Source organism: Catharus ustulatus, chromosome 1 (assembly GCF_009819885.2).
Source record: "Catharus ustulatus isolate bCatUst1 chromosome 1, bCatUst1.pri.v2, whole genome shotgun sequence".
Taxonomy (NCBI): domain Eukaryota; kingdom Metazoa; phylum Chordata; class Aves; order Passeriformes; family Turdidae; genus Catharus; species Catharus ustulatus.
This window is the reverse complement of record NC_046221.1, coordinates 4,892,854-4,954,808: the sequence shown is the minus strand read 5'-3', so window position 1 is coordinate 4,954,808 and position 61,955 is coordinate 4,892,854. Positions and strand designations below refer to the sequence as shown.

Here is a 61,955-nt window from a genome sequence, read left to right as displayed (position 1 = left end):
TGGCTTTGGACCATCCCCACATGTCCTGTCACAGGATCCCAGGGAGAAGAGCTCAGCACCTTATTCTCCACTTCCCCTCCTCAGGAAGCCGTAAAGAGCAACGAGCTCACCCCTCAGCCTCCTTCTCCTCAAAGCAGACAAATTCAAAGCCCTCAGCAGCTCCTCTCAGGGCATTCCTTCCACCCTGTCACCAGTTTTGGTGCCTCTGGACACACTCAAGGACCTTCTCATCCTTCATTGCAGGGCCCAGAACTGCCCACAGTGACCCAGATGAGGCCACACCAACTCTGGACACAGCAGGACAATCAGCTCTTCTGACCAGCTGGTCCTGCTGTGTTTGAGGCACCCAGGACAGAAGGCAAAACCAACCAGAATATATTGATTTACAAGAATGAGTAATGAAAAACAGACTCAATAAAGATCTACTACTTAATCTGGATCTGCCCTGTGCAATTCAGGCTATAGAAGAGATAATTTTTAACTTTGCCTTTCCAGATTGGAAGCATCAAAATGACATCTCTATCACAACTCTGACAATCACCTCATTGTTTCTCACTGTAGATTAAAGCATCAGCAGCCTTGCACCTCAGTTACTGCTCCTCTGTACTTCCTGGAATCAGAATTTAGCTCCACAGCTCCCACCTCTAACACTCAGCAGATCCATCCCCTCCACAGAGCAAGGTCAACCCTAAATTCAGCTCAAGGCTTTGTCCAGTTGCATTTTCAATTATTCTGCTTGAGGCTGGAATCCCTGACAAAGGGGAAGGGTGGCAATGAGAAGCACTGAGGTGACAAGGCAAAACACTGTAAATATTCAGTTACTAATGCCCAAATTTACCACACTGCTGCAGATGACAGCGACTTGCATGACACCAGCTCTCATTCACTGAAGATGAAGAAAATTTTGACCCATTACAGGATGATTTGTCCTTTGTGACTCACGTCAAAACTGATTACTTCCATTTAATAAACACTTTTGGTCACTGCCAAGTCTTTAAAACACTCTGAATTTTTGGTCCAGCTCTGCTGCTACTTCTTGTGAGCTCACATGTGTTAGAGAATCAAAACTCTCTTGCAATTACAGCTCTCTTCTTTAGATGCAGATATATTTATTTTAAAAGAATAAGCAAGGAAGAATGATTGTGCAATGATTTTGTTGGGGTTTATGGGACTTGGAAGGGTTTATTTTCTCCTCTGAGACTTTCCAAGCATGTTCAGATCTGATCAGGAACCGCAACTCAGAGATCAGAATTTACCATGGTAACAAAATGGAAATATATAACCAAAGGACAGTTACTTTGCCAAACCACACAGACCCATTTCCAATCAAAAGCTCAAAAGATAAATTGAAAATCAAGATGTTCTTTTTTTAATTTTCAATTTTTAATAATACTTAGAAGATCAATTTTATCTTCAAAACAGTTTTAAGGACAACAGAGAAGCTCAGCTTTTAGAGAACTACGTCAACTGAAATAAATGAAGCAATAGGAAAATAGTTTTAGCAAATAAAAACATAATTTTAGTATTAAGGATTTCAGAACTGAATTAAAAAAAAAAAAAAAAAAGAGAGACTAAGATAAAAGCATTAATCAAGGGCAAAAAGATGCAACACATTTCCTTCAGCAACTGCGGACCAGAAATCATAATTGGACAAATATTAATGGACATTCATGAGAGGATTTCATTCCTGTACCAGAAATGTACTTGTGTTCACATGGAACAGCAGACTTCTTGGCCTTTGATCAACTGACAAGTCTTTATAGATTGTGACTTGGGTTAGGAAAAACGAAGCTAAGAAGATGTGACTGAAAAATCCTACCAATACAAAGCACTAAAATTATATTTTAAAAAAAAGACAAAGTGACTACTTGGAATTCCTGCTAAACTCAGCCACCTCACCATATACTGCTGAATTAGCTGAATGTTTAAGGCAAGACACCGAGGTAAAGTGTTACTCTGAGAAATAATTTCAATTTCTGCACGGCACACACAAGTTTCCCCAGTAGGGGAAGATACAGAACAAGTTTTCTCAGAAGTAGTCTAAGCAGGAAATTTATTCTAGAAACTGAGAGAAGAAACTTGGAGGTGTGACTACAAGTTAGTGCAAAGGAATTGTAGGTCAGTGTGTACTATGTCAATATGCTGCTGAGGCAGATGCAAGACTACATTCAGATCTGTTAATTTGCAGTAGAGTACATTAAAGAAATTTGCATTTAAATTAAATTAAGAGTCGAAAATCCTACAATAGGTTTTGATATCTCTGGTCCTGTAGTACAGACCAGTCCATCAGGAACAGATACAAATGCACTGGTACCTTCAGTTACCAAAGTACCCCTTTCTACAGGATCAGGGATGCATAAACACACTTTCAAATTCCACTTTTCCTTTTAAATTAAAGTAGAAATGACTTAGTTTTCACATCTTGAGAGGAAGTGCATTCAGTGTACAAAGCTAGGAATTGAAGTTAGTCTTGCTGGCTTAAGGGTACTGCAAAAATGAAACAGAGTATTTTTATGTCAAAACTCAAGGAATTCCAGATATTCTCATGAAATTTACTGAACAAATTACCTGCAATGTAGAAAGAGATGAACAAAGAGTGAAACAGACACGGGGCACTGCTAAAGTACAATTTGCTACTAAAATTTCTTAAGATAAAGAGTTTTAAGACAATTTTCTAGAATAGTAAAGCAATGCCAAAATGAGTCTATTAATCCAATGTTTCAGAGACATGAATTGCAAAATGGTTAATGGGGTACTGTCTAATCACTAGTGATGATAACTAACAAATTTAGACTTTTAGATTGAAAAGCAAAATACAAATTCAAGCCATATATACAACTTCTTTATTTGGCTCCATTTGTATGAATTTCAGAACTCTTTTCAGCTCCCTAAAAGAACAGAGTTCCTTTTAAATGCAGAAAGGTAATAACCATCAAACTATTGACCATAAGATATTCAACAATCCACAAAAATAGAATTGAAACTGATAAACTGCTCAGTAAAATATTATCAAAGACAGTCAGGGGCATTTATGAGCTTTTTCTCAAAATAGGAAAGCTAGTAGGAACATAAATATAAAAATGTCCTTATTTATGTTTCAATCTGGTTTTAGCATGGATTATAATAAATTCTGAGTGCCAAATTACTTCTATCAACTCCCTTAACAAGGGCCACCCACTGAATATTTCTGTGAGAATCTGGATCTGGAAAAAATACAGGGTAAACTAACTGCTAGTTTGGTTTTAGTGTGCATTTAGTATAGTGTCTCATACAGGAATAAAGAATAAAGATGTGTTCACCCCTTCACCTGAAATAAGAAAAAAATGAGAAAGTAGCCACAGCAACACCTTATGAAACAGGACAGGAATTCCCTGTTTCTGTTGTGTGCTTTGCAAAAAGCTTCTGCTACCACCTACTCAGTTTCAAAAGCAGAAAAAAATTTCTGTTTCAGATCACCATTTTCTTCTATTTAACTGCCACTGATGGTGAACAGATTTCACAGATTTTAGTCCTGAGTAAAATCCAGCTTGGGCATTTTACAGGACTACTGCTGATTCTAAAATCCAAGGCCATTTCTTCCACCCAGCACTTTGTTCCCCACTCTTCACTTCTCACTTGTTACTCCATCTCAAGTAAAAGTTTGTGTTTGGGTGGGTTGGATAAATATCCACCAGTGTGATTTTTCAGTGTTTTGGCTTTTTTTGGTGTTGTTTGGTTTGATTTTAACCAAAAAAATCAATTGATTTAATAGACAAAGTTATTCACAATATCCATATCATATCAGATCAGATCAGATCAGATCAGATCATATCAAACATATCCTCACTCATTACTTCCAAAATCAGAAATCTATGCAACAGGGTAGACTGTGCATTACTTAAACATCCTGGAAAAAAAACCTCACTCACTAGTATTTGATTGAGAAATACTAGTATTTGATTGAGAAAAACATTCCAAACTTGTGTAGGTAAAGAAATTTTAGTATGACAAGTTCAGTGTAACTAAGATTAGATAATACTAAAATGAATTTGAGGAATATTCTGCATGAGGTGAAATAACAAAACAGAGCAGTCAGTAATTAATATGATAATAATTAATATGACAATTACCAATAGTAATTAATAAGATAAATATATCAATGTTCAATAAAATGCTTCACTGACACATGTAAATTATAGGAAGAGCTACATGTTTACAGCAATGTAGTGGTTTTACATTAATGACAGATCTTTTTACATAGATGATCCCTGTACCTCAAATAAAACCACATCTAATATTTGGAAACATGTTTGCACATATTTTATTTATATACAGACACACACACTTGTATACATATATCCCCAAATATTTTAACCAAAGAGACATAAAATTAAATTAAGATAATCAGCAACTGAGTTTTCTCATAGTACACAAATATTTGCAAAAACAAAATACTTACAATATCTCCTTCAAAATAAAAAATCTTTCACATTGATTTCTGAAGGTAATGGCTGGCTGTTATCTCCAAGGAGACAAAGTCTTGCTTTTCTCACCTTCACCTTTCCATTCCCAACAGCATCATTTCTCCTGAGCCAGCTCCCATGCAGAAAGTTTTCTTTGTAGTGGGACGCCTGTGGGAGGGATGGAGGGAGGAGCTTGGTTGCTTTTCTGAAAACAGTAAATGAAATTTTGTGCTCTCACAGACAACTCTGTAAGAAAGGGAAAAGTTCTTGGGTGACACTTTTGAAGAATGATCACCTAAATATTAATCAATTATTTCCCTTCTGCTGAAATCATAGCTATATTTATTAAAAGCAAAGATGGATTTTTGTTCAATTGGAAATGTATGTGTAAAATGGTAAGAAAGGAAGAGGTTTCTTACTTCACATTTCATACCAAGCTTTTAACCATGCAGACATGCATTAAATATTGGCACAAAATTTGCCTTTCATTAGAAGCTTCTGGTTAGAAATTAGAGTATATATGACTATTTTTCATTTGTTATTTTCCGCTTTTTATTATTCCCAAGCTCTGACGTGTGTTCAATACATCTTATAGAGACAAAATCTGAAATTCAAATATACTGCCTGTTACACACAAGACCAGAGCCCAAAATAAATTCAAGAGCATATCCATAACATTATAATGTATTAAAACATACAAACTTCATTGAGCAGAATGAAAATCACAGCATTTATCCTCATATCTGAAATTACTTATATTTGTTTGTTTTTTTTTTAATTGATGTATAAAGCCAGCTAGCAACAGGTATTAGACATTAACACACACCCACATTCATGGTAAGCCCTAATGCTAAGTACAATTATTTCTCTTAATTACATCCCAGAACCCATTACAGTCTGAAATTCCTTCTTTATTAAGTAGAATATAAATCTTTCCTATCATCTTTCCTGATGATAAGAGAGTTCCTCTGGGTTTGGCTGGAAGAATTCTACCGAGGCACTACTGTCCTTAAAAGCCAGGCAGCACTAATGCACACAAAGAAACAAACAGTAATTAAACATTTTTTTCTGGATAGATACAACTGCAGATGGTTTTAAAAGAAATAAAACTCTTAAGTGTTCTGTAGTGCAAGCAGCAACAAGGCATTTTAAGTTCCAGTGTAAGTTATTTTTCTAGAAAGCAAGATTATGTTCTCAAGTTCAATTAAGAGAGCAGAATTTCAAAGATCACTCAAGCATCACTCTATAAAGGCACTACAGCTGCTACATTTACAGTGCTGTACCAGCTAATACCATGAAATGCAATAAAGATCCCTACCTGCATGTATTTATTCTGCTGTATCTTCTCCATCCATCTGTCCCAGTGAAAAATGGGGCACAGGGGATAAACACAGACTTCAATACAGCAAAAAGAATTGCACTCCTCCCAAACACTCTAATGTTTAAAATCCAAAAAGCGAGAGCCCAGAGAACAGGATTTTTAATCTCCAGTGGTTTAGGACTGGCAGCTAACCACAAAACACTTAGACAAGTTACTTTTCTTGTGCTACAGTGGAAAATTTCCTTTCTCCCATTAGGAAGGCAATTTCTTACAGTGGGGAGAGGGTAGAAAACCAGCTTCAGAGTAACAACACTCTCTTATTCCCTTTTTCGTTATTATTCCTGAGGAAATAGGAGGAGGAAAAATGAAGAAATAAAAAAAGCTGACGTTTAACAACAAAAAGATAATGTTTGTTATAGAAAACTACTAAAATTAAATTCATTACAGAAATTGCTGTTAATTTATTCACCATGCTCTCGACATGGATCCGTTTCCTCCATTAACTGCAAAGTACAGCACTTTTCTTTTTCCTTTTTATTGTCAGAGCACAAGACAAATATTTCTTGTTGGTAGCATTAGCACACCACCATTAGTTTAATGACTAAGAGTGCACAGATGTCAAGAGCTGAAAAAACCAGATTTTTGCATAATTAAATGTATCTTGTAGTTGTGCCATAACTCTAAATATTACTTGCCACTTTAAACTACAGATCAGAAATGCAATGAAAGGTATCAAGGCATCTGACAACTGCAAGACCCTCTTATCCCAGACCCCATCTCCTCCAACATCTCTCCACCTACTGAGAAATGCTCCATGTACAATCCCAGAAATGTGTGTCTGCTCTTCAGTGGGATAACAGGCACACCAGAGAAGGGTTCATGCAAGGTCTCTCTTCCTACTTTTCCCATTTATAGGAATGGGACAGCTATCTAAATTCCTAACAATTCAGCTTTATTTACCTCCTTTTCCTGTCTGACTGAGGCTTTCCCTGGATAACTTGCCAACCAGTGAATCTCTGCTGTGGGACAGCTGAAATTAAGATCATCAAAAATCTCTTTCTCACTACATTATCCTCCAAGATGCATCTGTATTATTAAGATACTGTGTCTCAAACTGGCTGAAATTACAAGCTGGACACAAGATCCCAGGTGGATACAAGAGGGAATGGAATAAGAATTTCAAACAAACAAGTCATTGCCACCAGTTGATGTATCTGTAAATCTAATCCTGAAATTTGTGTATTGACTTCTCCAATAGTCTCTTTGTATGATTCATACAAGTACAGAAATTTTGAATAAAGAAGTGTTTTACAGAGGCAAAATAAATACATTTACCAAAAAATTTAATGGAAAAATCAACATCACTTTACTTTCATAACAGTAGGAAGGAAAATTACTTGAGCCTGAGAATAAATATTCCATATTTTCAAGAAATGGCTCGGGCAAAACAAAATCATACAATCCATAACTAGATTGTGTCATCCACTGACAAAAAAAAAAAAGCTGTTGAATTTGATATAAAGTATCTTTTTGAGAGTTTGAATTTAGGTCAGGATTCTCACAGAGACAAATCACAACTGTTAATTACAGAGTTTAAGGCTATGGTTCAGTGTCCATTAGCCAGCACCAACCACAAGTGAGTCTGAGACAAACACAGCAATGTCAGTGATCCTCCATTAGAACCAGCAAATGCAATTCTCTCTCCACACCACAAAGCACAGAAAACTCAGCTGTGCACATAACAGCAAAGAGATATGAACACACACACACCAAGACACGCTCCTGAAAGCAAAATCTCAGACTGGAGAGAAGGGAATGGAAATCATGTCACAGGGAGCACAGGGAGATTTTGAGTTTTGTTAAAGCTCATTGCACCACAGGAATAGAGGTTGTCTCTTTTGGGCATTATGGAAATAAATACAAATCATAATCATAGCAAAAAAGTTTTTGTTAACAAAATCAGATGTTATTTTTTGCCTCCTTACAATATGCAAGGAAAAAAGTTTTCCAAGTAACTTTAGAAAAAAAATAAATCGGAAAGTTCCATTAATGAGAAGGAACTGTTTAAATGTAAACCTGAACAACTGATTGCATGATCAACAGAATTTCTCAACAGAAAGTCATCAAGACTTGCAGATGAATGACAGCTTTAATACTGGGTGGCTCTTCAGGTTGAAGTTAAAACTAATCCAATAAAAGGGCACCAGTGTTTAACAGGACGGACCATTTTCTACAGAAACAACTTGTGAGCACTTGTGGCTGTCTCAAATATTCAAAACCATTAGTGTCTGATAGTGCCAGTACACCTTTGTTTTTGCATCCCTGCCTTGCTTTAGGAACACAAGGAATTCACAGCAGATTTTCATAGGGCAATAATTCCACATAACACAGATCTTGAGCAGTGTAACGGTTGCTAACCCTGATCCTAACAGCTCACAAATGATATTTCTTACAAATTTATGTTAAAAAGGTACTTCACTGCTCAGCAATAAAACTTGATACTCCTTGGCAATTCTAGGGTTTGCATTGGAGACAATTGCAATGAAAATTACTTGCAGGAATTTCTGTTTACTTCAGAGAATTTGCAATCTTCCTTCCTGTCTGTAACCTAAACTGGCATACAGGGAGTTCAGAGCCCACAGTTTGGGAAGCACTATAACCTCTGGAATATCCCATTAAGAGTGATCTCTAAGTAATGCACACAAATTTATTACAAAGCAAACAAATGCATCCTTTGTGGGCTGAACTAATTCAGCTGCTGGCCAGAAGCTTCAGGATTCCCCTTAATTTTGAAGGTGACTCATTTCAAGATGTAGATGAGATTCCAGGAATGTGTTATAAAATATCAAAACCCTGGAACAAGAACAAAAGTAATAGGAAACATCAGGAAAAAAAAAAGAAAAGGGTGAGGAAATACAGAAATATATCTGCTTTGTTACACTTGGAACACAGAATAACTAAATATTACATGCACAATAAAATCAAAACAATACCCAGAGAAAGTAATATACAAAATCTGCTAAGGCATGAGTCCAGAAAAAATTTGGGGCTTTGGTAAATTATCTATGAGATAAAGAAAATGTTCAATTCAATCTCTCTAAGAAAAGAATCTAAGAATGATGTATTTATCAAGACAATAATTTGCATGATTGCCATTTCCCTTTTTTCATGCTGCACAATGAAATAAGAAATCGACAGACATGACATTTGGTATTTGGTAAATAGCTAATTGACTCTACAGAAGAACAGGAAATAGCTTTTATGGGAAGTACACATTAAATGCATTGTTACACAGAGTAGCTTTCTGCCTAATGACCTAATGTACACTGAAGAAGTCTGAAAATGATCTCAGTGTCTGAAGTTCAAGTTATCCCATTTGTTTCTTCTTTAGTGTTTTGAAAAACAGTTATTAGTATTTTTGAAGCATTTTACATTTCTCCAGAGTCAGATGCTAAGAGCAAAATACTGCTGTTACAACCTCTGAAAGATTTCCAGCATTTCTGATGCAGTCTCGTTAACACAGTTTATGAAGTCTCATCTTTTATTGCATGGGCCTCCAAACACAACCATGAAATGAGAAACTCCAAGAGCCCTAGCAAAGGTTGAGATATTTGGTTTCACACCTATGTCTTACTGTACCTCCCTGTATGATTAAAGTCTAAATTTCAATGTGTCAAGAATGTAACTCATAAAAAAAATAATATGGAGAAGTTTTTGTTATTGTTGTGCAAGGCTTACACAGAGACTGCTTTTCCTACTCCACACTGGCAAAGGAGGCTGGGGGTGCACAGGAGGTTGGGAGCAGACACAGCCAGGACAGGTGACCAAACTGACCAAAGGGACACTCCATGTGACAACATGCTTGGGAAAAAGTGGAGGGAAGAAGGAGGAAGGAGGGAATATTTGGAGTGTTGGCATTTGTCTTCCCAAGTCACTGCTCCACATGATGGAGCCACTCTCCCTTGGAGAGTCCAACCATGGGAAGCAGGGAATTAATGCTTTGGTTTTCCTCACTTGTGTGCATGGTTTTTGCTTTCCCTATTAGACTATCTCAACCCACAAGTTTTCCAGCTTTTACCCTTCTGATTCTTCCCCTGATCCTGTTGGTGGGACTTTTTTTATAGACAGAGAACTTTGTTTTTTGTATTTCTATGCAATTTTAAAATGTGGTTTCCTCCTGTTTTTTTTTTTTTTTTTTTTTTTTTTGAGGAATTTTGGCTGTTGGGACTTTGTTTATAGACAGAGAACTTTGATTTTTGTATTTCTATGCAATTTTAAAATGTGGTTTCCTCCTTTTTTTTTTTTTGAGGGACTTTGGCTGTTGGCTGGGGTGAAAACCACTACAATTCCTTATTCACCAAACGCTCCACCCACTGAATCCATCTCTCTCCAGTTCAGAGAGAAGGATGTTGTGCAGGACATGTCAAGGGCTTTACAGAAATGACATCCTTCACTTGTCCACTAACGTGGTCACTCCATCACACAAAGCCACTGGGGTGGATGGGCAGGATTTACCCTTGGTGAAGCCATGCTGGCTGTCCTGAGTCACCTCCCTGCTGTGTGCCTCATCACAGCTTCCAGGAGGATCTGTGATCTCCCAGGCACAGAGGGAAGGCTGACAGGGTGGCAGTTCCAGTAGCCTCCTTTTTACCCTCTTTAAAGTCAGGCACAAAATGTTTCCCTTTTCCCAGTTACCTGAGACTTCACCTGACTGCCACAACTTTTCAAATACCTTAGAGAGAGGCTTGGCAATTACACCAGACAAATCCCTCAGGGCTTTGGGATGTGTCTCATCAGGTCCCACAGACTTACGCACATCCAGGTGTAGTGAACCTGATTGTTTCTTGCTACAGCAGTGGGAAGATTATGATTTAAAGTATCTCCTAAGACAAATTTGAAATGTGTTCATTGTTTTGTTGGTTTCTTGTTTGTTTTTTTTTTTTTTTAAATAGAAAATGAAGCCTTGTTTTGTTCAGTTTAGTCATGTACTGGCTTCAGGCTAATGGTAATTGTTGAAGTGTTTCAGATGCTGTCATGCACTAAGTATAGAGGTTTATTGGATTCTCTGTAAGTAAATACTGAGCAAAGTGCATGACTACATTTCACTATACATTAGTCCATTAAGAAGCTGATGACTTCTCATAACACAATAATTCTCATGCATACACTTCAGTGATTTCTTGTCTTGCTTTAGAGGTAATGAAATTCTGATTAGTTTGGTGTTATTCTTTGATAAAATGAAATACTAATTTCATTGATAAATCCAAACCATCACTTCATTATCCATAATCACCAATGGATTATTCATTTAATAAAGATAACAATGTATCTTTAAGAGCAGTCAGCATCTTTTGTACATTTGATTTGACATTGACTTTGTTTATAGACAGAGAACTTTGCTTTTTATATTTCTATGCAATTTTAAAATGTGTTTTCCCTTTTTTTTTTTGTGCATCAATGAATTTTAAGTATATTGTGGCTGCTATTAGTGTATACAATGCAGTGTTTGTTAGATTAGGTCATTAAATTTAAGGTGGAAAAAATGTACAGTGATGCTTTTGTATAACAGAACCATTGTGGTCAGAAGAGATCTCTGGAGATTGCCTGGTTCAACAAAGATCATATTTACAGAGGGCTGCTAAAAATATGAGTATCATAATAGTGATAATTTTCTGGTTTCTGTGTGTATGTTTACCAAACCTAAATAAAAAACCATGGTAAGTAATGTTTTCTTTGTTATGCAGGAAACCTTCCAGCCTTTCATCACATTTGTGTCATTTCCTAGTAGGAAAGTGGTAAGATGAGCTGGTCTTCAACATTAGCTATTTGCTTTAGGCTTTGGAAGAGAAAAAATATGATGTTTATATGAGTCTAGGGATTATTTTTCAATTTCCATAAAAATGTGATTTTCTTAGGCTGGATTGTGAATTTCTGAGAATGCTGCAGTGAGCAAACTGCTGCTGAGCCAAAAAGGAAGTGTGGAGAACCAAACAGGTCTCAGGAGCAAAACCAGGACGTTGAGATAGGGAGAGAAGGAAGAATGGAAATGTCCAGAATGTAAGCATTGAGTGAATAAACATTGTAACAAAAATTATTGTAAGTAAGAGTATAAAGATTATATTTCCTTAATAACAGTGACTCCTAGAACGCTGTGGACTTTCCCATCTTCCTCTGTGTGCTGCTGCATTCTCTCTCATAAGGCTTGACAGTCACAGAATTAAAATGTTAAAAGGATTTTAGAAATACACTGTAAGAATTATTTGGAAACTGAGAAGTATGACTTTGTCCAGTGGAGAGAAGATGGAAGGAAACAGGACAGCATGACAAATAGTTGAGAAGAAATGTGGAACAAACTCATCTTCATGTCCACGAGGAGTGAACCAAGAAGTAACAGGCTGAGACTGCAGCTCAGGAAGTTCAGGTGAAGCACAAGAAAACCCTTTTTTGGCAGTGAGAACAGTGAAGCAGTAGAAGATGTTGCTGATGAAGACATTGGAATCACCATCTGTTGTAACTAAGGACTAAACACATATCTCCAGGAGTTACATCAGTGGAGTTGATGCTGTTTTGGGATAAATGAACTAATTTGCTTTAGGACATCACTCCCAACCCCATTTTTAAAAGATATAATTATACAACTACAAGTAGAAAATGCTTTGCATAAAAAAAGCCTCGTTAATCCTCCAGGAAAAGCAGCAATAGTTCTCTACTTGGGATAAGAGCTATATAAATTCAAGATATAAAGACGTGCATTTTAACATAGATAATCATGGAAAAAATTCCCAGAGGAGATGGTCGATTCTGCACAGCTTGAAACCAAAAACGTTGTAAGCTATATATAATTTATGGGCATGACTCAGATGCAACTGTTTGAAAATACTGTATTTAGGCTGTGCTTTATGGGATGTGAAACTTGGTGATCTAAAATACGATTTAAATGTTTTGTGTGACTCAAATCTCCTGAGATATCATATTCCATGTCTCCATAAGCAAGGCATTCAAGTACAGAACCCCCAGTTTTAGACTCCATCATGTCCAAAATCTGCAGCAAAAGCCACAAAAATACACTCACAAAACAAAGTACAACGAGCCCAATCTTTGCAGTGGTTCTCTGGAAGCGGTGTGTCTGTAACTGCAAGTCTTGCTCCTGGATCAAGGAGAAGAAATCACAGCACTAAATTTGTCTTAAATTTGCTTAATCTAACCAGTAAATACTGGATTCTAGTTCAGTTATCAGGAATAAATTCTTCACTGAGGATGGTGAGGCCCTGGCACAGGGTGCCCAGAGAAGCTGTGGCTGTTCTGGATCCCTGGAAGCATCCAAGGTCAGGTTGGAGCACCCTGGGGTAGTGGAGCAACCAGGCGATGGCACTGAATGAGCTTTAAGGTCTTTTCCAACCCAAACCATTCCATGATACTGTGAAAAACTGCAGTTAAGGAAGGACTTTGGTCAAGGCAGATCTCATTTCACAACCACACACTCCACCTGCATTGAGGACACTGCGTTCTGCACTGCTAGAAAAAGTGATCTGCTTCAAAACAAGCAGAACCTAAACTTCAACACGTCAATAATGCAACACTTATAAAACATTAATATGGAGATGTTTTGTTATTGCTGTGCAAGGCTTACACAGAGCCTGCTGATACTTGTGCCAGCAGAAGCAATAAATATTCTTATCTTCTACTTAGCCTTGCAGCCAGCATTGAATAGGAATACCTGAAAGCATCATTTCATCTCTAACCCCTTACATTTTATCTCTCACAGTATTATTTTTTTATTGATTAACTATTAGCACCTTTATTGATCAACGATTAGCACCTTTACTGATCTACCTCAAAGTAAGTAGTCTAACAAATGGTGTACAAGGACAGTGTTTTGCACAGAACTTCATACAGTTCCTGTATGAATTTATGAAGGCAATACAGGAGATACAAAATATTTTAAGAGAATGCTCCAAACGGGAGCAAACCCTCAACCCTGGAGTTATCAGCACCATGCTTCTAACAAGAATATTGCACACAGAGAAATCTCTGGCTACTATTAATGAAGTACAAAACTACTGATAAAGACTGTCTGATTATACATAACGTTGATTCTGTTTATTCGAGTGGGCTCTTTCTTATTTCAACATAGGCCTTTCCCAGCCACTCGAGACGAAGCGAAGCGGGACAAATACACTGCAGGAACAGCAGGAAGTGGATGGGCACAAACCGAGAGGGGCAGGACGGGAACAAAACAAGAGCAGTAGGACGGGGTCAAAGCGAGAGGGGCAGGACGGGACAAAGCGAGAGGGGCAGGACGGGGAAGGGGACAGACCTGGCCCGCCCTGGGGCCGGGCTGAGGCGGCGCCTCATGAGGCGGCAACATGGCGGGCACCGCGTCAGGGCGGGAACGCGGGACACGCCCCTATTGGCCGCTCTCCCCTTGGCCACGCCCACCCAGCGCTCGCCTATAAAAGGCTGGCTCGGACCGGGTGAGGGGCCGGCACTTCCGGTCGGACATGACGCCACAGTGTCAACATGCAAGATGGCGGCGCATCACCGGCAGAACACGGCGGGGCGGCGGAAAGTGCAGGTGAGGGCGCGGCGGGGCCGGCGCGGCTCAAGAGGAGCCCGGAGCCTCGCGGGCCACGCCAGCGGCTGCAGGATGTCAGACCTTGGGGGTTTCTATAGCAGCGCAGTGGCTGCGCTGTCCCACAGCAGCGCTGCGGTGAGGGGAGGCAGCGCCGCACGCCCCCGGGGTCTCTCCCCCGCCTCCGCTGGCCGCCGTGACGGGGCCGAGCGGCCGCCTGAGGCAGGGCTGAGGAGGGGCTGCTGCTCGCTGCCCTGGTCGGGTTGTGCAGCCCGCAGGAGGCAGGGCTGAAGCAGCTCGGATCAAAAGCGGCAGAGCGCGGGGGGAGGTCAGTGGAGACCGAGAGATCCGTGCCCCCTGACCTGCTTTGGTGTAACGTGAATTCTCGGCAGCGACACAGCTGCAGATTCCTGCCGCGGCTGTCTCGCCTGTAGCGGCTGCCAGAGTAGCTTTAGATTAGGTATTAGGAAGAAATTCTTTACTGCGAGCGTGATGAGACACTGAAATAGTTTTCCAAGTGGAGCTGTGGATGCCCCCGTGCCTGGAATTCAATTCTGTGTCACCTGGTGTAGAGAAAGCTGTCCCTGCCCAGGGCAGGGGGTGGGAGCTGGGTGATCTTCGGGTCCCATCCCACCCAAACCATTCCACAACTCTGATCTGCTTCACATCCTATCTCTGCTTAGTTTCTCTAAAACGCTCTGTCCTTTCACACACATGAGCAAGGAGCAGGATTTTTTTCTTCTCAAATTTCAGAAGTGTTCTTTGCCAGCTCCAGGCAGCATTTGTTGAAGGAAACCCGTGGTACAGGCAGTCAGGTGGGTGTAGACATTCTCAGCACACTTGAGGAAGAATTAAACCCTCAGGCTTGGGCTCACGTGTAGCTATGAGTAGATTGTTGTAGCTTTGCTGGAGACTGGAATTACCAAAGTGTGTGTAAAAAGTCAAGACTCTTTAACAGTAAAAGTCACTAAAATGGTTTTATTTTATGGTTCTTAATGATTTTCTTGTTTGTGATACTGCCAGCCCTTTAGATGTTTCTATGGCTTTCACTATGGAGAAGATTTAATGCTTTATCAATGTGCAAAGCTGCCTAGTGGCAAGTGCCAGTTTCAGCTGTACCTATCCAGTGTAATCAAATTAAATATTGATTAGGCTTGAAATAGCATTAAGAGCTTTCAAAGCAGAGGTGGGTTTGTTTCTTGGATCATTTATTGCGCAGAGGAAACGGGCAACTCTTCAGAGCATTTAGTGTTTTCTGTGGTTAAGTGAAGCACTTTGTCAATTCTATATAAAGAATTCCCCTAGAAAAAAACCATGGATGTGCTTTAAAATACAAAGAATGCCTATGCTGTAAACAAGTTTTTGCAGGTTACACCCCTAAGGAGGAGGATTTTATTATACCTTGGTATGTTTGATGCACTCCTATTTATGAAGTAGTATTTCCCTGACAGCAACATGCATCAAAGAGCTCATTGTTTCCTTTTTTTACTATTTTTGTTCTCCAAGTATTGCTTAGCTCAAAAGTTTTTTTTTGCAGGTGGTTTTGGGCTGGTTTATGATGTTTTGTCAGTTCTCATTGCACTGTGTGGTATTTTTTTCACCTCATGTACAAATGACACTCAATGTACATGACACTGATCTGTGTCTCAGCGGCACACTGAGTTTGGATCCAGATTGGTTGTGTTTCCCAGAGAAACCTCCCAGCCCTGGAAGTGTTCAACACCAGGTTGGACAGGGCTTGGAGCAACCTGGGATAGTGGAAGGTGTCTCTGCCCATTGCAGGGGTCAGAATGAGAGCATCTATAATGTCCCTTCTAACCCCAACCATTCCAGGATTAACATTTTTAAAGTTTGACTAGAAGCTGAATGTTTTTCTTGACTCCTATTATTTCACCAGCTTGGTTAGTGACAGGACTTTGTTCAAGTAAAGCAGTTTTAAGTGGCTCTTTTATCCATCAGCTGCTAATGGAAAAATAAAACCACTCATGATTTATTTTAATTCCCAATGGCTGAACATATATGGTGCTTCTACATAGAGTTTTGGAGAGTGACAGACTTGGAGAAATTTGTTCCAAACCTATGAGGCTGGAAGAAGAGGCTTTTACAAAACATGGAGGAATTTGATTCCTTACATGGCAGGAGAACTGATTGAAGTTTATGGAAATCAGAACTATTATTAGCTTGGATGCACCTGTTCTACTGGTAGGCAAAGCCATCCAAAATAGTCAGTTTAGGATGCTTTTGCATATAATTGTAGTTTCTAATGGTTTAATCAGAGTGGATATTTTAGGCCTCAAAATAAATTCCATGTTTAACTCTTTAAATGGGAGTCAGGCATTTGAGTTGTCCAGTGGCAGGTTTGTGAAGCTTAGCCCTGCCTTTCTGACAGCTGCAGGAGTGAGGGTGAGTGATTTGGGAAGGGAAGGGGGATGCAGAGGTGTGTCAGACACTGATTTGGGAAGGGAAGGGGGATGCAGAGGTGTGTCAGACACTGATTAGGAAGGGAAGGGGGATGCAGAGGTGTCAGACACTGATTAGGAAGGGAAGAGGGATGCAGAGGTGTGTCAGACACTGATTTGGGAAGGAGGATGCAGAGGTGTGTCAGACACTGATTTGGGAAGGGAAGGGGGATGCAGAGGTGTGTCAGACACTGATTTGGGAAGGGAAGAGGGATGCAGAGGTGTCAGACACTGCTGTTGGCTGTGTGCTGTAGCTTTCAGATGTCATCCTGGCACTCAAGTCAAGGTGAAGCTGCTTCTCAGCAGGTGCCTTGACAGAGCTGCCCTGGAGGGGTTGCACTGTAACTGCTCTCCCAAACTTGATCCCTGGCCAGAATAAATTTACCCCCACAATGAAAACTGTTGACAACACATGAGAATTTTGCCATATAAAGATCAGCATCCTTATAATATGATTGCATGAATTTTAAGCACTTTTTGTCGTTAAGTCCTGTACAGAATAAGAAAATCTCGTTTTCCATTCCTGGAAGTGTTCAAGGCCAGGCTGCATGAGGGTTTGAGCAACTTCATCTAGCAGATGTCTCTGCCCTTGGCAGTGGTTGGAATGAAATAATCTTTAAGGTCCCTTCCAACCCAAAGCATTGTGATCTTTTTGAACTGATTTTGTCATATTTTTGCACTAGTACTGCGGCTTACTAGATGTGATATCTGTTGTTTTTATATTTTATATATAATACATGTAAAAATTATAATTGCAAATGTATTTATTTCATATATAATGCTTAAGCAAGCAAATAGCTGGTATGTTGATTCCATTGTAAAAGAATAAAATGAGCTTCTTAATGCCTTCCATTACTTTTATTCTGGAGCATGGATAAAAATTAAAATATTCTTCTTAATTAAAAGCCATATTTTTAAGGCTACATATGCTCCACCAAGATAGTAAAGCAATATTGGTATTTTTCCTTACTACTTTACTGCTGCTTATCTCATTCTTGATGCAATTTAGATCTCATGGAACTCTCCCATGATTATGAGAAATACTTTTTTTTCTTTTAGTTTTTCACTTAGAAACAAGGCATGAGTGCCTTCAGAGCTCAGCTGGTTGCCATTTCCTCCATGTGGTTTGGTGGGATGTTTTATAAGCAGATTTTACCCATGTGTCAAGATAAAGTCTGTTATAATGCATGTAAAGTAACAAGGGTAACATGATCCTATATCAGCTGATGCACTTATCCATGCAGGAAACACTTGTAAGTCCTGCAAGAAATTCTTTTGGTTTTGTGTGACAAAATGTATCTGTTGGCAGTAGCTTTATCTCTGGAGCTCTTAGGTAATCATTGAAATGATTAGTCCTGATCCATTTAGGGTGGTGAATCCCATAAACTCTTTATGGTGAGTGGATGTTTGTGCACTGCTGCTGTGGAAGATTCTTACTCATTATGGGAGCTTATTAAAGCTGCAGCAGTGCTGATGTCAAAGCTTTGGTTTTTTAGTGAAATATTTCCCATCCCAGGCAATGGTGGCAGTAAAGCCATGGGGATCTATACCCCAGTTCTTGTCTGTGTTTATCCCTGGCTCTGTGCTCTGATGGAAAGGTCACAGCAGGAACTGCTCCAGCCTGTCCTGTGTGGAGCAAAGGTCACTGAGATTTTGGAGCCCTCATTCCTGGGGGTCTCCAGACCCCTTTCCAGGCAGAATCCAGTACTTTACCTTCAGTGAAAGGATCTGTGTGCTTCAGGAGCAGTGGTGAATTTTATCACAGCAGTTTCTCCTCAACCAAACTTTGCTGCTTCTATATTGTTTAGATATGTTTGTGTATACACAGGCTTTGAAAATACACTTTGATTTTGTATTTGTTTTGTGTACTTACTAAATCTACTAATATTTCTTAATTCTGTGCTTAGTGACACTCAAAACCCCAACCAAACAAAAAAGCACTTACTTTTTCCCCACCACCCAAATAAGAACATAATGGAAAACCACATACGGATTATCAGCAATCTTCCTCTGTTCTTATTAGTTTTGGTTTTGTGGACTTGGCTGTGTGTCCACCACTCTTACACAAGTTTCAACTCTTTTAGTCAACTTACTGTTGTTTTTATTATCAGTGTAAACAACTCAGTTACTTGGATGTCATTAGGTCTCCAAGATGAGTTGGAGAGTCCATTTTTTCTGTAGCTCTTTTCAGTTCATACTGATTTCAGGACAAATGGTTTGCCTTGTCCTTAGCCAGCTGCTTGAATTGCAGGATTCATTTGAAATGTTGGTGTGGTATCCCATCAACTTGCTGTCCACAGAATAATCTTCTCTCATTTTCATTTTCTTTCTTTGTCCTTGTAGTATTAGAAATTAAAAAATAAATAAATAAAGGAGTCCCTCTTTAATATGGATTAGAATTACTTTTATAATTGAAAGATATCTGTCATGGTTTCTCCCCATGATGTGGAGGAAGTTATCATTACCTAACAAAATTGGGATTTTTTTTTTTTTTTAACTTCTTACCATTTTTCCTTCAATTTTTAAGACAGTTTATTAGGACAAGTATATATCGTTCTGTGGACAGTAAATAACACTTTGTAAAATTCTAAGTCTGAGGAGAGACAAAAATAACTGAAATTCTGTGCATAGTAGCTGTCACTGATGGGGAATTTTGTATCAGACTCTTTTTGTTGTTTTGCCTTATTTTTTTTACACCAAAGATCTCTTGTATTTACACCCAAAGAAAACCAAAGGAACATGAGATTTTAATCTTGTTTAATTCAGTTGTTACAACAGAGTTATTCTCCAGTTTCTCACAGGGAGAAGGAAGGATGATGTTGGGTTTCCTGCTCAGCTTCTGCTGAGATCCAGCTCAGATCTACCAGGGAGCAATTAACACTGAAACAATATAACCCCTCTCTTTATCCCACTTCTTTTAAAATGTAAAACAATACTTGCCAAGAGATGTTTGACTAAATTAATATGTGGAAGTCATTAAAGGAATAGAGCAAATTAACTTTGAATATTTCTGTGCTGGTGGCAATGAGAAATAGTTGCCAGTGTCCTCTGATCGTGTCTTTGTGTGAGGAAAAAATAGCATTTGGTTGAATTTCATCAAGATTAATGCAGAAATATGACTCAGTTTCCAAAGTCCTGTGGAAGTTTTAATCATATATGAAAAGTACCTTATTTACTAAAGTAAACCATCATTTGGGGATTTTTTTGCATTTTTAAATATTTATGGCTGTTTTTCTTGTGCTCCTTTAGATTAAAAAGATTAGCATCATTATGTGCAAAAAGTATCAATGTTACCATGCTTAGGTGACTAACATAGTTTGACAGTCTAACTTATGAGTAGAATGAAGAGCTCTTAAATTATACCTGAAAATATAACAAATATGGGAGGTGACTGACAGAGGAGGAACAAATCTGAAATTTGAGGTTTCCTCAAAGAATATCGTTCTAGCATTTGTGAAAACAAGAGGTGAAGGGCCCTGCTGATCTTGAGCCTGATATTGAGTCTGGAAAATATTGTTCTCTGTAATGAAAAACATTAAAATTGATCTACTGACCTCTGGGTTTGTATCTTAGCTGCTCACATTTAGTATTTTTAACTGAGTGCTTTCATTGGCTTTAATCAAAGAGTTTGACAGCAGCATGAATTTGCTGGGCATCCTTTTGCCTTTTTTTTGTATCATGTTAAACCTTGACTTTGACTCAAACATTATTTTATACACATAATCTGATGTGGTTCAGCCCAGGTAAGGAGTGGCACATACATCTTGCTCCCTGCATCTCACAAAGAAATAATACCTCAAGTGCTTGAAGTGTTTTAACATAACACTTCTGCGTGGTTGATGGTGTCTGCTTTCAGCAGCATCTCTGGAGCTGTGTGTAGGTGGAAACTTGAGCATGGATAGCAAGAATGTTATGGATGAGTCTGGAATGGGTGAGAGAAGCTGAAAGTATTGGAAATCAGGACACAATCTAAAACTGGGAGGAAGAGCTGTGATACTAAAGGGGCTGAGAGTGGTTACCATAAGGTCTTTAAGAGCATTGGGATATAATAATATAATTATGTATATGTATTGTACATATGCAATTATATATTATGTACACTGCATTAATAAATGTAGTGAAGGACTTGTGGAGTGTGTTGAGGCAGAAGGATTCAGGAGGCTCTGAATTTTGGTCCTTCAGTGTTGGTCTGCAGAGCTGCTGCAGCTGTTTCTGAAACAGAGAATAGCACTGGCCATGTGTTTTCTGGAAGTGTCAGTGCTCTGGCTGTGCTGCCTGAGGATGGGATAATTGGATGGAGGCGTTGCCCACATTCACCAAATGGGCCTGTCAGCTCTCCTGCTACAGAATCTGAGCTGCTGTAAAATACTTCTGTGATAAGGACTACTGAACATCTTAATTTGTTGGATTTATTTTGTGTCACTGAGATCTGATCTGGAAAACATTTTCTTTATACTACTCCACACAGTTACTGGAGTGAAAAATTGTTTTCTGATCTCTAGCCCAAGACTACTCTTTATAAGCATTTTCAAAACACTGGTGATGTGTATATCCAGAGGATTCCTTCTTTGAGCAGTTTTGATTATACCAAGCATGAAATTTTACCTTGTTCTGACTATATTTTATAGAATCTGGGAAGATCCATAACTGGCATTTTCTCCTTTTCCCTCAGCCTGGGGGAGTAGTGTGTAAACCCAGGGATCAGGAAAGCTCTGAAAAAACTACACTGTCTTAAATTGTATTTACTGAACACTAATAATGGAGACTACTGTGGCCTTTCAGGGTCTTCAGAAATTTCCTTTTAGTTTTTCTGAATAAATTCATGACATAGCCTTTACACACAGAAACTGATGGAATAATTTGTCTGAAGGAGCACTAAGAGTTCAAGTTCCTTATTATATTGGCAGGTAAGTACTTAAATTGGTTTAAAAATAATAGTGACACCTACTGGATTTGTATCTGCAGTCTTTCAGTGCTTTTTGAGCCATGGTGACCATATCCTGGGAAATACTGGCATTGCAGCCGTGGAAACTGAAAGTGGAACCCACTTGGGAAGTCAGGTTCAGTGTGTCTGAGGTCACCCAGAATATGCACACACAGCAGGGAATTGTAATGAGGATTCTTTGGGTCTAACTAAGCTAGAATTGTAATGATTAAAAGAATCTTTTGGGCTCCAGTTCTATCACTGCTGAATCTTCTCTATGACTCTTCCCCATTTTTGGGGGCAAATGACTGATGCTGGTAACTCTCAAACTGACAGACAGTGCTTGTAAAACTCTTCATATTTCCCACTCAAGAACCTTACAAAGATGAAATTAGATATTCAGATTTTATGACCAGGTCAATATCTTAATACCATAATTGGATTTGTGCAAATGTGTTGTAGGTTTCCTATGTGATTAGAGATGAAGTGGAGAAGTACAACCGGAACGGGGTAAACGCACTCCAGCTGGATCCAGCATTAAACAGACTCTTCACGGCAGGGCGGGACTCCATCATAAGGATATGGAGTGTCAATCAGCACAAGGTCAGTCAGCAGAGCCTTCCTGCCTCTAAACCTACCTTTTTCCAAGTTATCCTGCTGGTAAGCTGCCTGCAGGGCTATACCTGATGCTGTTTTTAACAGCTGCCAATTACTGTGATCACAGAATCCTTTTGATATTGCTCGTATCTCACATAACTGTGTAGTTCTCACAAAAAGGTTCTGGGAAAGTGATTTCAAACAACTCTGCATCAGGAAACTTTGGATCCATGTACAGGCTGAAGAAGATGCCACATCAGGATGTGATAGTCACAATCTTCTCCATTGGTGATGAGCTTATTTTTTCTTGATTTGCAGCAAGACCCTTATATAGCATCTATGGAACATCACACAGATTGGGTAAATGACATTGTGCTCTGCTGCAATGGCAAAACGTGTAAGTACTTAAAAGTTTCAGAACTGCACTATTCAGAAACTGTATACAAGTAAATTATCTGGTGCTTTAATTATTTTCCATCTTTTCTTAGCATGTAAAATTAATTTGTGATGTATATTGTAATTTTGGTAAATAGTGTAAGCAGCTGTTTTAATGAAAATTGAAATGTGTATATAAATGATTGTTTTAATCTCTTTTGAAAAATTAGAGTAGTACAAATATGCTCTAAAGTAATATATAAGCCATTAAAATTTAGTCTTTATTCTTTCCAATTTAGTGATATCTGCTTCTTCAGATACTACTGTTAAAGTGTGGAATGCACATAAGGGATTTTGCATGTCAACACTAAGGACGCATAAGGTGAAAAACATTATCTGTAAATACTGTGTGTGATCACTGCCATTCTTACAATTATTAAGATGTGGACTTTGAAAGGATAACATTGATTCATATTGTTGCATTTATTTTGTTGTAGGACTATGTAAAAGCCTTAGCATATGCAAAAGATAAGGAGCTGGTAGCATCTGCTGGGCTGGACAGACAGATCTTCCTCTGGGATGTAAATACTCTCACAGCACTGACTGCCTCAAATAATACTGTCACAAGTAAGTACCTGGGGAGGGGAGGCAAATGCAATGCATTTTAGTGAGTAGCATAATCTGTGAGGTCAGTTTAAAACTATGGATGCCTTTTTCTATCTATACATAAAACAATGGGCAAGAAATTTGAAGGTGGGGCTGGTATGCATTCAGTCCATTTGTTATGTTATGCAATAGCTGGAAATCTAGAGCAGCCAGCAGCATTTGGAATAGAGGACAAGTCTCTTTGAAGTGTTTCCCCTGAACTGTGACATGCTGGTTTCTCTGAAACTTGATAGAGCTTTAACTTAAGAAGCTTTTAACCTCTCAACCAACCTTTTATAGAAATCTTCTCGTAGCTAATTTGTTCCTACTTTTTGTGTTTTATAATTTGGGGTTGGTTTTTTGTTTGTATAGACGCTGAAAAAACAGACAGTACAGCTCCTAAAGCAGCACTTAATACATTTGTCAAATCTGTCAGAAGAATAGTTACTACATAAACTAGACTGAAAAACACACAAAGTACTAATTACATATAAGGACATCATGCTGGTGAGATTTAAATCACTGGAGATTGGAAGGCAAGGAGAAACTGTAGATTTGACTCATCAGGGTTAATTCTCAATCTTTTAGGAAGTCACCTGTCCTGCTTCTCTCTCCCAGAAGGGTATTATATAAATTGTGAGATCTTTCCTTTTTACAGCAGTTCCAACACTGCCTTTTTTAGAATGGTCAGGGTAGAGATGGCTCTTCTGGGAAGTGTGGCACCAGTCTTTAGGTTCAGTTGGATTTAAGTGAATAACATCAATCTGGGTCGTGGTATCCTGGTTTATATTGGCTATTTTACACTTGATGTTTTGAGAAAGACAGTCTAGTGTGACCACAGTGTACTTTGCTGCTTGTTGGGTAGGTTGGAAAAATTGTGTTCCCAGTCATTGATCTCTTTCATCCTTTAGTTAGTTTGATGGATATTTAAACAACAGCAGTCTCAGGTGTTCACTGGGAAAGAGCAGAACAGTCTTGCACACTGCCACATGTTAATTTTCTAAGTAGGCCCAGTTGCTTCCTCAGTCATAGGTTAGAAATGACTCAAGGAAAATCCACAAAATTAAAGTTTGGAATTGACACAACATATTCCTAAGGCATTTCAGGAATATATAATTCTGTAGGTAAGAGGCAGGCATCTGGTTTTGTTGGTATGGGAGTTTTTATTTGTTCTATTGGGCTGATTTTGAAAGGTGTTTAATTTTATAGATTTGGTAGCCTCTCAAACCAGAGGTGCATCTGCTGGGCAGAACTGTCAGTTTTGCATTTGTTGTCTAAGGAATTTACTTCAAGTATAGCCTGTGCTGACACAAGTTAGTAGCCTCTGGAAGAGACATGGCTTTAGAGAGCTGTGTTGCACTGTAGAATGCTATTGGGATGGCACATGACTACAGATATTTACTTTATATTTCCCAGAAATATAAAATCATTCTATTTCTTCCTTTTCTTACTGAAAATAGAATTATTTTATAGCCAAACTTTGCTGATGACTGCAGGTTTTGCTGTCTTCTACTTGAACAAAAAATTTTTGAAGGAAGAATTTATTTGTGAGCTCACAGGAAAAACTCAGTTGTGGAATAACAAAGAAGCATAAAAACATTTCTTGTACACTGTAACAGTGATACAGAACCTAAATGATTTAAGTGAATCAGAAATTGGAGATGGGGAGTACTGAGGAACTGGTGCTTGTTTTGAACTCAAGATCAAATGGAAGTGGAGACATTACCTCTAAGGTGACATAGAGACATTTGCATTTCTGGAGTAGGAAACAAGTATTTCATAAGGGAGAGGAAGCAGAGGAGTTTTTTCTTTCATTTTAGTGCTCCCCAGTAACTGTTTCTGTTGGAAAGAACACAGTATGTGTCCTCACAGAATCTGTTTTCCTGAGTCCTCTCAGACAGTATGGATTTTTTCAGAATACAAATGAAAATTGTTCTTGTGCATTAGTTTTCTGTCTGATTACCTGAAAGCAGTGTACACAAACCAGCATTAAGAGGGAAGCATATTTTGAAAGAGTCTCTCAGTCAGCAGAGCTGTAATTCAAATTAAGAGGCAGTCCCTTCCAGAAGAGAGTGGAGTTGAGCTTTGCTTTTGTTCTGGAATAAATTCTGCTTCTGTGCATTTAGGATTCTCTTATTCCTGCTATCCAGCTTTTGATAACTCTGTGTGTTATCCTTTCCCAAATTATTTTGATGGTTGAACAGTGTGCTAACCTTCAAGAGTTTTCAGTTCTGTGTTTTGCTTTTAGCTGTTCTCTGGGAAAAGTAGAAAACTCTCACTTTATTTTAGCTCCAAATAATTATTTCATTTGACAGTTTGCATTAGAATGCTATAACCAGTGGCTAAAAGGACTCTGAAGTAAAGCTGCATGATTCTTCATAGCATCCTAGAATATCCTGAACTGTAAGGGACCCTCAAGAATCATTGAGTCCAGTTTCTGGCCCAGCATGGGACAACCTCAAAAATCTCACCCTGTGCCTGAGAGCATTGTCCAAGAGCTCCTGGGGGGACAACCTCTTCATGATTTCCAGCCTAAACCTCCCCTGATACAGGTTTCTCCACTGTGACAAAGTGTGATATTACATTATGATATTAGCTTACAAATCCTATGTTGGAAATTTAGCTCCATCATAAAAATAAATCATTGTTTGAAGTTTCATGTTTTTACTGGCCATGCAGTTTGTTGCTATTCTCAGCCTTCTTGACATACTGATGGTATGGATTTGAGGCTTGATGAAGTGCCTGTTTGTGCTCTCTAAATAGATGATTTTCATTTGCTGTGTCTGTGTTTTTCTGAGTTGAGGGGCTGGTACTTTAATCTCCAGAAGTGGATTAGCCTGGTTGATAGAGAATTCCTCTGCTCTGATGGTAGGTGTGATGCTAAGGAACTGCCATATGGTTTTCACAAATGCAGAGGTAGCTACCCTGCTCAAATAACACATTTCAGTGCTGCACTGTAACTTCTCTCCATTTCTGCTGAACTAGAAGAGCCTTTAATACAAAATGAGTTTTGCTGTTACTTAGCTTGGAAAAAAATCTCTGCACTTAAATCCAAATGCTGTGTGTTACAAGATCACAAAGTGTCATATTCCAATAACATAGATGAGCAAGAGTAGCTTGGTCGCCCTAGCACAGAACTGTAGTGCCAAAAGGTCATCCAGATTGTAATGACCATAAATCTGAGAGGTTATTTTGTTTTTATGCAGTAGTAGATTAAGAAATGGAATGGGGTTTTCCCAGCACCATGCTGACAAGTCTTTCTTAAAGCAACTCTGTATTTGGGGCAGTGGCATTATTTTCATGAGTCAAAATGTATTAAAATACCAGTTTTGAGTGAATAAGTATGTTTTTCAACTAACAACATTAAAATTGAAAATGTGAATTTTATTTTGAAATAGCTTCTTCCCTGAGTGGGAACAAAGACTCAATCTACAGCCTTGCAATGAATCAAATGGGAACAGTTATTGTATCAGGGTCCACTGAAAAGGTAAGCAAAATTTGGTGAGGTTCATTTTACTTCAGTTCCATTTCAGTATAAAGAGACAATTTTATTCATTTTCAATGTCATGTCTGTAGCAGCTTTTGTGTTTTCAATAGTGAGGGCAGACACTTCTCTTAAGTGGGAGTGCAAGTGTAGGATACAAATCCTCAGTCTGAAGAGGTGATGTATCCATGGAGGTTTAATACATCAGGCAGACAGTCAGATCAGCCTGTGTAACCCTCTTTGTCAGAGATCATTACATTTCTCATTCCATTTCCCACAAGAGCTCTGCTTTTGAGGGCACATGACTCAGATGAATATCAAGCAGTTGCTGCAGGTAGGAGAGAAGGTGCCAGCAATTTGCAAGATCCCTGCAGGAGGTGGGAAATGAAGTGAGTTAATGAAGCTCAAGTGTTCCCAAGAGACAACCCTTGCTCTTTGTTGTAAAGGAAGGTGAAACAGGCTTAAATCTCTGATTTGGTTTTTTACTTAATCTAACCTTGAAAGAATTTTATTTCCAAGACAATATAAAAATGAAAATAGAATACACCAGTGAAGCATCTGAGAGGATTCTCAGAAGCACATTTTTGCCCACATCATGCTGTCCTATTTCCAGTCACTTCCATTCTTTAATTTCTTTAAGACAGAAGAAGCCAGAACAAATTAAATTAAAATCAGGAGAAGATCACATATGATTATTAGAGCTGCATAAGATACAGTCATGTCTGTCCTGTTCTAACAGATATTTTCAGTGATGGATGCCCACATGTTTGAAATAAGTTATTCAATTGGAAAGACTTGATTTCTGCAGAGGTAACACATTGCTGGGAAGAATGGTGTTAATGTCATTTACCCAATGTCTGTTTCCATAGGTTCTAAGGGTGTGGGATCCAAGGACTTGTGCAAAACTAATGAAACTCAAAGGGCACACAGACAATGTCAAAGCTTTGTTGTTGAACAGAGATGGCACCCAGGTATGTGCTTTGAGACAAAGGCATTTTACAGAGAGCAGAAATGTCATTTTGTCTATTTGAATGCAATTATGTAACATCATAAATTACAGATATATAGTGGTTAAGGGGGAAGGCTGATGGGTGAAATAAAAACATGTTCATCTAGGTGTGGAGTGGGTAAAATACTGGAAATCACAACTAGAGTTATCTTTTTAGCACCATTTAAATGGGAAAAATATAACTATATGGATTAACAAATCTTTTTGTGGAGAAAAATATTTAGAAATCCTGACATGGCTGTTTGATGGAAGTGTGCTGGTGTTGCTCAGATATAACTATATGAATTACCAAATCTTTTTGTGGGGAAAAATATTTTGAAATCCTGAAATGGCTGTTTGATGGAAGTGTGCTGGTGTTGCTCAGTGTCTTTCAGGCAGCTCTGACGGAACAATCCGCCTGTGGTCCCTCGGGCAGCAGAGGTGCATAGCCACGTACAGAGTCCATGATGAAGGTGTTTGGGCTCTGCAGGTCAATGAAGCCTTCACTCATGTTTATTCAGGAGGAAGAGACAGGAAGATTTATTGTACAGATTTACGAAATCCTGATATCCGGGTGCTGATCTGTGAAGAAAAGGCGCCAGTTCTTAAGGTAATTGTGTTTAATTCAGGAAAATGTAGAGCACCTGAGGTTAGAAGTGATGTCTGAAGATCTGGTCCACTCCTCACCCCTGCCCAAGAGCACTGGAGCTTGGAACCACATCAAGATGTGCTTTGAGTATCTCCAAGAATGGAGAATTCACAACTTTGCCAGTGTTCTATCACCCTCTCAGTATAAAAGGGTAATTGCATGTTTTCTCATGAAACAGTGGCTTGAGATATAAATTGATTAAAGAATTCACATTGGCTAACAAGTGTCTACTACTTCAGCAGATTGGCTCTGTCTCCTAAATTCCATCTGAAGTTTAATTGCCTGAAGATGATGGGTGCCTGGCAGCTACTGAAAATATGCAAATTCAAATATTATTGAAACTGAATATGCTTCACACCCAAGAAGTTGGGTTTAGCAGGCTCTAGTAGTTTTAAGAAACTGAGCTGGCATTGCCAAGGTTTTGTACAGAAGTGGATTTTTCTTAGCAGCAACATATGTGCACAGGACTGTTTTAGAATATGTTACATACTCATGGGAACCAGGAGTAAAGTTGTATGTGGGTGTTTTGAACACCTAAAAATGCTGTTTGCATGCACAAGTCTGAATCTTTCAAAGAGACTGGTTTTTGAAATTTTTTTGCTGTCTCTAACTTTAGTGACGTGACCTTGGAAATTGCAGGTGCATAAGGCTTTCCTTGGGAGTGAACTCTTAGTGTGTTAAGATAAAACCTGGATAAATCAGATTTTTTTCTGGAAAAATCAGAATGTGAGAAATTTCAATTCAAAATGGAAGATGAATGTGCTGGTCAGCTGTACAGAGATCAGAAGGGGCCTCTAATCTTGGTTACAGTGATTCATTAATCTGGGAAATGTAGTGTCAGTGCCAAATGTATAAAATTCTGGTTTTTCATTAGTATAAAACTTCAAACTGAAAGTAGTGCTGTTTCTGAGATACTTTCAGTTATAGGAGTGGGTCTACACAAGACAATACTAATTATCAAAGGGAAACTTAAGCATGACTGAAAGTTTGTTTCATTATTTAGATGGAACTGGATAGATCAGCTGATCCTCCTCCAGCACTTTGGGTTGCAACAACTAAATCCTCTGTGAATAAATGGGTAAGTGATAGATTTTACAGTCTGAATACAATTGAGTAGTCATGGCAGTCTTGGTTTGGGAACTGTTGCTTTCAATTTGACTGGGGTATTTTGTGATCTGTAACCTTCCTTTAAAATACATCATAAAATGCTAATATTGAAATTGCTCAAAAGGTTTGAAGCTTTGAATTATTTGCTCTCTATTTATGATGCTTTTAGAAATAAATTATATTTCTTGAACTGGATAGTTAACATCTAAATTGTGATTGGCAACTGGCAGTTGTTACTCACAGATAAAAGCGGAGTTTAGACATGATTATGAATGTGTCATTAATTTCTTTCTTTCTTTAGACTTTGAAGGGAATCCATAATTTTAGAGCATCAGGAGATTATGATAATGATTGTACCAATCCCATACCACCCCTGTGTACACAACCTGACCAAGTTATAAAAGGTAAAGAGCTGTTTTGCAGAGCACCTTGTAAAATCTGTGATCTTTAGCACAAGTGATAGAGCTCTAAGATTGACTCAATTTTTTTAAAAACTTGGTACTATGATTTCAACCAGAAAAATGTGGTTATTGTCTATCCAGTGTTGGTTACAGTTAAAATCTTTATTTAAACCTTGGTGACATCTAAAGTTTACACAAAAAAGTGAAACCAAAGAACAGCATGTCATGTTATGCTATTTAATTTAATATGATATTAGAAAAAAATGACAGTAGTAACCTTAATTCTTGTTTGTTTGCCAGGGGGTGCTAGTATTATTCAGTGCCACATTCTTAATGACAAGAGGCACATATTAACCAAAGACACAAATAATAATGTGGCATACTGGGATGTCTTGAAGGTAAGGATCTAATTTCAGGTTTTCTACTGTTGAATGATTAATTATTTTGTGCCACTTTTTTTTATGTATATTGTTGGTGTTTCAGATTTCTATGGTAGAAAGTCAATCATCTGTCTCAAGATTTCATGCAAAATTTGCCTTTTGAAAAAGGGGCATTTCTGAACTTTTTTGTAGCTTTCCCTGAGGTGAGACTGATATCTGCATTCATCTGAATTCAATCCAGTATTGATATCTATATTCTCCTGAAATTCAGACCCTTGAATTTTTTCCAGGAAATAGTAATGTCTGTTTTGAGGGGGTTTGTTTCAAAGAGGGCTTGTGTTTGCTAGGAAGGCAGGGCAGTGAAGGAAGAAGAAGGAAGCCTGGCTCCTGCCTAGCGTTGCCTGAGGAGACTTTGTGTCATTTCTTTGTTGCTTTACCCAATGATTGGTCAGAGGAGAGGGGAAAGAGTGCAGAGAGAAGGGACTCAAATCCCACATCAGTGAGATGGGCAGCAATTTCCTCTCTGGAAAAAGTCTGTTTAAATTCTAAATATTTTCATCTTGAACTATGCAGTGCAGCAGCCAAGATCAGTAATGAGGTAAAGCCTGATCTCCAAATTACTGAGTTGTTGATTGAAGCAAAAAAGAAATTAAGTTAGAGGATATGGGTTTATACTAAAAATTTAGACTATTTTTGGACAAGTTTTCTTTATTTCAGTATGTATTTAAGTCTGTAGAGTTAGATCTTGGGACCAAAGTCAAATGCTGCTGTTAATTTTTAATTTCATTCAGGTTTTTTTTCTTAGTAAGGCTGTGAGAAGTGTCACTTGATAGATATTTAAATACATATTCACTGTAGAGATGAGATTATTTGTGAGGTCAGAGTGTTGCTCCCTGCACTTAAAAGCTGAGACTTTATTGAGCATGCTGGAAGAAGAGAGGGAGATTTTCCTACCTGTAGCTGCATCCTTCAGGCTTTATTTCTTGTAACTTTTCCTGGTTTTTGAGGACATAAATTCCAAAGTTGCAGTCCTTAGTGTTTGCCTAAAACAAGTATTTCAGGATGACTTTGCAAGTGGATTACAATAATTTGGATTTTAACAGAATTGCTTAAAGTATTAAAAAAAACAGAAATAATGCATCTACACAGAAGTTCACTCCCTGCTGTTCCCATTGCAGTAGCTGAGCTGAATTTGTTGCCTGATGTGCAGGAAAATACTGGTGTTTGATGGAGTACTAAAATATTGAAATATTGGTACTGATGGAGAGAAAAATGACAAAGGGTATTAGAAGAAAGCAGTCTGCTCAGTGTAAGGAAAATATTTTCCAGTAATCTGAAATAAATATTTCCAGACCTCTCTACTGGCTTGATGCCACTACCTTGAAGATAAATGAAGAATAAAAATTACTTACCATATAAATTATTGTTTGAGTTTTTATAAAGGATTTAACCTTTGACTTGTGTGTTTTTGGACTGCAGTGCTCAGGGAGAGACCATAAGTCACAATCTTTCCAAGTGTGTATGAAAATCAAGGAAAAGACTTGAGGTGTTGATATGACTCAGTACTTGTACACTTCTTTTGGTGAACAGGCATGTAAAGTTGAAGACCTTGGGAAAGTAGATTTTGAAGAAGAAATTAAGAAGAGATTTAAAATGGTTTACGTGCCAAACTGGTTCTCAGTGGACTTGAAAACTGGGGTGAGATACAGCTCCTAAATCTGTTGTTTTAATGTCATATTTCACATTTTTTCATGTTGTTTGTTCAAAAAGACTTTTGTTTGTTATTTTTAGAAGAACCTTCATTGCTTTTCTGATGGATTAAATTGATTTTCAAGTAAAACAGCAACTTCTACCTCTTATTAATAAAATTATTAGTAGACACTGTATTAATTTAATACTGTTTTGTAAACAAAGTGTGCTGTCATGCTTTAGAAATTCTTTGGTTTGTATTCCCAGCTAAGCAGGAGCAAAGTTTATAGATTTATTTAATCCCAGACAACTTCTACATTCCTTGTGGTCTTTTGCCAACAGATGTTGACAATTACTTTGGATGAAAGTGACTGCTTTGCAGCCTGGGTTTCAGCAAAGGATGCTGGATTTAGCAGTCCTGATGGTTCTGATCCAAAATGTAAGTTTTAACTAATACTAGTGTTTTATTTTAACAAATAAATCAGAATAAATTCCAGTCTATATGTTTTGAAGTATTCCAATGCCATGTATGTCAGTATCTGATTGGATTTTGGGACTTATTTTCTTAATATTAAATTCTGTAACATTCTTCAAATAAAGTAATACTTTTTTTTCTGAAATAGTCATGTTCAGGATTTACATTTAACTTTGTTTTAAACCTTCAACGTGCAAAAGGGAAAATGTAATTATAACCTAATGTAAAGAATGTTAAAGCACATGAGTGATCCAACAGCAGGGATTCTAAAATCAGCTTTTCCTGAGAGATTGTAGCATGCAGCTCCCAGATTGTGGCAAGCAGATTTCTGTGCCCATAAATAGTTTGCTTTGGGAATAGAACTGCTCAGACTCCTGGGGAGTTTTCAGTTGTGGATCAAATGGACATTATTGTGTTGCCCATGGGATTTTTTGTGTGATTTAAGTTCTGCCTCACTGTGTCTTGGCAGTGAATCTTGGAGGGCTTCTGCTGCAAGCACTTCTGGAGTATTGGCCTAGAACACATATCAATCCAATGGATGAAGAAGAAAATGAGATAAACCATGGTTAGTATTTAATATTTTCCTTTCTTATTACTTGGCCATGCATTGTTTTTTTATATAGCTATTTCTTAAACAGATACATTTGTCTTACACTTATCTTTCTGTGCATTATATCCTTAATTTTTTTTTATCACTTCTAAATTTGCTTTACACCAGAAACTGTTGTACTTGCAAAAGTATCAGCAAAAATCTTAGATCTGTCTGTAAAAAAAAAAAAAAAGTAGATGAAAAAGTAGATGAATAAATGCTTCTGAAGTTACAGAAACATGATGAAAAATATTGATGAACAACAATTACTGGCAAACTGAGGCTTGACTTGGAAAAGAAACACTAGATAATGACAGTAAATAACAATGATTCAGTTATCCAACATTAGCCAGTATTCTCTTGACATAACTCCAGTTTTCTTCTAGGTATTGTGAACAAAATGAAATAAGAGCTTTATTGGAAAAACACATTCAGTGTAATAACATGTGGAGTAGGTCTATGGAAAACTCCTTTAAGTGGTGTTTAAGTCTAATCAGGCCTTAGATGAAAGCCATGTGAAATGTAAGATAGAAATAGAAATGTAAAATACAATTTGGCAAAATAAGAGACTTTGGAGCTCCTGAGTTGGAAATCAATTCAACCAGGTCAGCCTTGACTGAAAAGCCTCATCTTTGGTGATGAAGACATTGCTTTCTATAGATGATGCAGTTAAGAAAATTGTACATTCAGCATATCTTGCTGCTTTGTGACAAGACTGTGCCAAGAATTGGTTGCTTTCTTCTTTCAAAACTGGCCTCCACGGAGGGTTAGAGCACTTGGCAGAGTCTCCTGGTGCCACTGCTGATTCTCAGACTGTTGTGTATTGGCAGTTTACAGCTCTAAGCTGAGAAGTGTCACTCACAGGTTTTTGTACAGGATTATTGGTGCTACACTGCTTATTCCTGTGCAGAGTTGTGGATTAGGGGAATGTTTGGAGTACTCATAACAGGATCAGTTTTCATTGCCCTTGCAAAAGAAAAAATTTAGGGAACTGGCACTGAGCAGTGATTTGGGAAGGTGAAGTGTACCTGTTGGACACTGGCATTTTTGTAGAGATATGAATTTGAGTAATCATAAAATACATTCAGTGCTATTCCTCTCAATTGTTCAAATTAGTGCTATGAAAAAATCTTTTAAACTATAGGATTTTTCACTTACTGTGACTTCAGTGTCATGTTTACCCCTTCTAACATAGATTTGCTTTTTTGGTTTCTTTGCTTGTTACAATTTCTGACCTTTCATTGTGGCTATGTGTGTTTCTGGTTAGAAATCATTCATCTCATGAGTCTGTGCCATTTAAATTTCTTAGTGTTGCTTGAATTCAACATCTCTTCAAATACAGTAATGAGGTGCTACAGTGTAATGGAGATGATTTTTCTCAAGTGCAGGTCAGGCATCCAAATTCTACATTGTTTTAGGATACTTACTGATTAGAACTGCACTGTTCAAGAGGTGTATAAATAATGCTGATTTTTCTTTAATCTTGTCCTATCCACTTGATATGGAATCAGGTTCTTCAGTCTTTGAAGACCATACTGCTGTAATTAGCTATAATAAATTGAATTTATAACACAGGAACTTCAAGGCACTGTGAGTCTGAGCTTTCCTAGTAAACTGTTTTGACAGGTGGCAAATCCAGGTAAAAGAGCAGTGCAAACAACCCTTCAGAGTTCTGCATTGTCACTTTAGAGGGAAGAACAGTCCTGTCTCAGCAGAGTATTTTAGTTGGTTCCTAATGTTAGTATTGTTCAGTTTGACAAAAGAAATGGGAGAAAACCTCATAATTGGGTTTTGGCTCCTGGGCTTTATTTTCCCTTTTTTCACAGGCTTTTGAATTTCCTATTTCTACAAATCTGTATTGATCTTGTTGCTCTCTAGTTTGTTTTTATATACTTGTTGTATCTTGGAAATGGGGATTTTCTTGGTTTTCATGAAGCACATGATCTTATTAATTTACAAAATGCTTCTGCTCTACATAGAATGTGTGCCCAGTTTTAAGACCTAGTGCAGTCTCACTGCTGTTTTATGTGTGGTTTTTTCCAACAGTGAATGGGGAGCAGGAGAACAGAGTCCAGAAAGGAAATGGATATTTCCAAGTGCCACCACATACACCAGTTATTTTTGGTGAGGCTGGAGGACGCACTTTGTTCAGGTATAAAAACTCGCAAATATATATTCAGAGACTGAACAATCCCTTTCTTAGTGCAAGCAGGAATGTTATCAAAAATGCTCTTGGAATCTGTTCTGTGCATTTAACACATGCCCTTGACAGGCAGAATAAGCAGCTGATGATGATGATTTGGCATTGTCCAGCTGAACATGTGAAATTGAACATCTGCAAGGTGTGGGGTTGTAAAGCAGTAAGAGTTCTGTGTACTCTGTGATTTTTTTTATTTTTTTTTTGGGTCTCCTCTTTCTGCAAACTGATAAATTAAACTGTATTTTAGAATGAAGTTCTGCTACTTTCAGTCTGTCAATTCTTGTGTGTTGTGCTGGTCTCTGAGCATTAATTACTCAGGACCTGCTACTCTACAGTGAGTTGGCTTCTGCTCCCAAAATTAGTTGATGGTCCAGTAGAAGCTCCTAAACTCTGGCAGGGAGGAACACAGGTTCTGTATTGCAGTGTGTGTACTAATTACCCTTCTATTTCTTCTCATTCTACACTGAACAACCTGAGATATGATACATTAGAGACAGTTTAATAGTGCTGCAAAACAAGTGCTGAGCTTGCAAACACTGAATTGTTTGATATTTACTGACATAATGGATTTTAAATGTAAGGAGTGGGGCATGTTTGGTTTGTTGGTTTTGTTTCCCAGGCTGAACAGGCCCCAAAATGACATAACTTTTGGTCACTAAAACAGGGAAACCATTTTCAACTTGGAAAACTGATTTCTTTTCCTGCAGTATCAATGTATTTATGTTTTACCTGTGGCTTAATATTTGCCTGCATTCTGTTCTGGTGGATCTTCCCTCATAGGCAGCTGCTCCTCAAGAGAGCACTGGGAAGATCCCCATGTTAATGAGAACTAAAAGGTGGCTTGCAGGACTCTGACAAAATATCTCATTGCAATTTATAAAATGAAATGTGGCTTTTTTGAATCATTGCATGGGCACATAGCCTGAAATTGGTTTTATTATTTCCTTTTAGTGAGGGCTTAGCAGATGTTTTACATGCACAGCTCATTTTTCCCAAGGAGGATAGAATTGCTTTATGCCAGGTGCCTTTCCCCTTCTCCTGGCAGTTCCTTACTTCAACACACAAACATAACATAGTCCAAAGTACTTTAATAATTTTCTGTGTCATAGCTGTAGTCTCCTGAGATCCTACTCTCTTTCTGCTCTGGGATCTGTCTTCCTACAGCTCCAGCTCTTTACAGAAAATAAGTGATCTCTTCCCCAGTAAGTTCACAATCCTAACAGAGTTCAGGCTCCCTGCCCATTAAAAGGGCAGAACCTCTCCTGAAAGCTTTTTAATGCTAATCACAATAATGGTTGTTACAACAAAGTTGTTTCTGTGTGCCTCAGGTTGTTGTGTCGGGATTCTGGAGGTGAAACTGAATCCATGCTTCTTAATGAAACTGTGCCACAATGGGTGATTGACATCACTGTGGATGTGAGTAGTGGGTGGAGAAGTTTGCTTTTTCTTAGTTTTTTTTAACATGTACTACAATTAATTTTGCAGTATCTGAAATGACATTTTACATTTTTGCTGTGTTTGTGTTTAAAATAAGTGGTCTCAAGGTCTGTAATCAAGACCCTTCAAGATGCATCATTTTTTCATGTGTCCAGTTGAAGTACTTCTGCTCAATTTATTTTAACAGACTGTCTTAGATAAAGAATTCAAAGTCCTGTGCATAATTGGTATCCTTTTCAAGTGAGGACCTCAGGAACAGAGAATACACTTCATATTGCTGCTGTCTTTTGATACTATCTAATTGCCTTTGAAATAAATGATAATTTGCATTCAAAAGCTGGATGATATGTGCATCAGCTAAATTGAAGTGTCTCAGGAGTATGAGTAATTTGGAAGTTGGCTGTGGTGGGGATGTTGATTAGGAATCTCTCATGAGTTTTGATAATTAGAAGCTGAATATACTTCACCTAGCAGCTGCTGCAAATAGGAGCTGATCATGGTTCATCCTAAATTAACACTTCTGAAACTTGTTTCCTTCTAGAAAAATATGCCCAAGTTCAATAAGATTCCCTTCTACCTCCAACCTCATTCATCATCAGGGGCAAAAACTCTAAAAAAGTAAGTAATGCAAATATGACTTATCAACATTGAATATCCAAATTGCAGAAAAAAACCTGCAAGCTTAAGAAAATAAAAAAGCATAAAATCAATTCAGAGATTTCCCAGAGAATTGTTTTGTGCTTGATGAATTTGTAGAAGTTCTTAGTCATTTAGCAGCAATGCTGTAAAGCACTAAGTTATTTCAAAATATTTAAAAGAATTGTGGATTTGGGTTTAAAGGCAGTTGTTCAAGTTTATGCTAAGAAATGTCTAAGAACTATCTACTGAAATGAGACTTTGTCTTTTGTGGTATTTAATCAGAAAACAGATGAATTTATAGATTGTTACTCTGTTCAGAACCACAGCTTTGTTTCCTGTTGCTAACAGAGATGAATAATTGCTTTTTGAAAGGAAAAAGGGAATGCAGACAAGTTTGCCAGTCACATGAGCTATTATTTGGAGCTGGGTTGGTTAGAAAGCAATGCAGATTTTTATCTGGTCTTTTGAATATCTCAACCACTTTTCTGAGTTTTTTGCTGTGTGACTCTTTGGATAAATTGCTGTTACAATCATGGCATTCTGGATGATCCTGATAATTTACTACTAGACAATATAAAGGTGATCTCTGTGTAGTTGCATAGTGTGCTATAGCTGAGGAGGGTGGTGTGAAGATAAGAAATACAGTTTTTTTTCTCCTGACAAACATCTGTAACTCCTCTAGAGACCGGCTGTCAGCCAGTGACATGCTTCAGGTGAGAAAAGTGATGGAACACGTGTATGAGAAAATCATCAACTTGGATAATGAGTCCCAGACAACGAGCTCTTCCAACAATGAGAAAGCAGGAGAACAAGAAAAGGAGGAGGACATTGCTGTGCTAGCAGAGGAGAAGATTGAACTTCTGTGCCAGGACCAGGTAAGTCCCCTGTGATCAAAACCAACCTCTGGCTGTGAATTGGTTGTGAATTTTTGAATTCTGAGCTGGAAATATGCTGAAGGTTAGTTGTAAAGGTAACAGATAACTAAATGTTTTAACATTACGTTAACTTGGTGCTGACACAAGTTCCTGACAGTTGCAGATGGAAGATTTTTCATAATGAACCCTTTAATTTTGGTCTGACATGGAGCTCTTAGAGTATTTGCTTATAGTCTACAAATGGGCTTAATGCAATTCCATAGAGTTGTATTTTTGACGTTTCTGGAATGTTTTGAATTCTGCTTTTTTGGCAGTTTTCAAAATTGTTCCAAAACCACTAATTGCCTAATAAGTTTAATGGAGGTTAGGTACTGAGGAGGTGGTTGTAATCTGAAGTTACATATTACTCTGCTAAAATCTTTCACTAATGCATCAGGCTCAGTTGCTAATTGAAAACTCCAAGCCTTTGCATGGCTCATCTTGGTATCGGTTTTCACAATCCTGTGGGTGAACTGGAGTGTTTGCTTTTTGGTTGTTTTTTTTTTTTTTTAATTTCTGCCAGCCTAGCAGACTAGTGCAATAAAAGCTGCCATTTTTCTGTGCAGGTTTTGGACCCCAACATGGACCTTCGAACTGTAAAGCACTTCATCTGGAAGAGCGGCGGGGACCTGACGCTTCACTACCGCCAGAAATCAACGTGAGGGCAGCGCTCCCAGAGCAGTCAGGAGTGACTTCACCTTGCTGTGCTGGTTCCAAGAGTAGTTCTAGAGCAGCCCACTGAACCCAGCCCACTGAAACCCTAAGGTAGATGAGACTTAATGCCTCAGTATGGATGGGAAGTAAGCATTTAATTGAAGTGACTAATAGACCTGTAATATAGAGGAAAAAAAAAATTTATATGACTTAAACTAAAGTCTGTCCTAGTCTCAGTCAATGAGATGGGAGGTCCCCGAGTGGTTTGTGTTGTGTGAGGTGTACAGAGAGTGGATGATAACCCAGTGCAGACTTTTGCTTCCTCCTTTTTGCTTTTGTTTTTTTTTTCCCAGAACATAATCCCCTCATCTGCTCATGCTCAGTATCAAACAAGTTTGGCCCTATTAGTCACAATGTAATTAAGAACTGCACACAAGGTATTTTTAGTACATTCCATTCATAAAGTTCCAGCAATGATTTCTCACAGGTTACTTAAGCATTTCTGCCACTAAAAGAAATTTGGAAAAGAAAATACCAGAAAATAGGTATTGCATACTTGAATGAATGGGCCCATTTAATTGCAAACCAAGGGTTAACATGAGAATTGTTTTAATTGCTTTAGAGAGCTGTTGACATGCAAGATAAGAACACTAGAAAAATATCAGAGCAGTGTGAGTCCAGTGATGCTGTGCATCATAATAGAGTGAACATGCTTTGCAGCAACTTAGATTTCTTTTTTTTTTTTTAAATATATATAACTACTTCCTGCACTGTGTCCTAGGTGTTCTAAAGACACACCAGTCTAATTTTTGGTAACTGTGCTCCAAAAAGTGTGTGACATTTTGTTAAAACTTCAAACCATTCTGATTATAACTTCATATGTTTAATGTTAAACTCTAGAAACTTCTCAGCAGATTTCATATTCATGAGATAAAAATACTGATTCTTCTTTTCCGAGGTTTTATATGCAATTGTCCTTTTGTTAGAGATTTATGCAGATCTTGTTTTCACTGCTATTTCTAAAAATCTGTGACTGTCATAGGCTCATGGTAATCTTTTGTAGAGGTTTAACTTATTGGGGGGAGGGAGGGTAAGGGCCTTTCAGCTTTTTGTGAGAAAACGTGGGGATATCCCAGAAAACCCTTTGTAGCCAGAGAAAAATTACAAATCCTCAAAGAGAAATGGTTTAGAAATTACTCTTGTCTGAAGCAGAAGCACAAGTGCCTTCAAGGGGCAGTATATTATTGGAGTTTCTTCAGGAGACACATGCTCTAGCTCTTCCTGTATCTTGTGATCAAGATTTAGGTTGAGGCCTAAGGAAAGTCCCAATAAATTATATTACTGGGATTGTATTGGTCAGACAAAAAGTAAAGTATTTTTCATCATGTTTTATTTGAAAGAATAGTCAAAATATAGTCAAATAGTCAAAATAGTCATTCCCTTCTGCACTTTTAATCCAGCAAAACAAATTCATTGCTTAGACAAAACCATGGTTCAGAATTAAGCCTGCATGTCTTTTCCCATCTTTTGAGAATCAGGTTCAGTTTTTTATCCCCGTTTCTGTGTATGCTTAGTTTGACACAATTGTGCTTTAACTGCACATTTTTAGTGCTATTTGTGAATTAAATGGTTAAACAGAACTGTAACTTTTATTGGTAAATTGTCCTGACCTGTATTTATTAATAGCAAGGGTCTTTGTTCCAATAGGCACTGTTTGGGTTATGTTTTGTTTCCTGGTTGTCTTCCTGTCCTGTTGTATACATTGGAGTTGCTCACAGTAATTTTTTGTTTGAAATCAGCCCAAGGTTGTAATTTTCCTTCTGTTTTTCCTTTCTAACCATCCCAAAACACAGTAACAGGAAAGATAATGGAAGAGTCTGCAATGTCAGAAGGGTAAATGATGTTTCACAGTTGTATAGAATAAAAGGCTTTAGTTAAAATACTTTCAAGTTGTTTTGTGTACTAGATGAATTGTGTAATTTTGGAGTCTGAATTTGACAAAGGGCTTCAGAGTGCTTTGAAGCCTCAAGTAATGCAGTGGCTGAAGAAATGGCAGTGCCTTAGCAGAATCCTGTGAAGATCATCTTGTGATGTGGTTGAATGTAAGAATTTCTGAGGTGAGCAGGCCTTCAGATGTGAGCTCTGAGTCCTGTTGAGGGGAGAATCTCACATGGGCAGTGCTGCTTTTGTACCCTGAATGTATTTTGTGCTAACAAGTGTCTCCTGCCAGTTGCTGCTGAGCTACTGGGTGTGGAAAGGTTGTAAGAGGCACATGGAAAACCAGACTGAGTTTCCTGATGTTGGAAATGCCAGGACAGAATGCTCAGAGCTTTTGATGTGAGAATTGTCATCTGAGCTGCTCTCTCAGACCACACAGTAATTCAGTGCCCAAATGTGCTCCCAGATTTCCCAGTTCAGACTTAGATGGAGTATAAAGTGAGAGAAGGGGTTTTTTGCTACCACCTTTTAAATTGTTACCTTTTCTGGAGTTGTGCTGTCCATAAGAGTCCAGAAGGCTGGAGGAGGAGAGCATTGAGTTAATATGAGAGTCACAGCTCCTGGGACCATTGTGAACAGAGAGTTTTGAACTGCCAGAATCACAGAAGAGACTGCAGATTTGCAGAAGTTATTTGATTTCCAAGTTCATAATGGGAAGGAGTTGTAAATCTAGTGTTTAGTAGTGCAGCCTGTCTCCCAGAAAAGCATTTAAATTGTGTATGACAGGTAATTTTTTATTCTCTTTAGGTGGAGTGGGGCTGACAACAGCAGAGCTTGGCTCAGAACTTGTAGCTGAAGTGTATCATTTTAGGATGAGAAGAACTGCCTGAAAGATTTACCAGTAACTTTAAGAAACACTGAAAAAATGTTCAAAAAAAGCTCTAGGTAGAAAGGCTGTGGATTCTCCTTCCCTGGAAGTGTTCAAGGCCAGGCTGGATGGGGCTCTAAGCATCCTGTTTTAGTGAAAGATGTCCCTGCCCATGGCAGGGGGTTGGAACTGAATGAGAATCATAAATGATTTGGGTTGGAAGGGACCTTAGTATAGTTCTGCCTCTTGGTCTTGGGATTTATTAGTTGGATTGTCCATGTATTCCCCAGGAGAGGGGCAGCCAGGGACTGGCAGGGCAGTTATGGGATACAGACATTACACCAAGGTATTGGTTTTCCTTTCACAGATGTCCTGTTTGACTTATCCCTAGAAATCTATTGAATTTGACATTTAAAATCAATCTTTAAGCCATGATCTTACACTCTGGATGTGGTCTGGCTCCTGAGCAGAGGCAGGCAGAGTCACCTCCACACTGGATAACAGAGCTGTTGGGAGCACACACACACTTAACAAGAAAGTGACTGATTGGAGTAGCTCCCTGTGTGACAGTGGAGCTTTTTCTGTGCAGAGCTCTGCAAACACCATGCGGAGCAGAGCTGACTGGAGCCTGGGTGGGACATGTCTGATCTCTCACAGAGGATATTGTGACACTATTCTGAATGCCTTTTTCAGGGGACTCTGAATGTTTAATTATATATTGTAGCTTAGAAATGTAACCTTGAGCAAACAGTTGAAGTTCTGCTAGAGCAGAAGCAATGCCAGTTAGTGTTAACTTAAAGCAGAAGCCAAGGAGGAGGTTGTGTGGGCAGTGCCCAGGAAATGGAACATGTTAACAGTCTAATCAATGCAATTAATAACTTGTAGCTGCTTTCTCTTAAAAACCTGCTCTTGTGTAACTGCTTGGAGGTGAAAATACTTGCCCATTTTTGGGGAAGATGGAGAATGCATGTGGAAGTACATGAGCCCACCAGTACATGTGAGTGGTGTGATCTCTGCTCAGCATTGCAGGGATCATTTTCCTGCAACATTTCTGACTTACAGCTCAGAGAAGTTCAGCCAAGTGTGGCTGAGCAGCTTCTGCACAGAGCCTGGAGCAGTACAGCAGGAGGTTCAGTAGATTGTCAGGCCTGCTGTGAAAGTTTAAGAGGGAAAATTAAATCATCACTGCCTGAATTTGCTGTTATAATAGTTCTACCAGTAGGTGTTCAACTTAAAGACAATAAATACATCTATTCACTCATTCAAGTTCAGCATCCATATTGCTGTTAATAATGAGGTTTGCATGTTTATCTCTACAATGGTTATTTCCTTGCCATGACCCTGGGGGTTTACACAATCATTCCTAGTACAGGGCAATGCTGTATGGGAAGCTCCCATGGATCAAGTTAGCCTCAGCTGGGGCAGGGCTGGGCCAGCTTTCTGTGGTTTTTGTTGAGCAGAGGTTTGAGTACCCAGGGGGGAGGAGGTCCTGTGGCTCTGAGGGCTCCTCCAGGCTCATTCCCCACCAGCCCTGGCTGCTGTGGCATTGGCAGGGCATGGCTCAGTGGAGATGAGCTTTGCCTAATCCTCACTCTAATACTTGAGCTGTTGGGAGCCTCTGTGGATTTAAGGGCTGCCAGACCTGTGTCCTCAGGCTCAGCTGTTGATTTTAGGGGGTATCTCAGCTCTGGAAGCTCATCCTGTTGTGTCTGGCCATACAAACCACCCTGCTGCTGTAACATCTGAGGTGATGACCTTCTCTTCCTCCTGCTCCCTTTGTTTTACCCTTTGCTGCTGTGCAGGTAAATCCTTCTTGTGTCTGCAGGAGAGCTGCTGCAGTCAGGTTCAGAGATGCCCTCAAAGTCTAGAGTGAGAGAAAGGTCACATCCAGCTCCTGCTCACCTGGAAACAGCTCTTTGGGACAGCAGCAGGCTGAGTGGCCGTTTGGTATTGGCTCTGAATCCAGCCACCCTCAGGTGCTTCTCCCATTTCTTTAGGTTCTATTTTCAAAATTCCAATCACTTTTCTCATTTGCACCCACAAACAGGGGTACTCTCTTCTTTCTGGGCTGCAGCTGTGGGGGAGTATCCAAGTTGGTAAGAGAGAAGAAATTTGATGAGGAGGTCCAAATCTTCACCTCATTTAGCATTTGAATGATCAGGTTTCAGGTTTGGAGAACACAACCTTCTCCTGGCTCAAGGTTTAATTACTTGGTTTTCCAAACCCTTTCCCAGAGCCAGTTAACATAACACAGAGGCTGGACACAGACTGAAGGAAGTTTAAGCCATTTATTATGATGACATTTGAAATCTAGCATGAGTTTTGACATTCCCTGCTCTTAGACTTCTAAAAGGTGTTTATGTTACAGAGTCACTTAAATGAGCTATCACCTTCTCATGGCCATCTTTGAGAAAGGGAAAGGACTAGAAACAGTCCTAAATATAAAAAACATGAATGAAACAGCACCTAGGTGTCTCCTGGCATCAGGCTCCAAGATCAAACAAACCTAGGAATAGTCTAAATTACATTTTAAGTGTTTGGCTGTTTGCCCTTGTAACAGTTAACTGGGGGAACAAAATAGGAAATTTATTTTAGCAACATAGGAAATAAAATTGGCTCAAAATTAACAGACTAGAATCCACTGTCCATTCTACTGCCTTCAGTTAGAGCTTAATACATTCTTTAAAGCAACAGAAACTTTGACAATCCTGTTCAGAACTACTGTACTTGCAGTATTTCAGACTAACACCAGATCAAGGACAGATTTTTTTGGTCAGGGTGGACTCCTCTGAAGCCCTCACGTGCTGTGACTTTTCCTGCACCCTTTGGCTGAAGCTGAGCTGTCACAGGCAGAGCTGTGGGACCCTGACAGAACCCCCCCAATTTCAGTACCACATTCCAGCCCAGTCAGCTGTCACTCACTGGCCTGCACAGTGCAGAAGCAGGGCAAAGGACATCAGGCAATATTGTGCTAAATAAGTGTACTTTAATTTATTGCCTAAGCACACACCAGCCTTGTACCACATTCTCTTCATTTACAAAGGATTTCCACTGCACTAGCTCTATTATTGCCTGGCAGCAGTTTTGAAATTCCATGACAAATCACTGCCCTGAGGATTATAAAACCATCCATGTCTTCCATTGTTTATGTCATGTTTGCCATTACATTCAGAAGTGAGTTGGAGACAAATGCAAACAAAAAAAAGCTACAAGAATCAATTGCTGCACAACAGCCCTGTCTTAGACTTACAACAGTTTGTATAAAAATAGTAGTGAGTAAATAGAAAAGCACAAGCAAAGGAAAGCTGTTTCTCAGTCACTACAGAAGCAAAGACATTCATACTTCAACAAAAATACTTTAAAATCATCTTCAATTTGTTTCAAGTAACCACCATCCCTCCCTCCCCCCTCAGTGTTTATTTAACTGCAAGGCCAGCACCTGGTCCACTCAAGAGCAGAAGTGAATGAGAGGGACCCACCCTGGCTTTGTCCCATTGGGGGCTGCAATTTCCAACCCCATTGTGTTTCTTTCCTGCCCAAATAGGTATAAAGAAGGTACATGAAGGGAATTAAACCAAGAAAAATAACAGTCTAGTAAGAGTACTAGAGTACTTAGTGTAAGAAATGCCTTGCAAGTCACAAAAACCATCTAACCAAGAGGTACCATTAGAAAAGCTTCTAACAAATCAAAACTATAAATATTTTTTTTTTATGCCATCAGACATACTGATAAAAGTCACCACTCCATGTCGCTGTTCAGGCACAGCACCTTTGTAAATACATTCAGGAGCACTTGTAGGCAAAAGCGAATGCCAGAACTTGATGTTCTGCCAGTGTCCAACTTGTTTCTGCATCAATTTCTCTATTGATTGGGTGATTTTGGACAGCATTCAAATTTTGAACATAGATCAATCCATTAAACAGTGATTGGAAAAGACAACAGGATATGTACTTCATGTGATTTCTTTTCTAGTATTGTCTACACTAATAAAATAGAGTAACTGTTATCTTTCAAGATCAGAAAAATATTCCAAGCTGTAGCACTGCAGCAGTCAGCAGTCTGTAAACAGCAGCAGGGTCCATTTCACTCTGGATCTTGTGCAGTTGCTTCTCCTTTCTGCTCCCTTGCTGCCTCATGCTCTGGTGTCTCAGGAGCAGTGGTCAGTGAGCTCTCAGTGCTGTTCAGAAGCAGCTTGGATTCCTGGGTGGCAGCATCAGTTCCTAGTGTTGTTGTTGAAGAAATGTCATGAGGAAGATCAAGAGAAGGTAAAGGTGGAATTGGAGGCAGGGGGTCATCCAGGGTGGGCTGCTTGCCTGAGCCTTCAGGATACAGGGCTAAACCTTCAGGGTCCAAAGTTGATGCATTTTCTGGGAAATGGAGAGTTTATAGAAAAACAAAACACATCAGGCTAACAGTGCCTCAGCATTTTCATTTAAAGAAAAAGACCCACATCCTCTAAACTTAAGGAAAAGCACAGCAGACTTTTCCATTTCTAAACCTGACTTCTGCTACTTTTACCATCCCATTTTTGCCATTCTTGCTGATTTTTATTAAAATTTGCCTATTTCCAAAAACTGTGATGTTAAGTGAGCATGAGTTGGTTCCATTCCAGAAATAAGAGCCAAAGGAAAGCTCGAGTGCACTCACCAAGATAAGCAGAGGCTTGACTATTTGGCATTAATGTTTCAGGGCCTACAGCAGCCCCTGCTGCTGGCATGTTGAAGGAGGCAGATGGGGACAGGCTGGACACTTCTGTTAAGCTTGTGAACTCAGAAACTGAAATTCCAGACATATCTAGAAATCCTGAAGGAGAAAGCAAGTATTAGATACAACTCAAAATTCTAGATTCCAGACTGAAGTCAGTAAAGTCCCTTTCCCACTAAATGCAAATAAATTTAACTTACATGGTACATAAATTCTCTGAAATCCAGGGAAGTCAAAAACCTCAAGGAAAACCACCACAGTACTGAATTTAAATCTCTAGCTTGTTTAAGACTGTAATAGTTTATTTTGATGTACTCTGAAGAATTGGTGGAATAAAGCACCCAAGAAAACATACCTGGATCCATAACTCTCTGGAGAGGGGGAGGAGGAGAAAGGGAGCTTTCTGGTGAGTAACCACTCAGTTCTTGCTCTGTGGAATGATCCAAGTTCATAACTGTGTCAGAGCTGTCATTCTGAGAAGTAGGTGCCAACAATGGAGTCTGGAGAAAGGCAGAAAGAAGTAAAAACATTGTTTTACAGCAGAAGCTTCACCTGTAGCCAGCCCTCCCACAAAAGGATCCTGCCTGTCTCCACATGCACCAGTTCAGAGAAGCTGTTGATGCTGAAACTGAAAAGTCAAACAACACTTAGGACATGTTCCAGTTCAGCCTTTTAAAGCCAGTCTGTTGTCAGAACTTGGTTCTTGGAGGTTTTTCTTTCTCCTAGTGAAGTAGGTGTTCTAACATGATCCTCACTGACTGGCACAGCTGCAGGATGCAAGACTTGAAAACAGGGAGAAAATATCTGACAAGAATTTAAATCATCTGGCACCTGCTCAGCAGCATCAGCTCTCCCTTTCCCTTCATCCAACTCTCCATTTCATTCAAGCCAAACTGAATGCTGTTATCAGACATTCTGTATTACCCCTGTCCCAAACAGCAGAAAATTTTGAAATTCCCTAGAACATGGCAGAGATTGGAATTTATTTCTTTCCTACCTCTGTGTAACCATTAGTGGATGGCACAGGAGTTCCAGCTTCTGGTGAGGGTGAAGATGATTTGCTTTCTGGCTTTTTCTTTGATGTCATGGACTGTGTTGGAATTCTGTGCAAATAGCCATATCCAATACCACATCCTAAACTGTACAAGAGAAAAAAATCAAGACACAAAAAAGGTGCTCTTAACAAAGCTAGTATTTTAAATTTTGACTCTTTTAAAAACAAGAAGAGTTTGTGTTTTTTATCTATAGCAGGAAATACCCACCTGCAAGAATTTCCCCTTTAGAGTACTCAAGGAAGACTCTGCAAACAACTTTGAGCAAACAGCTTAGCTTTCAGTGAATTATTTTGTATCCTTACAAAATATTTAATCTGACCTGATGTGGGTCTTGTTCTTGCTTTAGCTGAATGTTCTGACTATGAGAATGCAGATAATGAATCTGCTAATGGGGAACTCAAGACAAGAGTTTTGATTCAACTTGAATGGGATGTGCTCAGTTCCTAGTTCTAAGCTGATTTTTTTAAGGTAAAGTTTAACAGTTTTGGGTGCCAAGTGTGAGGAGACAAGGCTTAACTTGGAAACACCAAAAACTGATGGTAGTAATACTCCTATTTACAGCAAGTGTAAGACCTGTCAGCAAGAGAGATCAGTACCTTCCTTCTCCACCCCAAGCTCCATTGGGAGTCACAACTACCTCTCGGATGGAATCTGCTTCAGTGTTATAAACCATCAGCTTCAGCGGCTTCCCCTCGTGGGATTCAATCAGGGAAAAGAAATCCTCTGACTATGAAAACAAAGAAAGAAAGTAGTAATTAATAAACCCAAATGTGCAAGTCAACATTTTACATTTTATTTACTCAATGTGAGCTATTAAACACCCAAAGACAGAAAAATCACCAATGTAGTTCAATCTTTACTGACAACTTCTTTTTACTGTCAGACTAAAACAAAAGATAATGTTTACCTTAACAATAAAGCTTCTGTCATAAACATCAACCCTCCAAAACCCCCAACACCACCCCTATGTGTTTGATTAGATTTCTACAAAACCCAAATCCCACAACAAACACTTGGCAGGCACAAAGACAATCCCTCCCTGCTGGAGGAACGTGCACCCTACCTCCTGGAGAATCTGATCAGATCCAACAACGTAGTCAGTGTATGGCTGCAGACCAGCCAGAGCTGCAGGAGATGAAGGCTCAACATCCTGTCAAAGAATGGCATGAGTCAGCTACAGGCACAGCAGGGTAAGTTACCAAGATCAAAAAGAACAGCTAACTCCCAGAGCAAGGAAGAACATTTTGTTAATGGGATAAAAAAAGAAGTTTTTTAATTGTCTATATCTCCGTGTGACATCCTGTTAAACATGATAAGAAGATTTTACCAATTTAAAATTACATCCTCTGAAGATGATGAGAAATTGCATTTACTTAAACAACCAGAAACATAAACATTGTTTCCTATTCAGTTCTACTCTTTCAGCTCTTCCTCCTAATTTTAAAATAAATTTGTGGTGCTTTTTGTAAGATTAATATTATTTTAATGACGTTTAGCCAACACAGAGACACCAATCAGGCCAGAATCTCTTTGCTTTTGCCATTGATTCTTCAACATAAAAACCCTTCCCACCCATACTGTTTGGTGTATGGGGTTATTTTTGTCACTGTCACTGGGAACCCTGGCAGCCACCCACTCCTTGTCCCTACTCAAACAGCTCAGACAAACCTTCAAGACTGTGTTCCCTTCCTCTGTGCGACTGCATCGCTGTACTTGGCATTTCTGCTAAACAGCACACTGTAAAACAAGGTTACACAAACAACAAAACTGCTCCTCACCAGAACATGCCAGACGTGCTCATTGGCTCCCTGGAAGCTGCAGAACCTCACGCTGGCCCCAAGGAGGCCCTGTCCTCCCCACATGTTACTGGGGATCACCTCCACCTCTCGGATTTTCATTGTTTTGATGTTATACACCTCCAGCTTCACTGCTTTCTCAGCATTTGCCTTCAGCAGGTCTTTCAGCATATTGTTTTCCTTGTTCTGTGGAGCAGAGACACAGGATTGACATTATTTCCAGTTGGACCTGTAACATCTGTGGCAGAATTTGAAGCAAAACTATCAAAGTTTAGGCTCTGTGGTTCACAAACGATCCCAGATTTCCAATTCAATTTTTCTTTACTAGAATGCAGCCAGTACTGTCAACACACATCCATTAACATTAATACTTCCTGTTATTCCATTTCATCACTGGCATTCCTGTCCTTCACAACTGCTATTAAATAATACCAGCACTATCAGATGCCATCTGTGTAGCCTAAAATGAGCAGCAACATTTCACTTTGTGTCTCTGAGCCCCATCCCTCTTCAACAGCCCTTCAAAGTCACTGCAAACTGACTGAAAGAATACCTTCATTTCTGTCATGTTAGAAGATGATCTTCCCCCAAAATGTCCCCTTATTATGATCACTTCCAAAAAAGACATCTCTCATAAAATCAAGACAAACTTCATCAATTCAGCTTGTTTGTGATTAGAGTGGAGCATACAAGGCAAAGATCTGAGCCTTTTCAATAAACTAACAAAACCCCAACCAAAACCCAAAGCAACCCCATCAAACCAAAACTCAGTTCTTCTCTCACAACACACAGGAACTCTGTTCTTGGTATCAGAAGTGTAAGTAGACAGGCTATGATTCATTTTCATTTTTTATCAAACAAATGTTGAGCTCTGACTACTGACTCACCAGTTCAGTATTCACCTTGTGCTAGAAAATGTGTATGAATGAGCAATAACATAAACATTGTGTTAACTGTTAAGGTGAGGAAAGGCATCAACAAAACCTTTCCTTCCAACTTGGATCTAGCCAAAGACACTTTATAAACACTTGCAAGTTTTACTTTTATTGTCCAATGTGAAAAGTTTCTCTGCTTGTGACAGTCATGGCTTTTACCTTTCATCATCACTACAGCACCCACAGCTCATGTGGGGTGGGAAAAAAGAACACTGAAATATTTGGGGACTTACAAGCCTCGTGTGTCCTATGGCAATGATGAAATCAAAGAAAGGTTCCAGTCCTCCTTGCTGGGCTGGGGAGTTCTCCTGAACCTGCAGAACACACATTTCATTGTTATTCTACACTGATCTCCAGTTACATAAGTGGAAGTGTTAATCTTTCACACTTGATTCAATATTGACTTTTTGAGCTGAGCCAGAGATAAGGCACCAAGTGACTGCCCTCGAGAAGCAGTCCATAATTAGGATCCTACTTTTATAAAGCTATGAACAGATACCCAAATCAAGCTGTAAAAAGCAGGTGTTGAACCCCATATATGACACAAATGTTGTGATTCAGAGTTCACAGCCTGGAATTATTAAATAATACTTTGGAGAAAGGATTGTTTTTCAGTGTGCTGCTGAAGGATTTTCTTCCTGATTTTCACCTGAGCTTGGTGAGTCCCCACTTGCATCAGAGCCATTTTTCCATGAACACAAGTGACAGCTGGGTTCCCACACTTCCAGCCCATTGGAACAGGAATATTTACACAAGTACACACCTGCCCACAAGTTCTGCTCAAGAAAACTGCCACCATGTACAAAGATTCCTAATAAATGAGGGTTGGGACATCTCAATTTTATTAGAACCAAAGCTGTCATAGAAGAGATGCCATCAATAGAGAGAATACTCACAAAACACATTCATACCAGCAAAAAGCTCACCAAAAGTTTACAGATTACATTAAAGTCCACACTTCAAGGTGCACTGACAGAACAAGATGGTGTTAAAGAATCACTGCAAACCTACTGAGAGTTTGCTCTTGACTTCACTTTCTGTTAACTCAGCAGCCCTTAACCTGAGATATATTTGACTCCTGAGAGCCACCTCACAATTTAAGCACAAAATTACAACCCAGGCATCATCTAAAGTTCATTGCTAGGAAAGTTAAAACTCCTACATCTTATATTTGGTTTGGTTTTACCAAATGCTGGATATATATTTTTATTTTTTATAAATATATAAAGTTGTATTGGTATTGTGGCTTTTGCTGGCAGAACTGTCTATACAAGTTATAAAATATATTTAATAGCATAGTTACTTCAGCAAAAGCTTCTAAAGTAAAAATATGAATAAAAATCATGTTCTGTTTTTAAACAGTCAAGACTGAGCATTGTAACCACAGCTGGAATAGAAGTATTAACTTCCACCACAACCCTGAACTACATCAAAAACACCAGGCAGCTCTGTACTGATGCTGAGAAACACAGAATGCAGATAAGTGATACAGCACGTGGCAGCAGCGCTCCCATTCTTATTCCAGGGAAAACACCCACTAAAAGAAACAATAACTCATGCAAACAGCTGATATCTGCCCATCCTTAAACTTCCAGAGGTGCATTCACACCATACGTGCGATCTGCTAAAGAGAGGAGTCACAGCAAACTCGCATCTACATCTGGGAGAGGCAGCCACGGAGGAAAACACCCTGGAGAGGGAAATAACCACTAACACGGAGATCCACAGAGAAGGAAGCAGGGAAGGAAGGAGAAGAGGAGAGAGAAGAAGAGGGAGAGAAGAGCGGAGAACAGGGAGCGATGGAGGGGAGCAGGGAGAAAAGGAGAGGATCAGGGAGGGAAGAAGCGCTGTTCTATCAAACAGCTCCACGTTCCCCGAGAGCCCCACAGGCTCCCTCAGGCTCCCCCGGGCTCTCGGGCACCCAAGTCCCGCCCCGCCCCGTCCCTGCCGCCGTGGCAGCTCCGGGAAGGAGCCAACAGGTGGGAGCCGGGGAGGGATGCGGCAGCGGGACCCCCCGGGCCCGCCCCAGCGCCCCCGCCCCTCACAGCCTCCCCTCTCCCCGCGGGCCCGGCTCACCCCGTGCACGTGGAAGCCCTCAGCGCCGCCGCCGGGGCCCTCGGAGCTGGATCCCAGCCCCATGGCGGCCGCTCCGCCGGGAGCCGAGCGGAGCCGAGCGGAGCCGGCCCTCAGGCCCCGGCCCCGAGCAGCGCCCGGCGCCGCCGCCGCAGGCCGGAGCAGCCGAGCGCCGAGCGCAGCGCCGGGACGCGGCCAGCGCGGAGCGAGCGGGGATCGGCACCGCCGCCTGGCGCGTGACCGGCGGGGAACGCCCCCTAGCGACGGGGGCGGGGCGCGACAAGCGAGGCGTTGCTGCGGGGGGCGTGGCCAATGTGAGGGGGCGGGGCCTGTGCTGAGGGGCGGGGCCAGATTCCCGAAATCGCTGGATTTGGGAATATTTTAAATTGGGAAAAAAATCACTGAATCCATCCTGTCAACGAACACCTCCGGGGTGACAGATCAGTGCCACGTCCAGGCTTCCCTCTTTGCCAATTAATATTTGTCCTGGTTTAGGGCAAATTTGGGATCCTCTGAAGGGGATCCCTCTAGGAAACAGATTCTAGCAGCCCCTAGATCCTAGCAGTCCCTAACTGGTTCGGGGGAAAAATATTTCCTCCGACAGAAGTGGAAAAAAACTTGTTTATTTAACAGGCAAAGCACTGCCCAGCACAAAAATGAACAATACTGAACACAAAACCTCTCGCCGCTCTGCAGAGATGACAAATTCAGGAGAGTCCCCACGGACGGTGGCTCCAGCCCCTTCCAGGGTCTCATCAGCCCTGTCAAGCGATTCCTTCTTATGTCCAACCCAAACCTCCCCTGGCACAGAGTAAAGCTATGAAAAAAATCCCCAAACTCGTCCACTACTGTTCTCATTCTAGCAGCTTTTAAAAATCATCCCTGTTAGTGTAATCCAGAAAGAGATTATTGCTAATTTTATACCCATACTGTGTTTCTGTTCCTCTGCAGGCACAAAGCAGCATTTCTGCCAGCTGAGACAATTTTTATCATTAATAGCTGAAGAGATAAATCGATAGTCCAATGCTGCTGGTTTACAAGATGATCACTAAGAGTTAGTGCTATTTCCACCCCCCTGAATTTTGTGTCTGCCCCACTGTCCTGGTTTGGAGGACAGGTGTCTGCTGAGAAAGGCAGGAGAGTCTCTCTGAAATGGAGAATGGAAACCCCCTCCCTCCAAATTATTAGAATTTTGAAATCAAGGGGCTCTCAGGCAAAGATATGGGAATTAGGAATAACAGTTCTTTTCTAGGGAAATTAAAATAGAAATACAGCACTACAAAGAACAAACCCCAAACCCTGACACAGTCAGAGTACAACCTGACACCCGTCAGGCAGGGTGTTGGCAGCAGTCCCATTCCATGGTGGCTGCATCCTCCTGCAGTGACAGATGTGGCTCAGTTGGAGCAGTGCTCCTGTACAAGGTGCAGTTTCCCTCCGGAGCTCCAGTGGTGATGTGGAGAAATCCGGTTTTCCTCTGGAGTCCAGTGGAGAAAGGGGCTCCCTTAGTGTCCCAAAACCTCTGTTTTTATCTTGTTAAGAAATGTTGGGCTCTTCCCCCTGGCTGGAGCAACTCCCAATGGGATGCAGTAATTTTATCAGTCCCACAGTGGGACTCAATGGCCATGAGCAGAAAATGACTGGCTGGAGGAAGGATGGGTTGTGAAAAGATAAAGAACAATGCCCTGCCTGGTTTCAATGGATGGCCCATTAGCAGAATATCTGTTGTTGAGATAAGGATCACTGCCCCCACCCTGAACAGATGGTGATAGAATAGATACCTTTTATCACACCCTGTGTTGTAACCCCAGACACCCACTGTGCTCTACTTAGGGTGGATCCCTCTGATTCTGTCTTTAACTCATGAATGGAAAAGTTCTGAAAATTTTCAAAGCAGAATTGAAGTGTTATTATATTAATATTGTTAAAATATTAGTTGTATTTCCTGCATGAACATTTTAATTTCAGTCTAAAAGTACTGATTTCATTGAAACTCCTTGGTAATACTGCTCTCACCTCCAAGATCTCATTTTTCAAAGGATCCATCCACATAATCTCTGTGGTTCAAGTGTGATGCATAAAAACATGAAAAAAAATAGCTGTTTTTTCCATCCTTTCTTTGCTTCCAAGTGAAATTCTTACATTCCCTGTCACTTCAGGAGCTATTTATGCTTGAAAATCCACACACTTTGGTTCATATTTATCCGAAGAAAGCACAGGATATTCTCAGGAGCCTTTTTAAGTGACTTTTCCCTGGAGTTATCTCTAAGCTGTGACTGCAGATCTGTGTATCACATGCATTGAGCAGATGGGAAGTAAAAGTACTCAGGAAAAAAATTATGCCAAACGTTTATCTGTGGGATTTTTTTTGCTGTGTATGTTTGGGAACCTTATGTCATAGCTGCATTTTGTATTAAACTGCTTTTCTTCAGAGTGTTTTTTGTAACAGGTGAGACAATGCAGTGCTGACCATGTAATTGTATTTTTACAAACAATAGAAATGAGAAACTTTTCTTCAGATGTACCAAAAGTGGATGCCAGAGAAGAGAGTCTGATTCCAGTACTAAATAAGTGCTGAGGAAATACAAGGCTACAACAAACAAACAAAAGGGACAATCTAGAGGAAATCTTTGTGTTTATCACAAAGAAGAGGTTCCCATCCCCAAACCTTTCTTTGTGTTATCTTGTGTTGAGGTGGAGGTGAAAGAGTTCATGAACAGAGAAAATAAGCAGTAAATTTGCAGGGATAGGTGGGACTTATCCCACCTTTCTGGAGGAACAGGAAAATGAGCTGGCACACCACAAGCACATGTTTTGTTCTGCTTGCTTCAAGCACTTTGGCTGCAGGGGACTGGCAATACTAAACATTCCAATTTTAACACGGAATTCCAGCAGAGATCTGAAGGGGAGGTCTGCAAGCCTTAACAAAGTAAGAGAAACTACAATAAATAATATTTTTAGTGAGTACCTGAGTATTACATTCTTGGAAAGAGCCAACATGGCTCTGCTAAAGGAATATCCTGTCTCACACCTCTGGAAATGCACAGAAAGGAACGATCTGCTTGCTTGGATTTCAAAAACTGACTCTTCAAAGCTTTATCAAGTTGGGGTTTTTTTAAGGAAACTAAGCAGCAATGCTTTGAGTTATATTTATATCAATGAGTGGCTGGAAGATAAATAGATTATGAGAATGAATGATCACTGAAAGACCATTCAAAGTGTTATCAAAAAACCCAAGCACTAAAATCTAAAAGTCTGGAAAGAGAGATCCACACTGAGATGACAAAACGCACAAAAATATGGATATGGTGGTCTCCTTTTTTTTTTAATTTGTGCTTTACATTTTGCTTGTCACGAGTTCCAACAGTCTGAAAATTGATCCATTAGCCCAGTGTTTCATCCACCCCTTCAGGTTAAATGAGGAGTTGTAGAACAACAGAAATCTAGAGGTGATTTGGTAAATGTAGGCATGTTTAAAGCAGTATTTTATCTAATTTAGTAAAAAAACTAGCACCAAAAATAGTGCTGCTGTCAATAAATTAGTGAAAAAAAATCTAATCTGCCCCAGGCCACTCTTTTGCAGCAGTTTTGTTTGTTTGGAAAAATACTTTAGCTCATGTTTATTCAACACTTGAGCAGTGCTTCCATATTAAATTTGTCAGCTTACCCGGAGCCCAGAGACTCCAATAAATTATTAAAGAGCAGCATTGCATAGCAGGATTTGTAGTGACACATCGTGTCTTCTCAGGGAGAGAAATCAAACTTTATTTTCATGTGGCTCCCTTGAGGAGGATTCTGTGCTGCACTAAAGATTTATTCCAAATGGGTGTTTCTGGAACATCAACACAAGAGTTTCAGACACTAGACAAGAAAGTTGTTCTATTAGAGGTAATCAATTTTAGGAAAACAAAGATCTGTCAGTGGAGAATCGTATGTAAAATATGTATATGAATATATATGTTGTATATTCAGTGTGACTTTTTGCAAAAATATTTAATTTTCTAAAAAGATACTTTCTAAAGGAGAAAACTTCCTGCTTTACTTTCCAATTTGGCAAATGATGAACAATTTTGCTTTCACCATTACAACCTGAGAAACCCTGCATGTGTGTTTCAAGCATTAGGAGGTTTTTTTTTTGCTTGAGTGCTGTTGCTGTTACATCACTTTTCAAAATTTTACACACTTTTTTTAGCACATTTTTTGCATAGTCTTTAGAATTTGGGTATTTTAGTTTTTAGCTCTTGGGGCTGGTTTACAGCTGGAAAATCAAAGAAACAGGAAGAATGCAGGGATTAATTAATTATATTATGCAAGAATGTTTTTGCAGCTAATGGATAAAAATGATGAAGGACTTGACAAAAGACTGAAAATGTCTCCTGGATCTTGAGAGGATGTGTATCAATGGTATTTCATCCACAGCAAGGCAGAAGGCCTCACTATTTAAAAAGTAAAATGAGATCATTAGACTTTTAGCCAAATATGAATAAGTATAAATATGCAAAAACTTATGTATACTGTACCTCAGTTTATAATTATCTAGATTGCATTTTTTGTTGACTATTAAATCTGGGATAATTAATTGTGTTTGTTTTTTTTGTTTTAGTGAATGTTTCTATATTATTCCAAAACTTTTTCAGACATGGAAGAAAGTTTATTTGTTTCTGCAGAGAGAAAATAAAATAATGGTTGGGGGTAACACTGTTTCCTCGTGCCTACTTACATTTGTTTGTAACTTTGGAATTACTTTGATGTAATTATATGCCAGAGGCAAGGAAGCTGGAATTAAAGAGCTTTCTGAACAGGTCTTACCAACTGTTCCACTAAGAGGCAAATCCTGACCTAGTGACAAAAAGGTACAAACACTTCCAGATTGTTTTTCAGCCTCTTCTCCCTGTGTGGTTTTTTTTCTGTAATTATTGTTTCCTCATTGGTTGCGTTGCACAGGAAACAGTCTGCATTTAAAAGTTCAAGTTTTTGCATTTAAAAGAATTTCTGAAAACAGGCAAAGGAGACTTTTTGGTCCTATGTGACACTGAACAAAGGTGGCACATTCACGTCACAGAAACTGGTAAATCCCTAACTGGTGGTGAAAGTTGTTGTCAAATTTCTTAGCAATCACTTTTTGAAATTTAACTTTTTAGAATTTTATTCTGTTAATTGTGTATTAGACAGTGAAAATGGGATTGTATTATTGGTAATAAATAGCTAAGATTAATATTTTAGGCATTCCCCAAAACAGTTTGTCCACAGGAGATTTTTCCTTTATAATCCATCCATGATAAAAAACAGGTAATTGGCAATGCAAGGTTAAAACCATAAAAACTGGCAGGAAATCAGAAATATATTGTGATTGTTACAGGGCTTTAAACCACTACAAACACCGCAGTGTTATGGCATTTCCAAACAAAGATATCTGCATCAGGTCTTTGCTTTTGCAGATACTGAATTTTGAAAGAAATGTCATTCATCATTCATGGCAATGGAACTAAAACAATGTCAGAACTGGCAGATCCTGCAGAGAATTGTGCACTTTAAATGCTTATTTTTCAAAGCTCTTTGTGTGCTTTGCACTTACAGCTTGCCTGCAGTATCAGTCTTTTCCAAAGGTTTCAGTGTAAATGTGAGATGTGTGCTGACTGCTCCACATTTAGATCTGTAGATACAGCATGAAAAGCTGCAGCTGAGCTAGCTGTAGGTTTCTTTTTTCAGTCAGTGAAGAAAATCAGGCAATTCTTGACTGTAGCTGTTATGAAAGATTTCTCAAGCCCACTGTACAAGTAATTTTTTGGTGTGGCAGAAGGATTGTGTAGTAGAAAGATCTTTCCCTTCTTTCTGAACTGTTTCACTGTAGAACTCTTCAGAAATTGGAATAGCATTCAAAATCTCAAAGGATTAATGTTTTCAAATATTGACTGTCTAAAATCTGTAAGCTTCAGAAGTAAGCTTGCAATGCAGAGGAAATTCTGTGAACAAGTTTCATTAGTTAAGAATGATGAAAAATATTAATAGAATATTAGTTCTTCCCTCATTATCAATGCAAAATATTTTTGCAGTAATATGCCTATAATAAATTTCAGAATTATGAAAGAAGTTGACCCTAAACAATGTTTTGGTCAAAATAGTTTGGATTAGGAACTTAACACTATAGAGGACAATAATTTTTACAGAAAGTCATTATTCAAAATCAAAAGAAAGAGTGAACACCTTGTAGATCAAACCTGTTTAAAGTGCATTTTCTTAAGGAGATTCATTTCATCTTCCACTTGTGCAGATGATTTACGGGACCTTTATTGTGTGAACAATTTAATTTAGTCATGAACAATTATGTTTCTGATGGAATTATCCACTTCACTGGCAAATGTTAATAAATCTGCCACGATCTTCAGTCATATTTATTTATACCCCTTGGAAGGCAGGCACAGGATGCTCATGAATGGGAATTCTAACAATGATTCGACAACATTTTCATATATGCATCATACATAACCAATTTAAATGATCATCACCTTGTTAACAGCATCACCTCCTCAGAACTTGTAAAGCATTGAATCTTTTAACCTTGGAGAAGCATAAATGAAGATAATTCTACATTTAGGAGCTGCCAGGCAGAGACAAGGATTCAACCATGTCCAGTTTTGTGGATTTTGTTTTATTGGTTTGTTTCAAGCTTCTTCTTGTACTCACAAAAAAGAATTTCCATTGTGTACAAATAAGATGTTGATGGTAAAGGAAGTTTTGGTGCTTCCAGATCTCTAGAGTGCAGCTACATTCAGTACAGTTGTACAGAGCATTACATGAGTTTAATAGTCTGATTTTTCTTATTGCTAAATAATAAGAGAAATAAGAGACTATCCACCTTTTTCTTTTGTCTCTTTTATTGTACCACTGCTGTGGTGCTATCAGAGCTGCTGGGGTTGGTAGGCAAAGGTATTTCCTGTGCAAACAGAGCTCTTGGAAATGTTCCAGTGTTTCAGCAGCACTGCTGGATGCAGGAGCTGCTCAGCTGGGCTGGTATCAGTCAGTATTGCAGCCATCAGCACGCTGGAATCACTGGGATTTTGGGATAAATCCTCAGGATTTTGGGATAAATCCTCAAGATTTTGGGATAAGTCACCTCAGGGCTTCAGGAGTGAAGTTTCCAGCCAATCATTGAACTGAGTCCTCTGGTTTGGACAAGGAAAAAAAGGTGATTTCAAGATTCCCTTCCAAAGGACACACAGACACAAATGGAACAGCTCTGGAACACCCAGAAATTGCTGTGGTTGTTACTTCATTTTCTTGCACTCTTCATCGTTGCTGCAGGTTGTTGAAACACAGCAGAGGACACAGAACCCTGAAGCAGCCAGGACCAATTTCTTCCCAGCAGAATTTGGCAGCTCTGATTAATGTCCAGCACCATCAGCACCATGTACAAGCTGCTGACAGCTACAAACATGCATCAACCTCTACTCCAACACATAGTAAAGAAAGTATTTTTTCAAATCTCAATCAGCATCTCACTATACAAGGTGAGAGAAATTGTTTTTTTGGTGTCACAGCCTCAAAAATATAAAAAAGAAAATGTTACTTAATCTTTTCAAAACCATGCAATTATCATGGGGGAATTCTTAAATTGTGTTTCTGGCATTGAAACAGAATAACAACCAAAAAGGGGCACGAACTTGAAAAGGAAATCCAGCCACATTAGCAATTTTTGTACTAATTTATCCATTAAATAAAATGTATCAATTTGAAAAATATTTTAAAATTCACATGTAATACAGTAAATCATCAGAAGAGAGCATCATATTACAAATATAAAAATCAGGTCACACTCAAGAAAAGGGAAAATTGCTCAGGTATAGGTTTCTGCTCACAGTAAAAGCCAGTTCTTAAAGCCCATAAAGTATTGGTATGGAAAAACTCCCATTTGCATTTGTGAGTGTTTGATTCTCAGGGCCATTAACTGGCAGAAAATTGCATTGAATTAAGTATGAATTCCATCTACACTTTTACTGAGAATTAATGATATGCAACATATCACAAGCTTTAATGTCTTGCAGCTTCATCTAAATAGAACAGCCATTAACATTTTGCAGGATTGCTCTGATTTTCAAAGAGAGGCCATCTCCTTGTTATTTGTACTTGACTTCCTCTGTGTTTCCTCTGCTTGTTTATTCATGATAGAAATTATGTTAGGCCTGTCACTTCAGATAATTAATGATGCACAAGGAAAGCCAGTAAAGAATACCCTTGGCTGATTATTCATAATTACTCAAATACTGCAATAGTTGTGCTAATGGGGAAATCTATCTTTGATTTAATTATAAACCTAGATTGAAATTGTTTTGGAAAAAAAAAATTATCTGCTCTGTTTCTGTCTTTTATGATAGAACTCAGTAAAGAGAAAATAAGAAGCTCTTGATACTTATTACAATTGTTATCTAAATGCTTCATTTTTAATTACTTCATATTTTCTCAGACAATAATGAAGTTGCCTTATTTTAATTTGGGTGATTGATTGTCAAGATGCAATAACTGTTTCTCCAGTCTACACACCAGCACACTGTTTTTACATAAAAGCACCAAGCAGGAAATTGCTCCATGAGATACGTTGGCATCACTAAATTTTTTTCCAGAAAAGGAGTAAATAAATGAAATTATGAAAATGAGAGACCTGTACCCCCTAAATACTGTCTCTGTAGGGCAGAAAAAATATTCACACAATACACAAAACTAAAAATAGAATAAATGTGTGGGATTTGTGGGTCATTGTCACCAAAGTGACATCCATCCATTACAGTGTGACACCTGGGTTTGGAGCTCTTCCTAAAAAGGGGAAATGTCCCACAAGGTTTATGGTATGGTAATATTAGTTCTTTAATTTTCCATTCTGATAGCATTTAAAGTAAAAAAAAATTAATAATGTTTAGTGCCAATTCATGTGTAGGGCTCTTTATTTGTTTATTTCCTTTTATTTTTATAAATTTTTGTATTCTAGATGAGGAGAGATCTCATGTTCAAGAAACAGAAATATGAACAGGCAATAAACCTTTACCAGAATGTTGTATAGAAATCCTAAGTATATAACATTAAATAAACTTTAAGATTGTGATTTTAGTCAGATTTTCACTCCAAGTTTTATGAAAATATGAAAACTTTGCTTTCTTAAATTCACCTACAAAATTTTTCCCTTCTGGATAAAACCCAGATTTCACAGGAGTTTCTGTAGTGTGACATGGAGAATTAATAGATTTGACAGTTTTGGAAGAGCTTTCTACTTCTAGAAGCTGGAGATGTCAGCAGCATCTGAATTCCTCTTGGCTCTGCCACTCTGCCATTATTTCTTTTAAAAACCTTACTCTTTTCCCAAGAGAAAAGCAGTATTGCTCTATCTGATTAGTTACAGAGGCAAAACAAAACAAAATTAAATCTGCATGATTTAAGTCAATATTTAAATTTTTCCACATCTGATCTCGTCTGAGTTTATTGTAAGGTAGCAATAAAATGTATTTTAATGCTTATCATTTTTAGGTAACTTTTCAGCCCTGGAAATATTAAAATTGATGAGAGATAGTAACCTTAATAAAACTAGAAAAGAATTTTTAAAATATTATAAAAATTGTTTGGAATGTTGAAGAAACAAATGAATTTGGAATCTGGAT

At 38.9% G+C, this 61,955-nt stretch overlaps 2 protein-coding genes across 2 annotated transcripts; one reads left to right on the top strand and one right to left on the bottom strand.

Annotated features, from left to right (window-relative positions):
• Positions 1-14,258: 14,258 nt before the first annotated feature.
• Positions 14,259-40,884, top strand: WDR48 (WD repeat domain 48). Its single transcript, XM_033058494.2, has 19 exons — positions 14,259-14,338; positions 22,181-22,321; positions 22,634-22,712; positions 22,990-23,072; positions 23,188-23,317; positions 26,734-26,822; positions 27,689-27,790; positions 28,193-28,417; positions 29,460-29,534; positions 29,865-29,967; positions 30,265-30,362; positions 31,935-32,042; positions 32,376-32,472; positions 32,978-33,073; positions 35,144-35,249; positions 36,626-36,713; positions 37,276-37,352; positions 38,056-38,248; positions 38,854-40,884. The coding sequence occupies exons 1-19, from the start codon at positions 14,291-14,293 to the stop codon at positions 38,947-38,949; spliced, it is 2,034 nt and encodes a 677-aa protein (XP_032914385.1). The 5' UTR covers positions 14,259-14,290; the 3' UTR covers positions 38,950-40,884.
• A 3,137-nt stretch (positions 40,885-44,021) lies between these two features.
• GORASP1 (golgi reassembly stacking protein 1) lies at positions 44,022-52,444 on the bottom strand. Its single transcript, XM_033058505.2, has 9 exons — positions 52,315-52,444; positions 50,472-50,552; positions 49,286-49,489; positions 48,571-48,657; positions 48,104-48,234; positions 47,450-47,591; positions 46,808-46,952; positions 46,396-46,551; positions 44,022-46,115 (listed from the first exon to the last, which is right to left on the bottom strand). The coding sequence occupies exons 1-9, from the start codon at positions 52,375-52,377 to the stop codon at positions 45,832-45,834; spliced, it is 1,293 nt and encodes a 430-aa protein (XP_032914396.1). The 5' UTR covers positions 52,378-52,444; the 3' UTR covers positions 44,022-45,831.
• Positions 52,445-61,955: the final 9,511 nt, after the last annotated feature.

Coding starts and splice junctions, on each gene's coding strand:
- WDR48 (XM_033058494.2), top strand. CDS start 14,291: ATGGCGGCGCATCACCGGCAGAACACGGCGGGGCGGCGGAAAGTGCAG. Junction 29,968..30,264: donor ACCTGACCAAGTTATAAAAG/GTAAAGAGCTGT, acceptor TTTGTTTGCCAG/GGGGTGCTAGTATTATTCAG. Junction 36,714..37,275: donor TGATTGACATCACTGTGGAT/GTGAGTAGTGGG, acceptor GTTTCCTTCTAG/AAAAATATGCCCAAGTTCAA.
- GORASP1 (XM_033058505.2), bottom strand. CDS start 52,377: ATGGGGCTGGGATCCAGCTCCGAGGGCCCCGGCGGCGGCGCTGAGGGC. Junction 50,553..52,314: donor AGGGCTTCCACGTGCACGGG/GTGAGCCGGGCC, acceptor TGTGTTCTGCAG/GTTCAGGAGAACTCCCCAGC. Junction 46,552..46,807: donor CCAGAGAGTTATGGATCCAG/GTATGTTTTCTT, acceptor TTTCTCCTTCAG/GATTTCTAGATATGTCTGGA.